The sequence below is a fragment of the Ursus americanus genome, chromosome 6, assembly GCF_024610735.1.
Source record: "Ursus americanus isolate L20-20 chromosome 6, mUrsAme1.1.p, whole genome shotgun sequence".
NCBI classification, from domain to species: domain Eukaryota; kingdom Metazoa; phylum Chordata; class Mammalia; order Carnivora; family Ursidae; genus Ursus; species Ursus americanus.
Window position 1 is genome coordinate 62,491,645 of NC_142132.1, and position 72,089 is coordinate 62,563,733.

At 39.1% G+C, this 72,089-nt stretch overlaps 1 protein-coding gene and 1 non-coding gene across 3 annotated transcripts; one reads left to right on the forward strand and one right to left on the reverse strand.

Moving 5' to 3' along the window:
• Positions 1-5,012: 5,012 nt before the first annotated feature.
• Positions 5,013-32,567, reverse strand: CDK1 (cyclin dependent kinase 1). 2 transcript variants are annotated; one of them, XM_045783590.2, is made up of 8 exons: positions 32,433-32,567; positions 30,517-30,578; positions 24,918-25,074; positions 23,886-24,009; positions 21,261-21,431; positions 19,959-20,122; positions 19,726-19,867; positions 5,013-17,708 (listed from the first exon to the last, which is right to left on the reverse strand). In XM_045783590.2, the coding sequence occupies exons 2-8, from the start codon at positions 30,551-30,553 to the stop codon at positions 17,610-17,612; spliced, it is 894 nt and encodes a 297-aa protein (XP_045639546.2). In that variant the 5' UTR covers positions 30,554-30,578; positions 32,433-32,567; the 3' UTR covers positions 5,013-17,609. The 2 variants fall into 2 exon arrangements, with proteins under 2 accessions (XP_045639546.2, XP_045639547.2); XM_045783591.2 differs by having other exon boundaries at positions 32,447-32,536.
• An 843-nt stretch (positions 32,568-33,410) lies between these two features.
• On the forward strand, positions 33,411-33,514 carry LOC123783165 (U6 spliceosomal RNA). Its single transcript, XR_006777145.2, has one exon. It is a non-coding gene; the product is annotated as a U6 spliceosomal RNA (small nuclear RNA).
• The last annotated feature ends 38,575 nt before the right edge of the window (positions 33,515-72,089 follow it).

A 72,089-nucleotide genomic window follows, 5' to 3' on the forward strand; every position in this document is an offset into this window, starting at 1 on the left:
AATCACCCTTGCATCCCTGAAATAAATCCCACTCGATCATGGAGGATGATCCTTTTAACGTATTGTTGACTTTGGTTTGCCAATTTTTTGTTAAGCATTTTTGTATCTATAGTCATCAGGGATATTGACCTATAATTTTCTTTTTTCCTTTTTTTTTTCTTTTGTGGTATCCTTGTACGGTTTTGGTATCAAGGTAACGCTGGTCTCATAAAACAAGTTTGGAAGTATTCCCTCCTCTTCAGTCTTTTGGAAGAGTTTGAGAAGGCATATTAAATTTTCTTTCAATATTTGGTAGAATTCACCAACATACTCACATCTTTACCCACCTTTTTTTATGCTTGATATTTCCTCCTGAATCCCAATAATAATTGGGATAATAATAATAATAATAATCCCAATTGTTGCACACTGGGCACTTTGATTAAATGCTGACAGCAATCCTAGGATGTAAAGATTATTATTATCCTCATTTTTTAAATAAGGAAGAAGAGGCTCCGAGTGGTTAAATGTTGTCTAGCATTACACAAGCTAAAAAGTAGAAAGGCTGAAATTCTACCACAGATTGATCATTATTTCTCTTTCTCTGTATCTAACAACTGCCAATTCTCTCTACCCTGCTCTCAATACCCACTTAGGACTCTGTCTTTATTTGGTTCTCTTTCTGGTCCTTTTCCTCGGCGTATTAAACCTTACATATTCCTTTGGTTGCAGTGTCTACAAATTCTGTGGTTACCAAGCCTAGCTGCACATGGACTCTTGGGAAGATTTTAAACATACCTATGACCAGAATTCACCCCCCAGATGCTGTGTTTTAACCAGTCTAGGATGAAGTCTAGGAATCAGAATTTTCAACCCCTTACCTCCACTCCAGATGTGTTTCCCTCAACTATGTACCCTTGGTGCCTAGAAGACATTCACTAAACATTAAATGAGTGAATGAATGAATGGATGGATCAAAGATGAACAAATGAGCAAACTTTAGGGGGAAGGTAGCAACCAAAATTATTTTTTGACAATAAGACAAGAGCAATTTTGGAAGACTCGGGCTAGGTGGAAGTGCAAGATAAATGCAGAGTCATTCTGATCTCCTCTGAGAGGCTGGAGAAGAAGGAAGCTGCATCCTGTAACCCAGTCCAGAGCCCCACACAATGGAAAACTATAAATAGCAGCCCTCGATCACATGAGGGTTATGTAATACAAGGTTCACAGACCAGGCTGCCTTTACCACTCAGGCTTAAGTTGCACTGAAATGGAAACTCAGCTGATGCCCTATGTATTAATTTCTCCAAAAGATGCAAGCCTCCCAGCCTTGGCCCAGACCATCGATTGGCCCATGTTCGAGGCAGGTTGCTGGGGCCTTCCTTGCTGAAGAACCCCTGCTGTCTTTGCAGATAACAAGTAGGCAATTTCAGCTGAAGAAATTATTTTTATTTGCAAAGATATGACCTGAATTTCTTCTGATCAAGTGAAAAGGCAGTGCATATCAGCTTTTCAGACACTTGAAAACACTGGGTCACAAGCTCCAGAAAGGAGTTAGATATGCAGACTTGCATGTACAGTTCCAGAGAGGTTACCCCTGCTTGTTCCTCCACTTGAGATTTGCTGATCACCTTTTGCAGAACACACACATCCACTCTGTGTCATTTAACTCTATAGAAGGGATTTGTCATCTTCTATAAAATGATAGGGCACCCTCCTTGCCTGGGAAAGGGATCCCAGAGCTACCCCCGAATACACAATTGATTCTCACTGCTTGGTAAAGGGGGTCTTGGAAATAATAAACTTTTCCAGGAGGCAAAGGGTAAGTATGTGGCGGCAGAGACTGATCCCATATTCGCCTTTCCCTCGCTGATGCACAGCTAGCCCTCACTTCCCTGTTCTTGAGTTAGGCATGGCCACGTGACTATGTTCTAGCCATCAGGACTTGAGAAGTGGGGTGTGCCACGTCCAGACCTGGCCATACACATTTCTCCATGTTTGTATCTGCCTTCTGGATGGCTGGAATGGAGACGCCTCCTCGGGCAATTCTGGAAACCATGAGTTGAAGATAGCACTGTGAGTCTGGATCCCTGAATAATGACCTGCAGGAAAGCTGTTCTGTCACCCTTCTCATTACCCAGGCTGCCATCAGAGCAAGAAATAAACTCCTATTGTGCTCGAGCCATTACACACTATAAGGTCTGTCTCTTACAGCGGCTAGCCTTCCCTACCTCGTCACGACGTCATCCACATGTCATGACACTGGCCGCAAGGACAGGAATCCCTCATTTGCTTTGGAAGAAAAGATTCCCCAGAATGGCCTACCCGCCCAAAAACTATTTTGCCAGCCTGTCTTTGCCCTCAGGAGGCCCTAGAAATTGACAAGCTCCAAATTGTTATCTGAAGCCAGTGTGGAGGTTTGCAGGGATCAGCTGGTTTATCTCCGATGCAGATGAGCAATCCCCCCAAACTCCATCTCAAAACACAGACATTCTATGCAAGGGTTTTAGTAAGCACCAGAACCAGAGGAAAAGGACACCTCGGAGTAAAATTCATATTATGCTACAGATGGGTTTCTGGAACACACAAGATTGAAATTTTTATCAAACTGATCATATGTCAAGAAGATAAAAAAGAATCTGTCTCTAAAGATCTTTCTGGGGGCGCCTGGGTGGCTCAGTCAGTTGAGCAACTACCTTCAGCTGGGGTCGTGATCCCGGAGTCCAGGGATCGAGCCCTGCATGGGGCTCTCTGCTCGGCAGGGCGTCTCCTTCTCCCTCTGTCCCTCACCCCATTCACGCTCTCTCTCTCACTCTGTCCCTCTCTCAAAAAAAAAAAAAAAAAAAAAAAAAAAAAAGTTCTGCAATTCTAACAATCACAATCCACATTCCCTAAGTACTTTTTGAATTATCATAGACTAGTAATCCTTTTAGTGAAACACAACCTATATTCTGCAAAGCTATCAATGATTTCAATGATAAACTAGATGCAAGCAGAGGTGGGATGGAGAAAGAAGAAAATAGAACCCTTAGATAAAAGCAAAAAATGACCTACAGTCCAGAAATCCCCCGTGGCACAGCAGAAAGGATGCCTAGGCCAGAAAGCAGGCAGAGTGTTCCATGTGCAGACACTGCGTGAATGAGAATTTACACTTGTCAGGGAAGCTGGTAGAATGCTCTGGAATTGACACATGGGGACCCTGCTGGACATCTGTTACCAAATATAAGTGCCTGGCAATAGAAGAGACGGGAACTCAGGACTCCAACTGGTTTTCCTCTAACTGCAGCTAGGTGAGGAACAAGGACTGAAGGGCACTTCTTTGGGAAAATAGGTGAAAAGTAACGACAGAAGAGCCCCAACAAGAACTGAAGTGGATACTCCAAGTGTGAGGGGAAAAAGCAAGCTCTTAAAGCTCAGGATCCTGACAGGAAGGAAGGGCTTAGTGAGGGAAGAAGAAATCGATCTCTCTGTTTGTGTTAGAGACATAGTCTGGCACAGTCTGTAGGAACTGACTTGAACTTTACACTCTAGAAACCTTGTATAATTCTCTTCTCAGCCATCAGGCCAAATCCCAACTCAATGACTTTGGAAAGCTTCCCAAATGAGCCTTTCAGTAGGAAGGAGAAGCAGTGTAGCTATGGCTTTAGAGCACTGAACCCCAAATTCTTGATTGCCCGCCCCATCAATAAAATACTACTGAGCACAAATGTGTATTTATTGATTCACAAAGTATGTATTTGAGCTACTGCGTATAATACTAAGACAGTTTAGATCATATAAAACATATTCCCAGTAAAAGAAATGTTACAAGTATACATCGACATATTTATTTTCTATGCCCCAAATGGGTTGTCTTTTAGACGCCCATGTTGGATACCATTCCCTTCAATCCTGTTCCCAGAAAAGAGACCTGTCTTCACAAGAGTGATCGTGGTAACAAAAAGATGAAAAACTCCTGGCCTGTGCTTTAGTAAAACATACCTTTACAGAGCTGTCCCCCCGCTGCATCTAGGTTGAAAGTGTGGATTGCATGCTATCTATCGAAGTCTGTTGCCCGAGTAACCAGAAGAATCATGTGGAAACAGAGCTCTTTCAGGAGATAAGTCATGTTTTATTTATCTGTCTTCCTCTAGGGCTAACAGGGTGTCTTACACTGAGGACATGCTGGGTACTCAGTGATGCCTGTTGAATTCAACCATGAATGAGTCAATGACTGAACACATTGAATGGATATGTGAGAAACATTTTTAAGCCATGGGAAAAATACAATTAAGGTTTAATTCTCACTTGTCAGTGACCTATCTCCATGACGGGGGAAATGTACATCTTTTGCCTTGCCTTTAACTCGGCTCAAGTTCTTTCTAACTTCTCGAGAGCTCTCTTCAAAGGCGTTCAGGGTCTAGGCAGGTACCACAGATGCCTGAAGACCCGCCAAAGCAACAGGAAGAAGCGGTGGAAACTGGCTAAGTGGAGCGTGCATAAGGTCTAAAGGGGGGGGGGGGTGTTTACCTCTCTTAGGCTGTGTTTTCTTCTCCAGGTGTCTAATGGTTTTGCAACATGTCTCATCAACTACATTATAAATCTAAAGACGTCTGGGAATGTAGGGTGTTTCTTCTTCTGTCCCCACAGCGGTCTGATGGAATACAAACTAGACTTAGGCTCTAAACCTCCAACTCTCCCACCTCACCGGCCAGATGGCCTCGGACATCCATGATGCAGAGTTTCTTCAGCCAGCCAATGAGAATAGCTCTACTTGCCTCAAAGGGATGTTCAGAAGAACAGACAAGACTTGCAAACTGTGATACTGTATAGAAAGGTAAGGAATTACAATGATAATTCAAGTAGTGAATAAATACCTGTTAGAATGCTTTGAATAGAGAGGGATATAATTTTTTACAGAATCAGTATATGCCTCTATTTAAGACTTCTTTAAAAAAATATCATCTATAGAGAGAATATACAGAGAAAAAATTTAAAAGTAGAGATCAAGTTAACACAGACATCAACAGAATACATTGTCATCACCAATGAACTTGAAAATTTTGAACTTTATGATTTCAAGGTAGATAAACAAGTATTGAATGCTTTTCCACTTTACAGTTTAAAGTATATGTTAATCCTATTTGTTTTATTGGACAGGTAATGTATCTATTATAAAATATTAGCTCCTAAACACTATAATAGTTGTCACTGAAATACAACTGGATAGAATTACTCTTAAATTTTATTTTCTTCTTTGTGTATTTCTCTATTCTTCAAATTTTCTTCAATAAACACAGCATGCGACCTTTTTTCCTGATTCTGAAATGTTAAATAAGAAAAAACATTGCCTGTGGAGTGGTGGCTGATCACAGATTTTTAAAACTGTGGTAGGAGGTAAGGTAAGGAAAAACTTATCAAAACGACATAGTCAATTTGTAGGAAATATCTAATTAAATTAAAACCTGATTTAAAAATTCTTGATCAAGGGGTGCCTGGGTAGCTCAGTAGGTTAAGCATCTGACTTCTGCTCAGGTCATGATCCCAGAGTCCTGGGATCAAGTCCCACATCAGGCTCCACACTCAGCAGGGAGTCTGCTTCTCCCTCTCTCTCTCCCCTTACCCTTGCTTATGCTCCCTCTCTGTCTCTCTCTCAAATAAATGGGAAAAAAAATCTTTAAAAAAATATATAAATAAAAATTCTTGATCAAAACCTCTTTGATCTGTTGTTTAAAAAAACTCCATAATATTCTATCTTTGTGTAAAAACAGGCAGGTGTAACAACATACATTCATTTTTGCTTGAAATGTTTAGGGAGAGGGGTGGTGAGGGGCGTGAAATGTTAGGAACCTCCATATGAGGATAAGAAGCAAGACTTTGTGTACTTTCTGTTATACTGTTTGAATTTTTAAAATGCCTATGCAAGTAATAACCGTTCTAAAATACAAGTATCATGAGAGCTCCTGACCTTTGTTGTGGGGAGTCAGTCCTCACAGTGGGTTTGTGCTAGAGGATGCCATTGCCAGTGGAGAGAGAAATGTGCAGGCCTGTGGGGCAGGGAAGTGCCAAGCTGGTCCTGAGCTCATTTTCCTCAGCCTGCTGAGGAGTCGTGCTTGGATTTATCTGCTTCCTGTAGCAGCGCAAGGCTCCGGCTCCACACTGCCTGTGTGTTGACTGTTCCAACCCAGCATGGCTCTTGGTTGCCAGTTGGCGACATTGAACCGAGCCGGTTACATTTCAGGGACTTGCCCTGTCCAATAAACTTTCCAAGCCAGGCTCAGTCTAAGCCGAAAGAAACTGTGCTTGTGTTCAACTTAGCCTGAGGTGCAGTTGAGCTAGAAAAGCCTGGGAGGTGCCCCCAGTGAAGCCAGCATTCTCTAGGCTCCAGCTGGGGTCTGCAGCAAACACACCCCCATACCTCCTCTCTCGAGTCCATCCATCTAGTCTAAAGGGAAACACTGAGTGTGGTTTTTGACTAGCCAGCTGCAAGCCACTTCTCTGCACACTCCCTGTCGGGGTCATCTGGTAGTACAACATAGCTCCTGATTGGTAGATCTTGTCTTTTTCTTTTCTCTTTTCTTTTTTTTTCTTTTCTTTTCTTTTTTTCTTTCCTTCCTTCCTTCCTTCCTTCCTTCCTTCCTTCCTTCCTTCCTTCCTTCCTTCCTTCCTTCCTTCCTCAAGGTGGATTTTGTCTTATCAGTGATGTTTCATGCAGCTCAGAGAAACATTGCAACTTTGGGAAAACTACATTAAAATCTGAAACTTCTGGGGCACCTGGGTGGCTGGCTCAGTCAGTTAAATGTCTGCCTTCGGCTCAGGTCATGAACCCAGGGTTCTGGGATTGAGGCCTCCCTAAGGGGAGCCTGCTTCTCCCTCTCCTCCCCGCTTGTGCTGTCGCTATCTCTGACTCTCTCTCTCTCTCTCAAACAAATAAGTAAAATCTTTAAGAAAAAAATTAGAAACTTCTGTCCATGAAAAAAAAAACATCCACTGAAAAATGGCAAGATGGGACAAAGAATGGGAGAAGACATTTGGCACACATATAACCAACAAAGAGTTAGTATGTCAACATAAGCAACTCCTCTAAATCAATAAGAACCAAACAATCTAAAAACAGGTAAACAAGCAATTCACCAAAAGGAAAATCTCAAAAAGGTCTATATAGAAAGACCCTCGTCTCAAGAAATGGAAACTAAAACTTCAGTGAAATATTCTTTTAAACCATTTAGATTAGCAAAATTTAAAAAGCTTGACAAGACTTAATATTGGTTAAGATCATAACAATAGGAACACATACACTGTTGTTAGAAGTAGAAATTGGTGCCCCCACTTTGGAGAGCAATTTGAAGGTAAGATATGCACAACCTACATATTAGGATGTACCAGGAAACAAAAACCATTCCAAGCACTGGAACAGAAGGAATTTAATCTAAGGAATTGGTTACCTGGGGATAGAAAGCCATAAGTCAAAAAGCAGTGAAGCAGCCAGGGACAGGCCAGTTCAGGAACCCACTACCACCCCAGGCTACAGAGGCAAACAGCAGGGGCTACTGAAGACCAGGGGTTAGTGAGGCTCTGGGCAGAAGCGAGAACCCGAGCGACGTGACCGATGGGAGTTGTAAGAGCAGAAGTGACCCAGGCTGAGCAAGAGGGCGATCAGCATCCTCACTTCTCTCTGACCTCCCTTTCCACTCTCTCACTAGTGCCTCCCACTGGCTACACCCAGAAAGCAGGCAGGTGACCCAGGAGGCTGAGCCAGACAACCTATGTGGATCAGGTCCTGAGATAACAGAGCGGAGCAGGGAAAGGACAAGGAATGGATCTGCCAAAAACAAAACAAAAACCAAAAAACCTCAAACCAAAACCCTTGCACACAAGCAAATGGAGACATATAGAATAAAACTTATGGTGACAGTGTTCATAAAAGCAAAACATGGGACGTAATTGTCTATTAAGAGAAGAGAGGAATAAATTGTAGTAGAGTCATACAATGGATACTCCACAGAAGTTAAAGCAAATGAACTATAGTTACATTTATCAACATGGATGAATCTCACGAAGCCAAACAAAATAAATTTCAGAAAGTTTAATATTTATGTAAAGCATAAAAGCATGCAATATGATGATGATAGACAAAGATATGTTGTACAGGTATAAAGAAAAGTTGAAAAAGTATAAAGAAATATATCTTTTGTGGGGAGAAAGGGAGATGTGAACAGAAAGAGATACTCTGAAGGTTTCAAATGTAATAATAATGACACTGAGTGATGGATACATAGGGCAATGTATATAGTTTATATAAATCCATTTCTTATTACATTAAATTTTAGTCTTACAAAGGAGCTTGGAGGAGTATTAGCAATATGGCTCTTCGAAATGGCAGGAGGACACTTCGTTATGTTTGTTACGGACGCAGGGCTGGATGTCATTGGCAAGACCAGCCCAAGAAACCCCCTTCCAGCTGTCTCTCCTGCTTGAACCCAATCCAGTCCAGCAAACAATCAGCCCTGGCCCCTGTAAGCTCTACACATGCAGGTGGGAACCAGCAGTGGTATTCTCCTGACTACCCTGCAGATATTCTGGGTAGAAGTTAAGCTCCCCCGTCAGTTGACTTCAGTTTTCTCAGACCTCACCCAGGCACTGATTCTGTCTCATGATGGCAAGAAACACATTCCAGAGCTCTTCAAAGGGTCCCTTTGCATCTCTCCTCCATTAGGCCTGGGTGAGATGGTAGCATTCCCAAAGCATGGCACAGCTCTCAAAAATCACCATCCCTAAATCTCTCTTCTCCACTCTAAGACTTGTTACTTTTTTTTCTTTGGCTAGATCTAAGCAGGGCCAGCTTCACCGGCATGTGACCTGGGCAGTCACACAGGACCCAGCACTTCAAACCTGTGCTTGGTTTAATGCTCTGCTGGGGCTGTGTGGAATTTCCTAATTTTTGAGCAAGAAACCCCACATTTTCATTTTGCACCGGGCCCCAGAAATTGTGTAGCTTATCCTGGGCCTAGGAGCTGTGGGCAGTTTCTGAGAGCCATTTCCTTACAGATGTGCGTATCAGCTATGAAGTTTTGACGACTACTCCAGTAGCTGATAGCTGTCTCACTGGCCTAAGTCAAACCAGGCAGGAAGAATCCCATTCTTATATCCCATTCCACTACTTACTTGCTTATAATCGGTCTTCCCAACAAGGAAATGTGAAGTTCACCAAGCTGAACACTGTGTCCTCATGTCCTAGCTCAGTATCTGGCTCATAATATATGTTCAATAAGTACTTGTTGGATGAACATTTGTAAAATATTACACCCAATAACTTTCTGTGAAAATCATATGCCTGATTTTATACAGAGGATACATTCTTGAAGAACTTGCATAATACGATACTGAAGTAAGTGTAAAGTAGGGAGATACTTCATCAAAAGCTACAACTAATATTTTTGCTTTAACTATTTGTATTTTTTCAAGAGTACCACTAACAATTTATGGAATACTTGCTCAAAAATGTACCATGGGAGTTGTTTGGCCTTCTTGGTGACATTAAAGCATGTCTCAAGTTCATTCCCAAATGCCTAATTTTTAGGCCTATTTTTCAGCACCAGCTATGGACCCCCATTTAATGAGTGTGCAGATGAGATTGCTTCAGGATGTAAAAATATTATAAAATTATAAACAACAAATTTTAAAATAAGTATAGCATCATAACACATCCTCCCCCCCCCCCCCACCTGCAGGAGTTCTAATTCAGGGAGACCCCAGCCTGGCTCATGCGACACTGACAAAGGGCTGCATATTTCTGTGCTGCCAGCCAGACTGCAGTGCGGCAATAGCATAAGCCAGTCTTACCTTTCACTCGGCTTGCCAACCTTAAGATACATTTTTAAAAATTGGGGGTATTTGCATTATTTCAAATTCCACACAGGTTTAAACATAACTTGATAGTATTTGATATTTGCATAATGAAATTCACACAAATGCAACCACAGTATATGTCACTAGGTTATCTGGGTTTTAATGTGTCCATAAACACTGCTTTAAACCGAACGCCATAAATTGTAGATGGTGAAAAAGAAGCAATCGCTTTGTACAGCACCAGATGACCTAAAGTTGTTTTGGCAGCAAAATCAAACACAGGAATACTTTCTTAAATTCATTTGCTCCACATGGCAAAAGGAGGAAGTAAAATATCTGGCTAATACCTAATATTTAAATCCTAGACAAAACATTTCAGTGCAAATAGGGAAGTGCTTTATTTACTCTGATCCAAGTCAAAGGTAGTTGGATAATTAGTTTTCTTTAAACAACATTCAGCTTTGCTGACATCTCATTTTCCAAAAGCAGCTGTTAGCCAAATATAGTATTGTTTATTCACTCCCCGGAAGGCTGTTTTTAAAAAGTGCTTCTTCTGGTAAATATGTTGCATCACATAATTGGAGATAACAGGAAAAGTAGGAGTTGCTGTTTGGATTTAAATAAACATCTGCTCAAAAGTCCAGTTTTCTGTTTGTGAATAATTCTTTTATTTTTTGCCATTAGGCACATTGAATTGTTTATTCCTCGCTTGTGGGCCATGTTAGGAAATACTCCAAACATGGTAATATGTATTTCTCATGAAAAATAATAAAAGAGATGAAGTTGAACTTTTTGCCTTTTTCTTTTATTATACATGTCAGCTAATACGTTAGCTATTCCAGTGCCAGAGACCTTTATGAATATGTAATATTAACTAGCACAATGTTTATTATCTAATATATACTTAAATTGTAGTGGGATCAAGTTTTTTGTTTTTAGAAAGTGTCTATTTAAAAATATCCGTAGCATCGGCGTTAAGCATCTCCTCCTCTGACAGGGAAGAGAAAGCGAGAATTGCTATCGCTTTTGCAAAACACTCGGTTCCTATCATCACCATGTGCTTGGCTTGCTTGTGTGACTTGCGTTGTTGGCTATTTCCTTTGTAATTTCTAGGAACTGAAAATGTATGTAACTTTCTCTGATCCAACTACTATTTTCTCCTGATTACTTGGGTTTTCTCCTGCCTGAATATTTCACCCTTAAAATACATTTCTTTCTTGACTCCATTATCGACCCAAATTCACTGTCAGAGCCCATCTAGAACAGTAGAAATCTCTTTAAACTGGACATCAGAAAGCCTAGGTTCTAAATCTCACTCTATTGCTAAAATCCACAGATTCCTCCTGGGGAAAATAAGGATTAAATTGATGTCCGAGAGAGCCCATTCAATTCTACAAGTTTATTTCACTAACGAATTAATAAAATGTATTACTAAAAGTGGGTGGGTCACACAGTGAATGCCAAAATTGGGGGCAAGGAAGGTGAGATTTGTTTGTTCTTTAGAGTTACCCAACCTGCTATGACCTTCTAGTTAGCATGGCTAATTAAGAGCTCCCAACATATAATTCACATCGCAGTTGTCATGCAGTTCACGGGGCTTCAGACTGATGTTGACAGGTCAAAAAAACATTCTGTGCTCACCTGGGAATTTGCAATCTTTTTATGTTCTGAGCCGTTTTCCATTAGTGCTTGTGCATGAGAAGTATTTCAAACAAGAAGCCAAAAAGCACTTCTAAAACTACGTTCAAATTCTTGCAAGATTTAAGATGGAGCAAATGCTCTGCTTCCCATTTGGACCCTTGAAGCAGTGAACACACTTCATGAAGAACACATTTATATTTTCTTACACATAAATATGTTTGTCATAATACCAGAACCATTGAGACAAATGGCTATGTTCAGCTGGGAAATGTATCTTTTCTCTCTGTATTATAAAGAATGTGTTATGGTGTAATTATTCTTGTGGTTTTATAGTTCAGGGCACTTTCATAGTATAGGAAGCTTCTGTCTAGTGAAATAGCATATGCTACTTAATTACTATAAAGCTCTTTGCAAATATAAAGAACTACTAATACTCATTAGCAAATAAATTTTCCAAATACATCTACTCTTGTTATTCTGTTATTTCCTTAACAGAGAAGTACAACACGGTTGTGAAATCCTATCTCAAGGAAAAGAATGATTGCCTGTAGAAAAGTGGATTTTATAGATTTCTACTCCTGATAGAATAGGTATCCATAATATAAACATTTCCCCAAAGTTTAGAGGTTCTTTGAAAGGTCAATAGGCATACGTTTATATCAGTACCATCCTACACAACCAGTACTAGCTGCAGTGAAAACTATGATTATGAGCAGTAAAGAGCTTTCAAAGAAGGAAGATATTTAATTACATAAGAATGTGTAACTACAAAGGTGCTTAAATTGAGGGATCCTTTAAAATTATTCATCCAATTGTCTTGATATTGACAGCTGAATTAATCAGGACTCTGAGGTTTTAAACAACAGAAGCCCAACCTCAAACTAGAATAAGCAAGAATAAAACAAAGCCCACAATCCCTACACCTACAAGGAATACGGAGTAGCTCATACAATTTTAAAGCAGCCCTGCAGGAACCAGGGCTTCAGGACCAGAACCAGGACATCACGGTCCCAGGAATCTATTTATCACTTTGTCAGCTCAGGTAGCTCCAGAGCTGGGGTGAAGCTGGCTCAGGCTTTCAGTCATGTTCTCCCAGGTTAACAGTACCAGCAGAAAGAGGACTTCATTCTCTCAAGGTGTCTGTAGCAAAAAGGACCCTCATGGGTCTTGTTTACGTCACTTGTCCACTCCTTGAATCAACTACTGCAGCTGGAGTGTGGTATACTGTAGCTGATCCAATCTGGGTCATTCCTACGAACAAGGCGTGGACAGCCAGAATTAAGAACCCCAATAGGACCACATGCTACAATAGTGGGGTTCTCCCAATAGAAGGGGATATTGCTACCTAAAATGGGATAGGAAAATGGACTAGAATGAAAGCTGTTATCTTACTCTGGTGACCTTGGTCTTTCACTCTTGAGACGGAGGTTTCTGATAATCTGTCAGGAGCGTCAGTGCTAATGAAGAGACCTGCAGGCCTGTTGTGTTGGTTCTGACCACCCAGAGTTTGGTGCTTCTTGGCATCTGGGCTGCCTTGGCTTCAGTTATTTGCCTACTTCTTCACTGATTTTTTCTTAGGCTTTTGAAACTAGATACATGTTTTCTTTACAGATTTATCTTGGGAACCAATTTGATGTCATGGGAAGAGAAGTCCAAAGCCCAAGATCCTTCCTTGCTCTGGCATTTACTAGCCTTGTGGTCTTTGGGAGGTTACTTGGGCAGGTTCTACGAGTCTGCTTCATCAACTATAAAATGAATGCCTGTTCCCTTACAAGGCTGCTGTGGAAAAACAGAGGAAATGTATGTAAAGCATAGTGTCTGCACACAGCACATGGCCAACTATTACTGAAGGTGAGGTGCCACTACCTCTGGGCAAACTTTAAGGACTGGAATCGTGTCTAATGCTTGAGTTACTAGACCAAGGGCTGAGAGGATGAGAGAACAAGACATGGCCCCTGCCCTCACTGGACTTACACTTCAGTGAAGGAGAAAGTAAAAGAAGTGCTTTAAGAGGTGACGAGAAAAATTGCTAGGCGTGCAAAGAAATTACCACGTGCTAGGAACCTTACCTATACCTTCTCCCCCACCTAGCATTGCTGTTTAATGGACGTAAACACGAATTGCTGTAGCAGAAAAACAGCACTAACTGCCCAATTTTGGGTAATATATTGAAAAAAAGGACATTTAGGGCATCCTTGCAAAAATGGACATGTCCTATATATGCAGGATGCCTGGCAACCCTATCTCTATCCCTGACAATGCTACAATCCTGTTTCTATATTTCTATAAATATATTACATATATTGTACAGTGATGTCCACTGTACAAGTGAGGAAACCGACTCAGAGACACTGAGTAACTTATGCAAGGTCACAGAAATGGCCGAACTGGGAGCCGAACCCCTATCTCTGGGTTCTAAAGCCTGGAATCTTTACATCACACCATTCACTTTCCTCAACAATGAGGATGGAAGGTTTAGGTTCAAACTTCAGTTCGACCTTTAAATGTATGCCTGACTTTAGGTCTATTTCTCCTTCTGCACCTCCTGTATTTCCTTCTACAAAACCAACACGTTGGCCAAAGCTGAGCTTCTCTTCAGTTCTCTGGAATTCTGAGAACTACTCATTAGTGATTCTCAAACTGTGGTCCCTGGACCATCAGCATCATCACCTGGGAACTTGTTAAGAAAGCACATTCATTGCTACACAAAACCTACTGAAACCTGGGCATAAACCAGAGATCTGTTTTAACAAGCTCTCCAGGAGATCCTCATGCAAATTGCTAAAGCAGACCTTCAGCATTCTAAAGGAATGCTACTATTGTGATACCTTGTCTTTCTCCTCTTCCAACAACCAAGTGTATGACTCGCAATACATTTCTTCTGAAGTTTTGTGGGGTTTTTTAAAAAGATATTTTATTTGTCAGAGAGAGCAGGATCATGACCTGAACTGAAGGCAGACGCTTAACTGACTGAGCCACCCAGGCGTACCTGAAGTTTTTTTTTTTTTTTTAATGATTTTATTTATTTGAGAGAGAGAACACAAGTCAGGAAAGGAAGAGATGGAGGGGGGGAGCAGACTCCCCACTGAGCAGGGAGCCTGATGCAGAGTTCGATCCCAGAACCCTGAGATCATGACCTGAGCCGAAGGCAGATGCTTAATCGACTGAGCCACGTAGGCATCCCTCTTCTGAAGTTTTTAAGTTATCTTAAAAATTTGAAATTTACACTAAGGCATAGGATTAAAATATCTACTTTTGCTTTCAAACACCTCATTAAACTTCACCAAATGAACTAAAATTACAATGCTTGCCAATACCATTACTACCCCACCTTTGCCTTCTCTTACATGCTTTTAAGTCTGAAACACCTCTCCCTCTTCAAGGTCTTTTACTTTTAATCCCTCCATCCCTCCCTTTCCCTTTAGTCATTCAAGACTCTATCCATTTTGGCCCAAACCTAGTCAAACAATGCCCACTACTCTCTTCACTTCACACACATTCCTAATTGTCTCTGTTCCATCCACGTGTAAAATGTTTCTATGGTCCTATGGAGCCCTACTGACTCGTTTGAATGTGGCAATTACTTAAGAGATGTACCTGAAATTGACCCTATTATAAAGTACAGTTTGCTAAAAGGCACTAATGTAAAAAAGTTGTTTCATCCAACAGAACTTTCCAGTTAAAAATTATTTTGCTCATTGAAAATTTAAGCCTATGAATCCAGGTCCCCAAAAGACCTCTTATTGGGCCATTTTATTAACTCACTTTAAAATACTATCATTTTTTTCCAAAACATTAAATTTATATATGCCATGTCCCCAAGATTTTATTGTACATTATGTATTAACCTCTGTATTAACTGCTTATATATTTAAACTTAAAAAAAAAAACAAACAACAAAAAAACGTCCTGTAAAGACTAGGGACAATGCTAACATATGGCAATTGTCACAGCGCTATGCTCAAGTGTATGAAAATCTTACACTGGTGACAAAATATATAGCCATTGCCCTCACTAAAGAGTGCAGACTGAAACAGAAATAGAACAAGTTATAGATACTGCATGATGTTATGAAGTTTTAAGACAACTAAAACTAGATGTAGGTCCAAAGTCCCACCAACGACTTGTAACTGGTATCAGAATCAGCTTGGGGAACTTCTGAAAAAAATAGTTTCCTGGAATACATTTCCTAGTTTCCAACTTCAGAATTGTTCAGGGTAGGACTAGAATTAGTCTCAGGTGTTTCTAGTGTACAACACATTGAAGAACTACTGGCCCAGAGACACATTCCATCTTAAAATTAATCAGAAGCACCATAGCACAAGCCAATTTAAAAAATATGCATGAGATGAGGGAGGACCCAATTCAGTAGCTTTTCACCCAGCCACTGAAGCTGACAAAAACACGTTCCTTGGACTCCACCAATAAGTAGGACGCTCATTATAGCAGTTGATCACACTGTTCTACCATCTCACTTCCCTGGTCCACAAAGTACGTTCTAAATTGATGACTTACTGACTTTTCAAACAATTAAGACTCCATGGAGCAATCACAGTGAGGTTGCATGCTGCTTCTACCAAATCCACGAAGCCCCAAATATTTGTAACCCTCACATATCTATACATTGCTGAAACCGAAGTACCAAGAAATAATTATAGAAGATACACTGAGACTCTAGTCTACATTGGGAAGGGTTGTGATTAAGACTGGTCCTGAACCACTATGGGATTGCAATCCACAATTTGAAAAACAGAGCTGTTCAACACTTCACTTATAGGTAAGAAAACTCAAATCTGTAGGTATGTCACTTCACCATCTCAATTAAATCTTTTGTGTGACCTTTCATTTACCAAATTTCCACCATGAAATCTTAGCTCTTTATAATGTGACTCCAAACAACTTCCATCTCTAGGTTCTGCATTCTCTTATTGCAGGCTCGCTTCTACCAAAGAACCTAGGACAAGGCCACCAAAACTCTCATCTTACAAATCCCGTTGCCAAAGAAAATAATCCACACTTTCTCCTACAGAATGCAAAAATTCCAAGACAATATACATTAGGTAGATCACACATTACAATATGCAACCAATTACACAGTAATGCCCATTTCAGCCATAGGTAACCAGGAAGAAAAATAGACGGTTATAGTTAGATGACAGATAGATATACACTAGAAAGGACAGAACTCCGCACAGACATTTCTCCTCGCTATAACAAATAATTTAAATTAGGCTCCTTATAGACAGGAATCACAACAAGCAGCATTATTAATTTAACAATTCCTAAAGCTAGTGATTTTAGCTAAATACTTGTATATTAGAACCTTCTAAGGCTGCTAAAAGCCAAGATTATGTCAAAATTTGCAAACAGATTTTAAGTCAGACTTGAAAGCCAAGATGAGCAACTCCTTTTTCTGGTTATTACCTCTGACCAAGGCATAAGAATTCACTTAGACAAATAGCTTTCATAACCTACCTAAAAATAGGCTAGTTCATAAATTTTCTAAACTGTTCTTCCCTGCTGTGAGCAGCCCTTGATCTCTGACTGTAAAACTTAGCAAACTTTGGCATGCTCTAATGTTAGTTTTATAAGTTACTGAAAACCTACCTCTATAAATTTAGCATCATTTCTCAAATCTGGATAGTTTTCTCATTCTGAATGCTTAAACATTTAGATCACAAATTGAAATACCAGCAGAAAAAACCCTCATCTTTAGGCAGGTTGAACAGTTACCAATTGGCAAGAAACTGACAAAATTCTAACATTCAGAGCATCAAAACACTTCAAAGCTTTATGAACTTTGAACTTAGCACACTCCTAAATTTTAGTGGTTCCAACTACAGGAAAACCAGACTCTAAGGTTTGAGATGATTTAAACTAACTCAAAATTTTTGCAATTCCTGACATCAGTACTAGATTTATATTTTATTATGGTAACACAAATAGTTGTTACAGTGAGATCTATAAACATATACAGAATTATATTTAAATTCATATAGAACAATATTTACATTTTTAAGTTACACTTTTGAAATCAGAAGATGAAATACAGCTTAAGTTTACAACAAAGAAAAGAAAAATACACAAAACAAAAACAGACAAAGTTAACAGTAAAAATATAACTATCTGTTCTTGGTATGTGGAAACTCTTTGTCAGAAAGCTACATCTTCTTAATCTGATTGTCCAAATCATTAAAATATGGATGATTCAGTGCCATTTTGCCAGAAATTCGTTTGGCAGGATCATAGACTAACATTTTCTGGGGTGGGGGGGAGGGATAAAAAGAAAAAAAGGTTTTTATTTAAGAAATGAACCATAAAAAAATTTCCATAAAGCATTAATTTTTCAATGAATATGCCATAAGCTAATAATTTTAATAAAAAACTAAGTTCAATACCAAACCACATAAATGCCTCATCTTCCATACCTCACCCTCTAGCTCTAAAATATTTTATTCCTTAAATTATAGATATCTCAATAACCTCTTTTTGCTACAAATTATGCTTTAAGAAACAAGCATTCAAGTGATAGCTTTAAAACTAGGACATAAATTTAAGAAAGATATCTAGTTAATTATATTTACTTTGAGAATTAAATGGCTATCTGAGTTATTTACAACATTCTTGAAATGGCGGCAATTAACTATAGTGGTTTCTAATGTAGCTTCCAGCAAGTTCCAAATAAAAACAAAACCAGAGCACATGTGTCATAAACATAGTTAAATGAGTCAGTAAATGAATTATGGTCAGACAATCTAGTATTCAAGTTTTAATTTACACATCACCAGAAAAAACTGTATAAAGTTTAATATTGATCTTAAATCTTATCATTAACATTAATCTTAAAGAAAACCAAATCAATGAGCAGACTAGATATACTTTTACTATCTAGTAACCCTTTAAGCTATTATCATATATCAAGCAGTATATTAACTGCTTGGCCCATACGATGTTACTTAATCCTCACAGCAAAAGCTAATTACTGGTCCCATTTTACAATGAGGACACTGAGGCTCAGAGGTTAAATAACTTGCCCAAGTTCTTAGAACTAAGGAGCTTAAATCTGAAACTAAGTCTGAGGATTTACAGCAGTGGTTCTCATCTGGGTGAGACTTTGCCTGTCAGGGAACATTTGACAGTGTCTGGAGACTTTGGGTTGTCACAACAGAGAGGAGTATGATTCTGGTATCTGTGGGGCAGAGGACTGGGAGGCTGTTAAATATCCTGCAATGTACAGGACAGACCCTAGTATCAAAACAAACATGATCCAGTCCAAGAGGTCAATACCAGCTAGACTAAGGAACCATGATTTACAGTATTGATTTTTGTTTCATTGACTGAAGTGAAATTCTTTGTGTTCAAGAATTACAGACATTAAAAAGACAGATTGTCAAATCAACAATACTGATATATAAAATATCTGAATGACAGATAAAGGACTTTGGATTTCACTGCAAGCAATTTGGAAATGTGAGCTGAATTTGGTGGCATAATGATTTATAAATTCTGAAAGGAGCCCAAAGACCAATTAGAAGGTTTACAGGATAATAGAGCAATATATATTTTTTTGTTCAGTAACCTACCCAAACCTTATTTTCTTCCGTAATCACATTAGCTGAGACTCATAAAAATTAGTTCTGTCTAAAAGCTTAGTATTTAAATACTGTTCTAAAACAATTTTCTTAAAGCAGGCCTACCTAGGACAATTCATTTTCCATCTTAATAGATTTTTTTGTCTTGCTTTTAAAGAAAACAACTATTATTTGGGAATGGCAATGTAGTAAAGGGGAAAGATTTTTAGGAACTACGTTAGTCTTTCTCCTAACTTTTCTGATGTACAAATGAGGCACAAAGTGAGAAATGAGAGTTCATGCAGTAAAATGCTTTAATAACTAAAAATATCAAGCAATAAGGAAAACACCTGTCTCAGATAAACTAAATAGTAAACACCGAGACAAACAAAAAGTTAGAAAGGAAGGCTACTACGGACCAGCTACATAAAAACAATAAAGGCGTATTATCCCTGGCCTCTCCTTCACAGAGCATCTGTAGCTACCTAACATTAGAAAAATCAAACAATAACTAATGCTAAAACGTCCTCTCAAAACCACTTGTTTTTGGTATCTAAAATGGAGGTAGTAATACAATATACATAGCAGGCATAACAGTTATGTGCCTAGCTCAATATATGCTGGTTTTCTATTTCCCAGGTAAAGGAAATGAATTGAATACATTCAGAATCAATACTGTTGAAGTCAGTATAAAGGGTATCCTTACCGAGAGCAGATCCAAGCCATTTTCATCCAAGTTTTTAACATGGGATGCCAGGCTTCCTGGTTTCCACTTGGGAAATGTATTCTTATAGTCCTGTAAAGATTCCACTTCTGGCCACACTTCATTATTGGGAGTGCCCAAAGCTCTAAAAGGGTATAGCAAAACAAAAAATTACTAGTTTGCCTTCGTTATTATTTCACTTAAAATTTTTTAAGCTCTTAAAACAACAAAAATACCTGAAAATTCTGAAGAGTTGATCGATTTCTGAATCCCCATGGAAAAGTGGTTTCTTGGTTGCTAATTCTGCAAATATGGTGCCTATACTCCAAATGTCAACTGGAGTTGAGTAGCGAGCTGACCCCAGCAATACTTCTGGAGATCTATACCAGAGTGTTACCACCTATTACAAAGCAAATTTTTACACTGAATAAATGCAGTGCATTAAATGACTAAATATAAACAGTTATATATTTCAGTAGGACTGACCTTCAGAAGGTTCCATGGTTGCCTCTGATAATATTGTTTGAAAGTCAATTAACTATACACAAAATAATAAATGGAAGATAAATATTCATTTGTAAGTTCTATTTACGAGGGGGTTAGAAAAAAAACCCAAACATCAGATAAAAGCACACCAGCTCTTTTCTTGCTTTTCAAATCATTAAAGTGCAAGAATCGAAACAGTCAAGACAGCATTCAGGCTAACAGTTTATTAGTGGTCTAGAGCTGATCTACTATTTTATATCTAGAATTTATCATGATGGTAAAGATATCATCTCTAACTTAATGAGGTCAGTGGCATCTGTTTAAGCCAATGGGAACCAAATAATCTTTTACTTTTTTCTAGAGCCATGGGACAAATGATGAAAAGAAGCCAATACAACTAACTAAATGAACAATATTATAGGTTCTGATCTGGAGATAGTCTTTGGGCTCAGGGATAGACAATGCCATAGAAAACTATCTTCCAGAAGTCCTTTACTACAGAAGTCAACACTCCCTTTCTTCTGGAAGTAACAAATGAAATGCCAAGTCATCTGTAGATCATGGACACAACTTGATCATATTTAGTAGTTTCTAAATATATCTGAAACAGTAACTCATAAGCAACAAAACCTGTCTTTTACCAATCTGTGTACCAGAGAGGATCCAATCAGGAGACAGAAACCACATGGTGATTTGCTTGGGGAAAGTTTACTAAGAAGGACTATTAAATAACAGAGGGTTAGGAAAACAGACTAATTAATAAGGATAATAACTCTTAGAACTGTAGCAAAGAAAACCCTTTTCTCCTGCAGTGCCTCTCTCCCTTACCTTCTACTGCCATCACACCTACTGGTAAAGAAAAAATATTTAAAGGTCCCAGTTAGATTTTCACATAGCATGCAATGAAGAGTGACTTTGGAGTTGAGAGGCAATAAATTCAAGCTGACAGGATGGAAATCCTTCTTATTGTTTCTTGACTTAACGAACAAATACAGAAAACAAACCAGCAATCACATATATTCAAAAGCACCAAAAAACACTATTCTGCATACCTCATGTGTGTATACTCTAATAGGTATTCCAAAAGCTCTGGCAAGGCCAAAATCAGCCAATTTAATTGTTCCTTTGTCATCAATCAATAGATTTTGAGGTTTTAAGTCTCTGTGCAGAACTCTTCTGGAGTGGCAAAACACAATCCCTTGTAGGATTTGGTACAAATAACTCTGGAAGAAGGAAATAAGTTAGAAACTTAACTGTCCCACATAATGATTTTCTAAATAGTCTTGGTGGGTTTGTTTCAAAGATATAAGAAGTTATAATGCAAGGAAATAATTTAACCACCACAAAAGCTTTCAGGCATTTGAGACCAACAAGCAGCATTTGGGGGTGGGAAGTCCATTGATACACAGTATCACGTTTGTATACCTGAGATATTTCCTTATGGACCCATCCATATCCATATGAACTCATTTAGTCTTTTACTATTTTTTGTCCCCAATTCTTAAGTCATAAGCACTACTCAGTTTATTTTATTTTAAAGATTTTATTCATTTATTTGAAAGAGAAAGCGAGAGACAGAGCACAAGTAGAGGGGGAGGGACAGATGGAGAGGGAGAAGCAGACTCCCCACCGAGCAGGGAACTGGACATGGGGCTCAATCCCAGGACCCTGAGATCATGACCTGAGCCAAAGGCAGACGATTAACTGACTGAGCCACCCAGGTGTCCCGCAGACAGTTTTTTAAAACTTTTGTCTATATGCTTACAGCAACTTTTTTTATTTTGAGTAAGGTTGGACCATTTCTATTTCTTATCATTACATATTAATTTCTTCTTTGGAAACATTGGCCACAGATTCCAAAAGAAATGACAAACAGGATATTATGATTATATATTCAAATAAAGATAATTATCATAACATGCTATTTATTAGTTCAGAGAAAAATATTGTATAAGACAGGTATTGCCAAGACAATGTAATTGTTATTTGAAGCTACATGGGTATGAAAGAAATATAAAGTATACACAGTAACAACATTGACTTATAAGGTTCAAAAGTATAAAATACATAAAATAACTGTTAGAACAACAACAAAAAAGACTATGTATTGACTGGGGCATCTGGCTGGCCCAGTCAGAAGAGGGTATGACTCCTGATTTAGGTTTGTGAGTTTGAGCCCCCATTGGGTGTAGAGATTACTTAAATAATATTTTTTAAAAAGAATTATGTATAGGCTGTTTATAAATGGCTAAAAATGAAAAATTGTTAAATGAGATACAAAATGATAATATGCTTTTTTCACGCAATGGACTGATAAAATATTTACAAGATTGATAGAAGTAGGTACTAAAAAAAATAACTCACACACCACAATGAATAAACTGCTGTTTGGAGGGCAACTGGCATTATCAAGATTTTAAATGTAAATAAACATCTTCAACCCATTGATTCAAGTTATAAGAATTTATTCTAGTGGCACCTGGGTGGCTCAGTCAGTTAAGCATCCAGCTCTCGGTTGCAGCTCAGGTCAAGATCTCAGGGTCGTGAGACTGAGCCCCCAAGTCTGGCTCTCCTTGTCCCTTTCCCTCTGCTCCTCCCCACCACTCTCGAGCACTTGCTGGTACTCTCTCTGTCTCAAACAAATAAAATCTAAAAAAAAAAAAAAGAACTTATTCTATAAAGTTGCAAACGATGACAAATAAACATAAGGATTCACTGGGGCATGGTTCATGAGAGCACAAATCACCGAGCTGGAAAACAACTTCAATGTCTATCAGTATGGAATTTGTTTAAATAATTAGATCAGGGGTGCCTGGTGACTCAGTTGGTTAAGCATCTACCTTCGGCTCAGGGGTCAGTCATGATCTCAGGTCCTGGGATCAAGCCCTGCCTTGGGGTCCCTGCTTGGCAGGGAGTCTGCTTCTCCCTCTCCCTCTGCCCTTTCTCATGCTCACTTTCAAATAAAATCTTTAAAAATAAATAAATAAATAAATAATTGGATCGAACATTTAGATAGATGGGCAAACTTATATGTTGAATGTCTCAGAAGAAGGGTTTTACAGTTCTGTAAAACAGCGTATGTGTATACACAAAGTTGACATACAAGCATCTGTAAGACTACTAAATAACAATGATTACCTACCCCTGAGGAATGGTTTGCTATTGGTAGAGTTAAAGGAAAGACACATCTACTTTATAGGCTTCAATGCTTTTAAAAAAATTATACATTTGTAATTTAACTGAAATACGTCAACAATAAATTAACCAAAACATTCAAAACCAGAATAAAATAAAACCACTTGCCATCATTAACCTACCAAGCTTTTGTTACGTTGTTTTACACATATACGACTACCAAATAAAGACCAAAATATCCTAGTTTCCAACAATGGAATACGTACTTAATGGTTTTCTGTTATCCCAGGCACTACTTTTCACTTTTTAACTAGAAGCACTATATAAAAGGGGTAACTTTAATCTATAGACTGTGGAAGAAAAATATTCTTTTCTTCCTCATTCTACTGACATTTTTTCTAAGGCTATTCTCCTAAAATACAGAACTTCTATAGAGTAGACCTTTTACACTCAGTGGATAAATAGTAATAAAGTTAAGTAAGGTAAATACTAATAAATTTAGTAAGTGGATAAATACTAATAAAATTAAATAAGCTTCTTACCTTAACAAGTGAAGAATCCATGAACTGACCAGGAGGGATAGAATCTAAGTATTTCTTGAGATCCATGGAAAGGAATTCAAAGATGAGATATAACCTGGAATCTTGCATAAGCACATCTTGAAGACTAGAGAATAAAATAATTATGTGAAAAAAAAAAATCTACCAAACACTTTTGACTTATCACAAAATAAAACTTCCGTAAATTTAACAATGCCTATCACAAGAAGTGGGACTATAAGAAATTTTCTATAACAAAAAATACATACTGCTTTGGGAAAGAAAAGATGGTAGTTTCCCTCGTTGTGAAAAACCTGAGTACTAGAACTTGAGAAAGAACACTCAGGGCAGCAAATGAAAATTAAGTCATATTATGCTGAAGGTACTATCAAACCACTTACACTTTAAAAGAACATTTCTTAAAAAAAAAAAAAAAAACAAAAAAAAAACCCAACAACTTTAGAACATTTCTAGGTTGGCTACTTGTTGCTCAGAGCTTGTCTTTTCAGTGAAGTAAATTATAGAAATAAATTTTTAAAATTTACTAAGAACCTTAACAGTTGCTCACTATTTCCAGCCCCAGAAAAATGCAATTAAATCCTAACTTGGACTATTAGGAAACAAACCCCCCAAACACCAGTCCAAATACTTAGAGAAAGTAAGAAAAAGTTTTTTTCTTTTTCATCTGACCTAGCTACCTGCCTTAAGACTCTGATTAAGGGGTCTTCAAGGACCAGAGCTCAGATTGGTATAGGTGATAAAGGTCTGTAAAACAGGATTTCCTTTTCTCCCTTGGCCAGTTCACCTTGATTTTCCAGCCCCCAACACTAATCTCTTATTACCAAGCTCCTCTAACTCTGCTCCTGCTTTAAGCCTATTCTTCCTATGCCTGGCATTCCCATTTAACAAAAATAGTAGCGTTCTATTCCGATCAGCAAAGTTAGACCAGATATTAAGCAAATGTAAAAATTTCCACATTGAAATTCACATTTGAAATAGTATGCGGAAAATGGTTTAAATTCGGATATACCATACCTGACTATATTTGGATGACGAAGTTCTTTTAATAGAGAAATTTCCCGAATTGCAGTACTAGGAACCCCTTCCTCTTCACTTTCTAGTCTGATTTTCTTCATGGCTACCACTTGACCTGTAGTTTTGTGTCTACCCTTATACACAACTCCATAGGTACCTGAAATAGACAAAGTAAATGTCTACTATTTGACACCCTCCACAAACTAAGATTTTAAAAATGACTGAATCCCATAAAGTGTCACATGATAGAAATGTCTACTGTGACCAGATAGAAAGTGTCTTACTCATAATTATATCCTCATCACTTCCAGAAAGAAATTGAGTTAACTACAACCTATTATGTGTATAGTTTAGAAATAAAATTCATGTAGTTGTCACAATTTTCCCATACATTTAAATTACCAGTAATTTCCCAGCACATTTTAGAGAAGAAAATGGATCCTTTGCCGACTGGAATTTATCTCCTTTCAAATATCCCACCCAAAGATAAAGCAGGTATAAAATACAGGGTGAAGAAGATTTGGGCTGAGGAATTATCAACAGGAGTCCCTGTGACACTTTCAGAAAACTGTACAAAGTGCTTTACGCATTTCAAATAGTCAATAATCCTCATCTAGAAAAAAATGGGGCTAAAATATTATACTAAATATTTATGAAATCTATTAGAGTTCAAAATATCTATTATATAGTATGAAAGCTTCACACCCATTCGGAAGTTAACAAGAACACGGATTCTGATATATAAGCTTCAGATAATGAGCAACAATGTCAATATAAGAGATCTTGGGCAGGAGGAGGGTGGATACAGAGAAAAGAAGCAGCAATATGAAGGGAGATGAACTAGTTAGTTTAAAAAGTTCACATACAATGGGATGCCTGGGTGGCTCAGTCGATTAAGATTTGCCTTCAGCTGAGGTCAGGATCCAAGGACCCTGGGATCAAGTCCAGCATCAGGCTCCTTGCTCAACGGGGAGCCTGCTTTTCCTTCTGCCTGCGACTCCCTCTGCTTGTATGCTCGCTTGTGCCCCACCTTCTCTGACAAATAAATAAATAAATCTTAAATTAAAAAAAATAATTCATATACAGGATACATTTAGTCCCCACATAAGTGCTTTTTATTTTTTCCAAAGATTTTATTTATTTATTAAAAGATTTTATTTATTTATTTGACAGAGAGACAGCCAGTGAGAGGGAACACAAGTAGGGGGAGTGGGAGAGGAAGCAGCAGGCTCCCAGTGGAGCAGGGAGCCTGATGCGGGGCTCAATCCCAGGCCTCTGGGATCACGACCTGAGCCCAAGGCAGATGCTTAACCACTGAGCCACCCAGGCACCCCCATTAGTGCTTTTTAAACTGTGGTTGGAGGGGTGCCTAGCAGGCTCAGTAGGCAGAGCATGACCTTGATCTCAGGGTCATGAGGTTAAACCCCATGTTGGGTGTGGAGCATACTTAAAAAATAAATAAAATCATGAACGAATACATAAAATTTTTAAACTCAGGTTGGAAAATATAGGGAGATCTTGAACTTCTTGACTCCACATAAAATTTTGAATAACCTATTTTTCTGTAACAATGGTATAACTTCAAAAGTGATTAGAGTGTATTTTTCTAAGGAGATCTATTCTATAGCTTTTATCAGTTTCTCCAAAGGTAGCAATATTTCAAAAAAAGGCTAAGAACTACTATCAAATTATCTACTGGCTTATTAGAATATTAAGGATGGTTTGCTGATGTTACATAAACTTTGTTCTAATTTTGTTTTAAACAGAGAAATTCTATACAATTGTCTGTCTTCCTAAATACTAGTATCATTTTAAAGACATAATTGACCTAAGAGCCATTTTACATTATTTTGATTAAATTTGGGTTAAGTATGACTTTTGGCTAACCAAAGTTATTCCAGATTTAAAAAAACCCTGATTTCATTGATCTTCGCAACCATCCTTAAAAATAACCTTCTGTTCAATTAAAGTCTGTCCATTTTTTGGATATAAATTATACTTACATCAAAAAACACAAAAGTAGGTAAGTCAGCAACACAATTATCTGGCACGCTGTTAAAGCAAACTCAAGAAGATTCGCCAATTGCACAAGATAGTCTAATAAGCAGTTAATGGTAAATTCAGAGCTAATTTTTTCCTACTATTCCTCTCTTTCCTTCAAGTGTACAATTTCGTCTGGGCCTAAAATTTACTCATAACAATTAACTAACTTATAGCTAACACTTAGTATTTTTTCAATTTTAAGCACCTCAAGTGCTCTATGTCTCTCTTCTGACTGAACCATTACCACTCTTGTAACTACCAGTACTGAGCTCTAGTTAAAGAAAGCAGAATGATTCTACTGGTTAAGCACCCAAAAATTATTTATGAAATGCACAGTATATACTCTGAAATGAACTACACATTTTTTTTAAAGATTTTATTTATTTATTTGACAGAGAGAGCAAAAGCAGGGGGAGCAGCAAGCAGAAGGAGAGGGAGAAGCAGGCTCCCCACTGAGCAGGGAGCCAGATGCGGGACTTGATCCCAGCATCCTGGGATCATGACCTGAGCTAAAGGCAGATGCTTACCCAACTGAGCCACCCAAGCGCCCTGAACTACACATTACTAAGATTTAAAAAAAAAAAAAAGTTAGTTATGGTCAGGTTCTGGAGACCCTAAATGATAAGAACAAAAACTTTAAATGTTTATTGAGTGAATAAAGGCCAAGTTAGGTCCCACATCACGGATATAGCTACTTTCCATGATCTAAAAAGACATTTTCTTATGACAGAATGTGACAACACTCATACCTTTGTAATTCAGAAGAAACCAGAGAACACCTATGTAATAACTGAAAAAGAAAAGTCTAGATGTATTTAAGAAATGAATCAGGTTGTCAAAAAACTCAAGTGTCAAGGTGGAAAAGTCAGGACTACCTTCAATTAGAAAAGGTTAAGGAGACATTAGTCACCAAATGAAACGCATGACATTGGCTAGTTCTTCAGAAGATACATGCAGAAGTATTTACAAGTAAAGCACATCTCTACAATTTACTTCACATGAGTCAAAAGAAAAACAAAATGCTAAAAACACACACACACAGATAATAAAGTAAATGTGACAAAATTAACATCTTGGTAAAAAGTTCATTGAATTTTTCAACTTCTCTATGTTTGGAAATAAAATAAAGTTGAGGGAAAGATACTTAACTTTTCAAATCGGTACTTTAATGCTAGAATTTGACCAGGTGTCTGGCAAACCAAAAGAAAATACTGTGTGAAAGGTATCATCTAGGCCTTAAATTATTCATACAATTTATTTATTTATTTATTTTAAGATTTTATTTATTTATTTGACAGAGATAGAGACAGCCAGCGAGAGAGGGAACACAAGCAGGGGGAGTGGGAGAGGAAGAAGCAGGCTCATAGTGGAGGAGCCTGACGTGGGGCTCGATCCCGTAACGCCGGGATCACACCCTGAGCCGAAGGTAGACGCTTAACCACTGTGCCACCCAGGCGCCCCTTACAATTTATTTTTTCAAACACAATATCCACCACAAAATCCAAAACAGCCAGGCACTAGAGTAGTCAAGACAATACAAGCCAGAAAAAGAAACAGAGGAGAGCACACAAAGGAAAATAATGTTATTATCAATCTCCAATAGTGCTAGACACTACTGCCAAGCACTGTTCAGTTATGAACAAGACAAAATCCCAAACTTCATAAACCTTACAGTGTAGTAAAGAAAAAGGGTATTAAGGATAACAAAAAGGGAACTACAAAATGCACTTGGACTACAACGAGATGAAAGTGAAGGCAGCAGAGTGGCTTCCAAGGTGAAAGAACAGCCATTGCCAAAAGCCCAGCGGTCAACAAATACGGAATATGAGAGGATATCATGTAGTAGAATGGAGTCTTTTAACTCCAGGAAATAAGACTACAATTGAAATTATACTCTTCACTGCTTCTATTTCAAATTAGAGTACCTTTCTCAAGAGTCGAATCTGTAGTCTCCTGCATGTTAGGAGTTCCAGAGTTTTAAAGAAAAACACATTCACACTTAAAGAATAACTTTTTGGGATGCCTGCGTGGCTCAGTGGTTAGGCGTCTGCCTTCAGCTTGGGTCATGATCCCAGGGTCCTGGGATCGAATCCCCCGTGGCGCTCCTTGCTCAGCTGGGAGCCTGCTTCTCCCTCTGCCTGCAGCTCCTCCTCCCCCTGCTTGTATGCAGGCGCGCACTCTCTCTCTCTCTCTGACAAATAAATAAAATCTTTAAAAAAGAAAACAATAAAAACTTTTTGCTCCAAACTAAAAATCAGCACTCATTTAATTCTCTGGGGATTAATAAAAACTCAAAGCAGAAGACAGTAGTTATGTTAATCAAACTTATTTTCAAATCAGAAACAAAATTAGCTTAGTTGAGCAGGCATAATGAAGTATTTAAGTGACTTTTTTAAAAAAAATATATGTATTTGTATATATATAATATTTGTAAGTTAAGAAAAAGAATAGGGGCGCCTGGGTGGCTCAGTCGGTTAAATATCTACCTTCGGCTCTGGTCATGATCCCAGGGTCCCAGGATTAAGCCCTTCACTGGGCTCCCTGCTGAGCAGGGAGTCTGTTTCTCCCTCTCCCTCTGCTGCTCCCCCTACTCATGCTGGCTCTCTGTCTCTCCCTCCCTCTCAAAAATAAATAAATAAAATAAAATAAAAATAAAAAGAATAGATCTCAAACCCAGTCACCACCTAAACTTATCATTACTATCTTACTAAATTCTTTCCAGTACTCCGCCCTCCGATTTTTAGTAGTATTCTTTATACAAGTATGGTTTGGGTACACGCTAAAAATATAATTGTTGGAAATGTCCCTCAAACAGAACCTACATAAATTGGACTCTAATAGCAAATTACATTGTACAAGTTGTACCATTTGTTCCTAGAGTGTAGAATGTTAATACCAACTCTTATATAGAAACTTAGATATTCTGTTGGGGAAAAAAAAAGGCAAAGGGATATTTTTACCCTTCCTCTTATGCCATATAAACATTCTTTAAAAACTTTAAGTACTACAGAAAGGAAATGAATAATTATATACAAGAGTTACTGGTTTTAGATTTGCTTAAACATGTACACGATGGGTCATTTAAATCCAGGGAAACTAAATAAAAAATTTATATAAATTGGTTTAATAGTCTATTGTAGTAGTTTACAAAGTTTAGGTAAAAATACTGATCTTAAAAAAATTGTATGAAACTAAAAGTACACTATTAACATAATTCTACTGCCCTAACCTCTCCCCACCAACACACAAACAAGATATCAACAGTCTTCTCAAAATACAAATATTGCTTTAAGTGCTTAGTATTTTAAAAATGTAAGATTATTTAGGGGGATGGGTGGGTTGGCAGGGAATCATATCAGAATGATTTCAATTTTCTTAAAATCTGAACATTTTTATGTTTAAGCTACCATGTAAAGAACATATAATTAATGCACATTAGCACAGTATACCTTTAAGATTGGGTTTTAGTAAATATTTACATGTTTTCATCTCCTAGATTTATAGCATTTCAAAATCATTTTTTAAAAAACCTTTTTTAATTAATAAAACAACTCACCTTCTCCAATTTTCTCTATTTTGGTATAATCTTCCATAGTTAATCAGCAGATTTGGTAGATCCTAAAATGAGAGGAAAAGCTGATTTGATCTCATGCCACTAACTCAAAAGGTGGTTTTAAGTTTTTAATGAGATAGAATATGTAAAGCATTTTCCAGTGTCTAGTGCAGTAGTAATTTTCCATAAATATTAGTTATGTCAAAACAACATTTACAAAGGAAAGGACTTCTGCAATAAGATTTTTCCACCTTTCTTAGCTCTTAAAATATTGGATTTACATATCTTAACAGCGTAATATTTAGCATCTTCCAAACTGACCCTCAAATTCAGCTATCCATCCCTCCCAAACAAAAAGCAGAAGTATCTTTTCTTTATGTAACACTTCTAAGGAGCACCAATGTGTGTCAGTTATACCCAAACATTTCCAAAAATAATGTTATTTGACTGAATTTGTACTTTTTTTTTTTAAGAAAATTCAGAAGGAAAAAATTTTAAAGACACAAATAGAGAGCTAATGTGACCACACTGCTCACCCATTAGCAAGATCGCTCAAATGTCAGTCGAAATGCTGACAAGGAGACATTCAAGACTTCCTCAGATGAGAAGTTTGCCAATGAAACATACCTTCAGAAGCCCAAAGCATCATACCTTGATTTTCTAACACACTCCTCACTGATAAGATCATATATAAAGGTCACTCTGAGTAATTGACACTTCAGTTCTATTTCTCACATTCATCTTCAAAATCATTCCAGAAGTAGAGACAAATCTTTTCAAATGAACAAAACTGCACTACACTGGCTATGAGTGCCAATTTTTAATATTTTTAATTTTAACTTTACAAAACGGCAATAATTAGGACAATCACCTTTTCTACAATATCCAGATTTAATATGCTTAAAGAACAATAAAATTGTTGGGCTCACTTTGAACAATAACTTAATTTCAAAACTAGGTCTCATTAACTTCTCTCCATTTTCCTGTTCTAACAATTTAAAATAAAGGATGCAGCTTTAAAATGCCTTTTGAATGCCTTCTGGGGCTCTGTACTACTAGCAACAGGAAGTAAAACACCAATAGCTTCATCTCCTATCCAGAGACCTCCAGGTCTTTAAAAGAAGCAAGACGTGCACATTGGTAACCCTAATATTAAACAAAAATTGAGGGATACTAAAACACGAATATACGTATCTCTCGGCAATTCTTAGCTTTCCACTTTGGGCCAACTGCATAGTATAGAACAGCCACGAAGCATAAAATAAAAACGAAAAAATTCAAATTCCCTCTGGTTCTATCGTTGGCCAAGTGTTCTTAAAAGCTCTGGGAGCACAAGGGTCTTGGGCACGGAGGGAAACCCGAGAAGGCCCACAAGTTAGCTCATCCGATCGGTTTCCGGGACGGACTGGCTTTGGGAACCGGCGTGGGTACCTGGCCCAGGTGCGGTCTGGCTTTCCACCCCGGAGGCTAGAGCAGAGCGCACGCGGGACAGGCCGGAGCCGCAAGGCCTAGGACGAAACCTGGCAAACCGCGTCGTCGAACCAATGCCAAGGGTTGGCTTCAACTAGGACCCGAAAAATCTCCTCAGCCAGGTCGACTGCCTCTTCGCGAGAACTGCCGACCGCGACCCCAGACTGCACCTCTGACGCCACGGCAGCCCCCGCCCTCCCCACAGTATGCCCGCCGGGTCTGGGCTCCCGCGAGCCTTCCCGGAAAGCCGGACCCCGGCGTCGCTCACACGCCCAGGCCCCGGGGCCCAGGTGAAGGCGCGGCCTAGCCTCCAGAGGCCCGGCCTGAGCCCGCGCAGACCCCTGCTGTCCAGCCCCGCCACCTAATACCACCCGGTGCCTCAATACTCTTTCTCCGGGGCCTCCAAGCCGGCCCCCGCCGAGCAGACGCCCCGCAGGCATGACCCTGACCTCAGCAATTCTACCCGGCTTATTATCCCGCGACGAAAGCGGCAGCGGCTACCACGTCGGCGTCGCTCTTGCCTCAACTTCCAAGAGCCAGCTTTGAAGCTAAGTGCGAGCTGTTTCAAACTCACCGCGCTAAAGGGTCCGGGACCCACCAATCAGATAGTCCGTAGACTTTCAAAGGAGCCAATCGGAGCCCAGGGACGCTTGGGGCTGGGCTTTCCGGTGGCTAAAGCGCGAAAGAGAGTGGAAACGGCGGCTGGAGAAAAAGCAGGAGGGCGGGCGCTAACTGAGTCTGAGCGCAGGCGCTTTCTTTCATCGCAGGAGAGCGTCGTCCTACTGTTTCTGGTCGTCGGAAATCTACTGTTTCCTCTGGGTCGGGCTTTTCCCCTTCCAGTATAGGCACAATTAAAATTTACTGCACTCAAATATCTCATCACAACAGTGATACTATATTTACATTCAGATCCCATTACTTTCACTTCTAATACTTAAAGCTACTGTATATTTATGTTTTTCTAAGTGGGTGATTTTCTGGCTGGGCCAAAGAAGAACATTTCACACACATACATATATACTTTGTTTTTACCTTAATTTAAAAATTGTTAATGTTTTATTCGTTTAAAATTCTATTTATTTAAAAGTTAAAAACAAAATTTTGAACTTTTATATTTTAAAATACGTTCACATCAGAATGTTAGTTGTTTTTTAAATCACAAAATTTCACAATTCCGTGAGAGGAATTATACTTTAAATAATCCAGTATCAAAAACTCTCTTTCTCATTTCCTCCACCCTAACCTTAAGAGAGATGTCTGTGCTTGAATATCATTCGTTAAGTCTTTAAGAAAATAAGAGTAAAATAGAAGTGGTGATAAGAAGAATCCCCTAATAAGGGCTTCTCTTTGCACTACCCTTACTGGATGTAGGACGAAGACTGATTACCATGAACTCTACAAAACACATACTAGAAGACCCAGATTGGGTGCTCGCTTGGGCAGCACAGTTGGTAAAATTGGAATGAGACAGAGAAATTAGCCTGGTCCTTGTGCAAGGATGACACAAATTGGTGAAGCATTCTGTATTAAAAAAAAAAAAAAGAGACCCAGATTAGGATAAAGAATGGAGCCAGTATATCACATGCATTTAAGTGTTTAGTACTTTTCACACGGTGAGCAATATATGTCATCTGGCACTATTTGTGGTATGAGCGAATTGCCTTAAGAATTTTATGCTCCCAGGTGACAGTGAACATTTGGGATTCACATTGAAGGTATGGGGTTCTGAAACCTCTGCTTGAACCTAAGAACTTTCAAAACTTACTTTTAAAATCCCAAGTTCACATTTTAAATGAAAACTGACTACTCCAGAGAAGTGCTCTAGGGAAGAAGACTGTTCTCTGCCAGTTCAGGATACTGATTTTAATGAGTGCATATATAGATTTCTCTCTGGGAGGCCTCAGCAAGGCATTCATTTTATAGCATCTAAAAACAGCCAGTAATTCATTATATCCATTTTACATTCAACACAAAGAAGAACCACAAGCTTCCACAGCTGTGATGGTAGATTATTTCAATTTAACTCAATTATGTTTGTTTTTAAACTTTCAGGGGTTATTGTAAATTTGTGCTATCATCTTCGCAAATACAGTTTATTAATTCTTTGGGCCAACTTTAATTTTGTGTCTCTAAAGTACTTTAGAGACACAAAATTAATCAGATACAATTCCTGCTGTAGGTGTTGGGGGTGGGAGAACACATGATTACTTAGAATTTTATTCTGGCATTTACGTTGTAACTTATGCTATAAAGTGAAATGAGAACATAAAGGGGCAAATTACTAATTCGAACAGACATTGGAGAAAGAATTGTGGGGTGGGGCTTCCAAACAGGAAATTCCATGAGGTAAGCTCTTAAAGTCTGCCCAAGGCATTCAGGGTGCCGCCATTGTGGGGTGTAGGGCGTCCCCGGCTGTTGTCCTAAGGGTTTGCACAGGAGAGGTGCAGAACTATTTTAGAACTATTCTCTAAGTGCTATGAAAAAAACAACAGAAGAGCAGAGGATGGAAAGGCATGTGCTACAAAAAATGTCATATTTATATTTTGGTTTACTCCATTTAGAAAAAAAAGATCGGTTGGCGCTGCATACAAGCTTGTTTTGTTTTGTTTTTAGAAACAAACATTGCTGTGGACTGGATTATGTCTCCCTCCACCCCAAATTCCTATATGGAAGCCCCATCCCTCACAGTGATAGTATTTAGAGATGGGGCCTTTGGGAGGTAATTTGGTTTAAATGTGATCATGAGGGTGAAGCCCCCACTATGGGATTAGTTCTCTTATTAGAAACCAGAGAATGGGGTCACTCTCTCCTCCTTGTGAGGACACAGCAGGAAGGCGCCATCTATAAATCCTGAAGTCTCACCAGAACCCACCATGTGGGCACCTTGGTCTCAGACTTCCAGCCTCCAGAACTGTGAGGAAATACATTTCTGATGTATAAGCCACCAGTTTACGATATTTTGTTATGATAGCAAGCTGACTGAAACGAGTATTTTTTCTGATAAAAAGATTAAGAAACATTTGCTTGTAAATACCTAAAATAGCCTGGAGGGAGATGCAACAAATTTTATCCAGTAGCAAAAAGAGGCTTTGGCTTCTTTCATCCATCCATCCATCCACCCATTTTTAGGCTAGGTAGTATAGTCACACGGTTCAAACTTCAAAAGCTACAACAGTCTCCCTCCCTACCTCTGTGCCCCAGGCACTCCTCCTCCAGGCACATTGTTATTTGCTGAAAAACTTACTCAAAAGGAGAAGACTGATCTCCCTTTACAAAATTCAGAAAGTAAAGTGGTTGAAAAAAGCAAGACATGAGTTTCCAGATCTTTCCATCACAGCTGAAAACATGGAACTATCACGGCCGTTCCTGAGGTAGGCATTTTTTAAATTATAAAAGTAATGTGTTTTTTGTAAAATGTTCAAACAATTCTGTAATAAAAGTTTGTCATATATAACCTCCATGCTCCCACCCTCATTCCTCCAACTAAAGAGACAGAAAGAGAAATCACGGATAAGCTTTTGGCATCCATACTTCAAATCCACATGTGTCAACTTATCTCAATCTTTCACTGGAAATTCAGGAACCGGGCATGGGGTAGGAAGGAGAAATTCGTTCATCAACCAATGAGGATCAAAGACAACAAGTGAATAGATACGTGTCTTCCCATACAGGTGGGGAACAAATGCTTACAGTGCAAGAAGTAAAGCCCACTCTGTGCAGAACATGGTGGTTACTACGAGTAGCTGTGAGTGTGGTGGAGGGCAGAGGGGTCAGGCAAGGCTTCACAGCAGAAGTAGGTTCTAAACTGAGTCTTGAGGAATGAAGAGTTTGCCAAGCAGCCACATGCATGAAGAGAGATTTCTGGTCCATTGAGAAGAAATAATAAGGCATATTTGATGGACTGAAATGAATTTAGTATTCCTGGCACATAAATGGAGTTAGGGGGCTAGAGAAAGGATGAGAGAAATGATACTATGGAATTAGGCAATATCCATACCTGGGAGGGACTTTCAGCATCCTACTAAAGGATTTGGATGGAGGATGGAATTGGGAAAAAAAATGTGAGTACGGGGTAACATAGTCAGATGTGGGATTAGGAGGGAAAAGTCACTGAAGAGGAGATCTGAGGAGGGACAATAAAGTAGCATCAGAGCCAGGAGACCAGTGGAGGGCTCTGCATCTATCCCAACAGGGGTTGAACTAGAAGAGTGGTGGTTGATTTGAAGAGGAGGAAATGATGATGAGATATTTTGGGAGCTAGAATTATAAGACCCGAGAGAGGAGTGGATTGGGTGTGTTGACTAAGGGAGAAAGAATCATCAGGGATGACTAGGGTATATGTTTGACTATGGGCAGATGCCACTACAGTTCTGGACAGAGGCTGAGGGATACTTATGGCTGGGGGGTTGGGGGGTCGGGGGGAGTTGCGGGGGGGAGTGCTGACTTGGGCATGTTGATTGTGAGGTACCAATAAAATATCCACATGGCCACAGATGGCCAAAGGCAGATGTAGGTTCACGAGGCCTGAAGTATATACCATTTGGGGGCCCTTTTAAAGAAAAAGAATGCTAGATTCAGTGTGATAGGGAATATATGTTGAGAATAAGAAACTGTAAAATTACAAAATTTTAAAAGTTGAAAAGTACCATAAAATCACAGAATTCATAGAAAATTATATTTTTATTAATTGCCTGACATATCCTTATAATGCTTTTTGTCCTATGTTTTAGGGGAGGCAACAATTTTTGGAATCCATATTTTAAATGCTAATGAATCCTTTTGGCTCGCAAATTCTTTATCTTTGTCTCTTTATATGAAACACAATTTTGTAATATTTACTATGAAGAGAAAAAAGATAATTCAGTCTTCTTTTTAACATGGTTAATCCAAATTGTTTTTTTATGATTAATTATTTCAAAAAATTTGTTATGACTTCTTCTTACCTCACTATTGATAACATCATGTAGATTTTTAGAATTTCTATCAAATTTGAGAAAACATTTATCAAGTTTCTTTCATATATGAACTGTTTGTGTGACTGCTCTAAGCTTATGCCCTCAAACACAGGTATTATGCTAAATTCTGATTGGCATGATTCTAAAGATTCCAGGTTCCAAAAATTGTCTGATGCATTTATAGTTGTTCATGCTGTCTTAATAAGTGCATTCCTGACACACAAGAAATTCAGTTTGGATGAGGTAATGACATAATTTTACACATCTGCTACCTGGGAGGATTTCCCTTAGGTTAGCTTCTCCTCTATTACCCACTACCTACTTCCAGTTCAGATAAGATCTCTGACCCTACACCTTCATTTCCACACGCCAAGAGAATTCACTGAATGGGCAGAGGAGTATTTCCAGAAGCTGTTGCTATATGAGGTCTGCTGGCAATGACTTGGAAGTGCTGGGGATGAAGAACCAGAGAGCACTAATCCTCAACTAAATGTATCCTCTACTCAACTTCGTCTGAGTTGAATCCCCACAATGTTCTGGTCCCGCCAGTACCACTGGCAGGTAGGGAAATGCAACTAGTGGGGAATTGAGCTGGAAAGAAACAACAGCCTTAAAGACCTGTGGCTAACCTACCTTATTTTATGCATTTTCCAAAAACCTGTGATTATGTGAACACCTGTCTCAGAGCCCTGGAAGGGGCCTGGGCTAAGGCAGGATCCTGACACTTAGGCTTCATGAGATTCATGGTGAGTCTAACTGTTAAACCGCAAACAATTTTAAACAAAATTGGAGCCAGAAGTGATCAGGGCTGTTGAGATGATCAGGATTATTGTTTTAGTTGAATCTCTGAGGTGTTTTTGATAATTTTTTTATGGACTCCTTAAATGGTACGATAATACTGCTTATGCCTAAAATAGACCCTTCTGCCAGAATGAAAAATTTACAGTGAGAAGTAATTCTTTAAATCTTTATCTTTGTAAAGTTGTCCCAGGGCAATGGATTATGGATCAGCAAGTTAAGGAATTAATATACAAGTTTATTTTTTAATGGTGTTAAATGAATGAAGTTCTAATTTAACTCAATAAACTGTCATTTAGAATGATACAGGCCTGGGGTTTCACCTGGAATATTCTGCTTCATTTTATTACTATAATTGACAGATTCCAAAGAGCAGAACTACAATAACATGCTCCTACTTTTAAAATGATACAAATGAAACATAATTTACTCTTTCTTCAAAAATGAGACAGGCACTTTCAGGTATGACAGGAAATTCAACTCTTTCAGTGCTGCTCGCCAAATATTTGAGTATTTTCTGTTCACCCGGCATTATTTGGGGGCTACTAAAGATACAAAGATGAATTAGACTGTCTGTCCTTCTTGAGCTTGAGAGGAGGGGCCAAGATAAGAAAAATACATCAGATGATTACAGTTCTTTTAGGCTAACCAGTTAAATATTTTCCTTCAGCTGATAGTTTGAACCAAGTACTAAGAGAATACAAAGTAAAGTGATGTCATATCCAGATAAGACAAAAAGGGAAAGACATCTGCTGTTTCAACATTTGGTAACTATATGGAGCCCTTATTATGTCCCAAGTGCTGGCTTAAATAATGGGTATACAAACAAGAATCAGACCCAAGCCTGCCCTTCAAAGCTTCAGGATCCAGATGGGGAAACACATACAAGAAAAAAATTTTCAAAGAGGGAAGTAGACCATTTTATTCAACAAGACAAAACAAAAACTTCTTCCTACTCCAGGGACTCAAAATGAGAGGTAGGGCCCTCAACTCCATGGTCAACTAATCTTTGAGAAAGCAGGAAAGAATATTCAATGGAAAAAAGACAGTTTCTTCAACAAATGATGTTGTTAAAATTGGACAGCCACATGCAGAAGAATGAAACTGGGCCATATTTTTACACCATACACAAAAATAGACTCAAAATGGGATGAAAGACCTGAATGTGAAACAGGAATCCATCAAAATCCTAGAGAAGAACACAGGCAGCAACCTCTTCGACCTCAGCCCCAGCAACCTCTTGCTAGAAACATCTCCAAAGGCAAGGGAAACAAAAGCAAAAATGAACTATTGGGACTTCATCAAGATAAAAAGCTTTTGCACAGAAAAGGAAACAGTCAACAAACCAAAAGACAAATGGCAGAATGGGAGAAGATATTTGCAAATGTCTTACCAGATAAAGGGCTAGTATCCAAAATCTACAAAGAACTTATCAAACTCAACACCTAAAGAACAAATAATCCAAACAAGAAATGGGCAGAAGACATGAACAGACATTTCTCCAAGGAAGACATACAAATGGCCAACAGACATATGAAGAAATGCTCAACATCACTCAGCATCAGGGAAATGCAAATCAAAACCGCAATGAGAGAGAATGTCACACTGGTCAGAATGGCTAACATTAACAAATCAGGAAGTGACAATGCTGGTGAGGATGCAGAGAAAGGGGAACATTCTTACACTGTTGGTGGGAATGCAAAATGGTGCAGCCACTCTGGAGAACAGTATGGAGATTCCGCAGAAAGTTAAAAATAGATCTACCCTAACGACTCAGCAATTGCACTACTAGGTACTTACCCAACGGATATAAACATAGTGATTTGAAGGGGCACCTGCACCCCATCAACAGATGAATGGATAAAGAAGATGTGGGTATATATATATAATAGAGAAGACAATTATCATATGATTTCACTCATATGTGGAATTTATGAAACAAAACGGAAGAGCATAGGGGTAGGGAGGGAAAATAAAACAAGACAAAATCAGAGACAAACCATAAGAGACTCTTAATCATAGGAAACAAACTGAGGGTTGCTGGAGGGAAAGGGAGTGGGGGGCTGGGGTAACTGTGTGATGGGCATTAAGGAGGGCACGTGATGTAATGAGCACTGAGTTTATATAAGACTGATGAATCACTGAACTCTACTTCTGAAACTAATAATACACTATAAGTTAATTAATTGAATTTAAATTAAAAAAAATTGTGGCCAAAAAAAAAAAATGTGAGCAGGAGGAGAAAAATTGAAGCTGTGCTATCCCAGCAAAAAGCAGAGAATGGCTGTACCATCACAGTAGTTAAAAGTTCAGGATCCTTGGGGCACCCAGGTGGCTCAGTTGGTTAAGAGGCCAACTCTTGATTTCGTCTCAGGTCATGATCTCAGGGTGCTGAGATTGAGACCCCACAAGGCTCCCCCGCTCAGTGGGGAGTCAGAGCCTGCTTGAGATTCTCTCCCTCTGGCCTTCCCCCTGCTCATTCTCTCTCTAAAAAAAAAAAAAAAAAAAAAAGTTCAGGATCAAGACTGCGTGACCTCAAATCCTTTCAAATCCTTGTTCTCCCATTAATTTTTCTGTGGCTTTGAGCAAATCACTTTATTTCTTCGTGCCTCATTTACTCAAATGAAGATGTTAGTAGTACCTGGTTGTGTCTTTTTGAGTATAAAATGAGGTAATCCATCTAACATTTCCTTAGATCTATGCCTAACCCACAGTAGGCACTTCACACGTGTGATTTTTCCTTATCGTTTTGATCACTGTCTCTCACGAAAATTGCGCTGGTGGTGAGTAGTGGGACAGAGACTTGAATACACTGCTGTGGGGTCAGTGGAGAGGGGGGGAAACTCTGGAGGAGGCAGATAAGGCTTCATTCATGCTGTGACCCTTGCTTTGGATCGGGAAGGAAAGCGGATGTTATCTGTTTAAATGGGAATCGAAGGAGAGGAGCCTGCCTGGAACATCTGGGAAGGAAACAGCAGATGCAACAGACAGCGCAGCGTCCAAGAGGCACCTGGTGTGCAGGGGGTTGACGAAGGCAGCTGGGTAAAGCTGAACAAAGGGTGCATTTGAACTAATTCTTGAAATATAAGCCCAGCTTTGGCAAAGAGAAATGGAAGAAGGATTTTTGTGGGAATGATTAGGTGGGAGACATTCTAGGCAGAAAGAGGAAAAACAGGGGGCAGGTTTGGAGAATATCCGGCAGTGGGATTTGGCTGGAGGGTAAAGTGGGATAGAAGGTAAAGAGACAGAAGAGGGGAAAGAAAGAAAGAGGTTTCAGAAGTCGCTGCAGGGAAGTTTACCTACAGCACTTCAAACAATCTAAAGGGAAGGACTAAACGTTTTTTGGTTTGATCGAGCAGGGGAGTTGTAAGATCACATTTTGTATTTAAACAGATTAACCTGGCAGTATTATATAAAGAGGACGAGTGTGGGAAAGAGGGGTGCCAGCAGAAAGGTAATGCCCTCCAGGAGTTTATCATATCTAACGCTGGGACCACTCTATAAAGCTGAAATTTATAAATCTCTGTACACCTGGTGTATTAGTAATGCTGTAAGGATACGATGAGTATGATTCCACTAGAGGGTAGTAGAGACAAATTGGTAAAATAGATGAAGCCGCTCTCAGCCCTACCTGCTACAAACCAAGTATTTTTCTTCTTGTCTATATTTTGTATAGGTTGCAGCTTAATTCAGTTATCCCATGACTGAGAAAAATATGACAAGTACATTTAGTGGGTTGTAGCTCTAGACAAGTTAATAAATTCAACATATCCATTTTCAGAAGGCAATAAGGCTGAATTAGCCAGATCAGAAAACTAGCTGGCAGGTAGCCTTTTAACAATAACCATGATCTCATTATGGCCTTGAATGGAAACTCTCCTTTTAAATTGAATCCTGAACAGTACATCCAAGTCTCTTAATTGATCATGCTTTAAAAAAAAAAAAAAAAAAAGATGACAATGACGAAGACAAAAGTATGATTGGTAAAGTTAATTTCATATGTACTCTTGGTTAGGCAATTTAAGTTGAAAAAAGCATATCTTTGGTATATTCATTTTCAGATAAAGTCCTAAAATATATGCTGCTATATTTTATACACATATATACACACACACTTCCTTTTGGAAAGTAATACAGCAATGAAGAGCCATAATGCCCGTACTTGGGTCATGATCCCAGGGTCCCGCATTGGGCTCACTGCTCTGCTGGGAGCCTGCTTCTTCCTCTCCCACTCCCCCTGCTTGTGTTCCCTGTCTTGCCTGCTGTCTCTCTGTCAAATAAATAAATAAAATCCTAAAAAAAATAAATAAAGTATGGTATTTCCCTTGATCAGATGCCACACACTCAGACACATACACTGCGATTGCAAGTTTATAAGAGCATGAACTCACACTAGAAGGAAATAGACACAAATGCTCTCTTAGGGTAATGGGATGTGTGGTCATTTAAAAACATTGCCGTTCAACTAGTTTTGTGCTGTTTTTACAATGATCACTCACCAAAAGGGAAGAATATGCTGCCACTATCATTTTACTTATAATTTCAAGGTACTGTCATTTAACTAACACTTTTCAAAGCTTCACAATGTAAAGATCACTACATATTAAACCTTTAAGCAGAATAACTCTCTTCAATTACCTTTAAAAAAAGAGAGAGAGAAAGAAAGAAGGAGGGAGGAGGAAGAAAGTAGGAATTAAAATGAGACTTCTAGAATATACCTGCTATTGTATCTACAAAAAAATATCTCTGGAGTAAAATATAGTATTTTAAAAGATTTGTGAATACCTTCCTCAATAGCTTAAGGAAAGGAATGCAAAGAGGCTACCAGAGCAAACAGAAATTTAAAATGGAATTTGTCCAATACCATATGATTTCACGCATGTATGGAATTTAAGAAACAAAACAGATGAACGTAGGTGAAGGGAAGGAAAAATAAAACTGGATAAAAACAGAGAGGGAGACAAACCATAAGAGACTCTAAACTCTAGGAAACAAACTGAGGGTGGCTGGAGAAGAGGCAGGTGAGGGGATGAGGTAACTGGGTGATGGGCATTAAGGAGGGCACTTGGTGTAATGAGCACTGGGTGTTGTATGCAACTGATGAATCACTAAATTCTACCCCTGAAACTAATAATACACTATATGTTAACTAACTTGAATTAAATAAAAATAAATAAATAAAATGGAATTTCTCTGAATTTCAATATCAGATAGACAAGTCCTGGTGTAGGAGCAGAAGCTTTGTAGACTTGTTGAGTCATGAAAATGTCTAAGTTCAACATCCTCTTCCATCTTTAAAAACATAAGCTCCAAAACTAAAAATAACCTCATCTTCATTTTAACGGCTTCTAAATACTTGTAATGGCAACAATCATAGAATTTATAAATAGTAAATGGGTAGAGCTGATGGAGACTTAGAGATCATCTAATGAGAAATGATCAGAGTGTTAAGAAGATACGATGTTTACACTGACCAATTTTCAGAGTTTCACATACTTATTTATTTAAGTTCCTGATACTAAACAATGTAACTTTGTCAGTATGTAGGAAATACACATACGTATATATATTAAAATATGCGTGTGTGTGTAGATCAATAGATCAAGTAAATTAATTTAAATGTCTCAGTATGGTAACAATAGCTAACTTTTACAACATTCAGTCATCCATGAGCTGTGCTAAGAACTTTAAATGGACTATCTTTAAAGATGGAACAATCCTGCTGATACAGATTCTGCTTCAGATGAGGAAACTGAGTCCTAGAGAGATTAATGTTTGCCCAGTCTCAGACAGCTAATAAGAGGTAGAATGGAGACTTGAACCCAAGGATTTTCTGAACCCAAAGCACAGCTCCCCTAGCGCTGTGCAATCTTCCACTTAGACGCAATAAAACAAATATACACTCTAAGATGATAAATTATTGGAAATATTATTAACACTAATTTTGTTTAATAGAAGTTATATATTTAGTCTTCTCATACTGTGTATCTTCATGATAATTTCGTCCTCACTAGTGTCTCCTTAAAGAACAGTAGAAGTGTATCATCTTCTTTAAATAAGAATGTGATTAAACAAGGTTGAATCATTGGTTAATGGTAGAGTATTTAAAATAGTTGTTCATTATTCTTGGAACACCACAATTATTAGCTTCAGATGAAAGGGATGAAAAAAATCGAGAACTCATTCTCAAATAGCTTTAGGTCCAGCTTTTCTCCCATCACTAGAATTTTCCACTCAAAGTACACGGTTATTTTCAGTGTTTCCAGGGCAGCAGGCTGGTGGTGACTTATGAACACAGAAGTGGAATAATGTAATGCTTGGTTCATGACACAGTCTCATCACTGGTGCATTTATGATCCTCTTTATTCATATAATTATTAATTTATAGTAATAATGTAATAAGCATCCATGAGACTATAACCCGACATTAAAACCGGGACCTTAACAGTCCTCTACACGCATGTGATCCTCTTTGCACGGTCATCTTATTCTGTCCAGCCCCAGGTAACTGCCATCCTTAATCATCATTTCCTTTGCTGGTATTTTTTTTTTTTTAAAGATTTCATTTATTTATTTAACAGAGATAGAGACAGCCAGCGAGAGAGGGAACACAAGCAGGGGGAATGGGAGAGGAAGGAGCAGGCTCACAGCAGAGGAGCCTGATGTGGGGCTTGAACCCAGAACGCCGGGATCACGCCCTGAGCCGAAGGCTGACGCCCAACCGCTGTGCCACCCAGGCGCCCCCCTTTGCTGGTATTTTTATTTGGTTTTGTCTTATCTATACGGTGTCAAAGAGTGTGTATATGTGCTTCCCCTCAACTTTTTATTTAAAATTTTTAAACCTACAATGAAGTTGAGAGTAATAATAATAAAACCTGTATACCCTTCTCTGAGATTCATCAATTATTATTATTTTGCCAATCTGCTTTATCTTATCTTCCCCCTCTTACTGAATTATTTATTCTCAAGTAAATTACAGACACCATGACTTTACCCCAAATGCTTCACCATGCATCTCTTAAGAATGACGTTTCCTATATAACCAAAACACTACTCTGACATCTAAAGAAAGTAACACTAATTCCATAATACTTTCTAATATTCTATATGCTTTTAAATATCTATAATTTCCCCCAAAATGTCTTTTGAAGATTTAAAAAAAAACCCTGAAATCCAATCAAGACATGGGAATTGTATTTATGTCTCTTTAGTCTGTTTGAACACTGCCTTTGGTTTACTATTTTTTATTATTTAAATTCAATTTAATTCACATATATTGTATTATTAGTTTTGGAGGTAGACTTTAATGATTCAACAGTTGCATACAACATCTAGCACTCGTTACTTCAAGTACCTTCCTTAATGCCCATCACCCAGTTACTCCACCCCTCCATCCCCCTACCCCCCTACCCCTCAGCAACCCTCAGTTCCCTATCATTAAGAGTCTCTGATGGTTTGCCTCCCTCTCTGTTTTCCTCTGATTTTATTTTCCCTTCCCTTCTCCTATGTTCATCTGTTTCTCAAATTCCCACATTCGAGTGAAATCATATGGTATTTGTATTTCTCTGTCTGACTTATTTCACTTAGCATAATACCCTCTAGTTCCATTCATGTCATTGCAAATGGCAAGATTTCATTCTTTTTTTTTTTTTAAAGATTTTATTTATTTATTCGACAGAGAGAGACAGCCAGCGAGAGAGGGAACACAAGCAGGGGGAGTGGGAGAGGAAGAAGCAGGCTCATAGAAGAGGAGCCTGATGTGGGGCTCGATCCCGGAACACCGGGATCACGCCCTGAGCCGAAGGCAGACGCTTAACCACTGTGCCACCCAGGCGCCCCAAGATTTCATTCTTTTGATGGCTGAGTAATATTCCATTGTATGTATATACCACAACTTCTTATCCATTCATCTGTCAATGGACATCTGGGCACTTTCCATATTGTTTTATTTTGTTTTTGATGATATTATTTGTAAGCCAGTTGTCCTGAGACAGTGTCCACATGATACATCTGATAGTTTCTTCATGGTGTCATTTACCTTGTTCCAATATTCCCTGTATTATATAAAGTCTCTTCTGTACCTGGCAGTTAGATCTAGAAGCTTGATTAAATTAAGGGTAAACACTTTTGGAAGGATACTTCCTAATGAAGTTGTGCGCTTCACGTTGTATCATGTCAAGAGGGACATGATGTAGGTTGCTCACTTCACGTCAGTGGTAACTTTTAGCTTTTTCCATTTTAAAGGTATGTCCACAGATTCTTTGATAGTCTTCCACTCATGAGATAGATCTTTATTCCCCACCCCAGCTGCCATGGCATGGGAACCCTCAGGCCACGGCTGGAACACTGAAGTCCTGCTAGTAAGTGAGCTTGGAGGTGCATTCTCTGTCAGGATTTGGTTATTAAGTTATATTTTTCAAGGACTTTGTTTACTGCGTCCAATTTTCCAATCTGTTGGCATAGGTGATAATAGTGTTCTGTTATGATATTTTATATCTCCAATATTTCTACAAATTGTTCTAATTCACAGTACTATTTGTGATTTCTCTCTTTTTTCCTTTGGTTCGATCTTGTCAGATGTTTATCTATTTCACTTGTTTTTGAAGAACTGAAGTTAGGCTTTAACATTCTTTTCTTTCTCTCTTTCTTTTTTTTTTTTCTTTTTTGTAATCTCTACACCCAATGTGGCCCAAACTCATGACACCGAGATTAAGAGTCACCTACTCTACCAACTGAGCCAGCCAGGTGGCCCTTTATTAATCTTTGTTTTATACTTTGATTTCTGTTCTTATTTATATTACTTCTTTCTTCCTAACTCATTAACTTCTGGTGCCTGGTCTTTCTAATACAAGTATTAATATCTAAAATGTCCCTCAGGAGCGCCTGGCTGGCTCAGTCAGGTAAACATCTGACTTCAGCTCAGGTCTTGATCTTGGGGTCCTGGGATCAAGCCCCGAGTTGGAGTTCAGCTCACTACTCAGCGGGGAGTCTGCTTCTCCCTCTCCCCTCACTTGTGCTCTCTCTCTCAAAGAAATAAATAAAGTCTTTTAAAAAAATAAGTAAAAAATAAAATGTCCCTCATATGTACAACTGAAACTAATATAATACTGTACATTAATTATACTAAAATTAAAAAGCAAAGCAAAACAAAACAGTCTCCCCTGATAGTATCATTATTTCTGTATCCTATAAGCTTCAATGTATAGTGTTTTAACTTTTTGAACATATGGAATACAGTAAAAATAACTGTTTAAATGTCACTGTCTGCTAACTCTAATATCTGTGTCTGTCCTACTTTGATTTCAGTTCACTTTTTTCCTTCAATATTGGTTGTATTTTCCTATTTCTTTGCATGCTTGGTAATTTTTTACTGTGTCAGACATTACGAATTTTACATTGCTGGGGGCTCGATACTTTTGTATTTCTATAAATATTTCTGAGCTTTGCTCTAGGCTTCAGATAAGTTCCTTGGAAACAGTTTGATCCTCTCCAGGGCTGCTTTTATGATTTGTTCGGCCAGACCAGAGTGTTTAGTCTGGGGCTAATTATTTCCCACTACTGTGGCAAGGTCCTTCTGAGTACTCTTCCTGTTGTCACAGAAACTGTGAGGTTTTCTAGTCTGGCAGGGCCTGGGTGGGCACTTTTTAATCCTTTGATCCTTTAGAGAGGTTGTGTTAGGGTTCTCCAGAGAGACAGAACTAATAGGCTGTATATATGTATTATTGTACACAATAATAATACAATTATATAATATGGAGTAATAATACAATAATAATAGAACCAATAGGACGTATATATGTTCTATGATATGTATTATTATTGTCAAGAAGTATAACTGTATTATTTAATCATGTTTTTATATTATGTAATTATATTATTAATATAAGGAATGGAGCATGATTATGGAGGCTGAGGAACCTCCAGATGTGTAGTCAGCAAGCTGGAGACCCAGGAGATCCAATGGTGTAAATTCCAGTCTGAAATCTGGCAAGCTCAAGACGTAAGAAGAGCCAGTATTTTAATTTGAGTCTGAAGGTAGGAGAAGACCAATGTCCCAGCTTGAAGGCAGTCAAATGAAAGAAATTCCTCTTTGGGGAGGGTCAGCCTTTTGTTCTATTCAGGCCTTCAGCAACTGATTAGGCGAGGCCCACCCACACTGCAGAGGGCAATCTGCTTTATTCTGTCTACAGATTCAAATGTGATTCTCACCCAGCAACACCCTCATGGACACACTCAGAATAACGTTTGACCCAATACTGGGCACCCTGTGGCCCCGTCAAGTTAACACATCAGGTTAAGCATCACAGTGGTTCTTGTCCTGCCCTTTTATAGGTTCCACACATGCATGTGCTGTCAATACTCTCCTGAATCCTTGAGGGAGACCGTCTGCAGATTTCCAGGGTTCTCTGTGCATGTCTCTCTGCCGAGGCTTCTGTCCTGGAAATGTCAGCTGTGTTGCTCTGACTCCCGGAACTTGCAGCTTTGCTTCTATGATTCAGCGAGTCTCCCAGTCTCCACCTGTGTTTCCCCTCCCTGCACCACAGACTAGAAACTCTCAAGGCAGCAGACTGGAGCAGTCGCTGAGTTCATCCCATTTGATTCCAATATCGCATGGATCACTGTCCTAAATTGCCTGATGGCCAGAGTTTTAAACACTGTTGTTTCATATATTTTATTTGTTTTATTATTTTTTGGTGTTTTAGGTGAGAGGATAAATTCAGGACCTGTTACTCCAGGCTGCCACGAAGAGGCCCCTACAATGTTCTAGTTCTTATTTTGAAATTTCCAGTGTGATTCTTCTCTTTAATCCAGGTTTATCGAAGAGTAGCTTTTTAAAATTTTATATATGTGAGGACTTTTTTTTTTTTTAATCATTTTCAAGGTAAATTTTTTAACAAAACAGAAAACCTGTTTTTAAATGATATTTGATCTTTGAAATTTGTTGATGTTTGCTTTATTGGCTTGGTACAGGACAAATTTTTGTAAATGTACCATGTGAATTAGAGGAAGCGGGGTATTCTCTAATCTTAGATATAGATTTATATATACATTCATAAAATTTGGGCTCATTAATGGTGTTTTTTTCTGACTTTTTAATCACTGTTGAATTTTTGACAGCCACATCTATCAGTGGTTGAGATAAGTGTGTTGAAATCTTTCAATATCATAGTTGGATTTATCAATTTCTACCTGTAATTCTATCAAATTTTGTTTTATCTTATTTGAGGATATTTTATTATGTACTTACATATTTACTTATACTACACCTTGGCTAATTGAAACTTTCATCATTATATAGTAACCATACTTTTTTCCTAACAATGCTTTTGCTCTTAAACTGTCTGGTGGAAGTTTTATGTGAGAAATACATACATGTACTGTAAAATTTTCTACTGGCCACATTGAAAGGACAGAAAGAAAAAAAGGAAAAAGAAAAACAAAGATAAAAATAAATAAATAAAAAAGTAAAAAAAAAACCCAGGTGAAATCAATTTTATTTAATTTATTTTTTTCCCATTCCCTCAGGAAATTGCTTGGCAGTTGATATCAATTTTAATAATACATTTATTTAACCCAGTATATTAAAAATGTTATCAATTTAACATATAATAGAAATAATTATCAGTGAGATATCATACATTTCTCACTTTTCGTGATAAGTCTTTGAAATCTGGTGTGTATAGAACACTGATGGAACGTCTCAATTCAGACTAACCACATTTCAAGCACTCAGGAGCTATATATGGCTAGTGCCTACCATATTGGAAAATGCAGGTCTACATCAGAGTACCAGCTTACATTTGGTTAATATTTGTCTGTAGCTTCTTTTTTCATCTTTCACTTTGAAACATTCTGTATTCATGAGCCCTGTGTCCTTGTAAAAGCCATTTGCATTGTTTTATGGAGTTTAAAATATATGTAAAATCTGGCATTTAAACTACTTTGAAATCAGGATTCACCTCACAATCAATGGAACATCAACAATCTCTGTCATACAGGTGGTATTTGCACCATAGTTGTCATCGTCTGAACATGCACAAGCATCAAAAGTACCTGTATCTCGGCACCTGGGTGGCTCAGCTGGTAGAGTGTGGAACTCTTGATCTTGGGGTTGTGAGTTCAAGCCCCACATTGGGCCTAGAGCTCACTTAAAAAAAAAAAAAAAGTGCTCCTATCAAAACTTGAAGACTGGATGTCAGTGGCTCAGAATCAAATTCCAAGAGAGCATAGTGGGACTCTCTTTTAGCCCCTAAGAACCCTATGGTCGTGGAAAGGAGTGGAGAAAGTGTGAATCAGACATGTTTGGCAATATTCACAAAATAAGGGTGAACAAAATAGACTACTCTACGTAATTGCGAAGCTGTCCAAAGAGCCCAAAACCATGGCTTTCAGTTCTTTTTTGGATTATTTTAGGAAGTACTGAGTCACCAACGCTCTTGATGGCACAAACCATAATATTGTATGGATACTGACAAATGGAAAGGTGATTCATGAGGGTTTGGTGAATGTGATGAAATTTTAGAAGCACTTTAATCAATTTATTTTGCTTCTATTTTACTTTTTATATGCACATAATAGTTATGTATGATAAATTACACGTCTAAAGAAATCTAAAGAGCTCCTTAAATTAGCATAAAATAAAGTCTAAGTGATTGGGAAGCTTTTGTCCTAATTTAATTGATAGCATTTCTTCTCTTTTACTCAGATTTACAAAATATAATATACCTTATGGATTCGATGGCATGTTATAGTTGATTAAACAAGGTTTCTAGATTTCAGTTTTGTTTTTATGCAATATGATGACTTCTTGTAACTGCCAAGTTCTGTTCACTTACATTTATTGTAATTATTAATTATTAAAATGATCTGTTTCTATAATTGCAATTTTGAAATAATATCTACCCCCTTTTTCTGTGCTTCTTTTAACCCTCTCATTATGTATCTTGCCATTTTGGCATGTTCTCACATGTCTTGAATATCAAATTTGGGGTATTTACGGATGCTCTCTCTCTTGCCATCCCTACCGTATAGATATTATGGTGGGCAGAATAATGGCCTCCCGAAGATGTCCGCGTCCTAAGTCTTGAAACCCGTGAATGTGTTTTGCCCTTACTGGCACAAAGGACTGTGCAAAGGTGATTAAGTTTAAGGACCTTGAGATGGGGAGATAATCCTGGATTGTCCAGGTTGGTTCAATCTAATCAACTATCCTTAACAAATGTCCTTAAAAGTGGAAGAAGGAGTCAGAGAGAGGAAAATACGACTATCCGGAAGGATGGTTAGAGAGATACAAGGTTGCTGGCTTTGAAGATGGTCTATAAGCCAAGGAATACAGTAGCAGCTTCTAGAATCTGGAAAAGGCAAGGAAACGGATTCTCTTCTAGAGCCTCCAGAAAGAAATGCAGCCTTGCTCACGCCTTGATTTCATCCCAGGGAAACATGTGTACTGTTAACCTGCAGAGCTGTAAGATACTAAATTTAAGTTATTTTAAGCCACTATATTTGTGCTAATTTGTTACAGTAACAAGAGAAAACTAATACAGATATTTTAAGGTAAACACAAACTTTACCAAATATTTGAAGATCTTTGTATATCTCATACTTCTTAGACTTGTTTCCTTTTATTTGTACTTTATTTAAAACTGTTTTCAAGGGTGGGTCTTTGTGTTGTAAATATTCTGAGGCCTTAAACATCTGTGAAACTTTTTACCAAGCCCTTATATTTAGCTGTTAAAAAATTCTAGATCCTTAATCTTTTTTCCTTTTTAAAAATATATATATTTACTCTTTCTGCAGGCTTTAGAATTTCTTTTTAGTGTGAAATTGTAAAAGTTCAAATAGATCCAGGTGAAGTTTTTTTTTTTTCTTATTTTGGGGCTTAATGGGCTTTTTGACTCTAGGTCTTTCAACCTTCTTTAATTTGAAGATTCTGTCTCCATTATTTCTTCAAATTTTACTCCTTCTTATTTCTATTTTTCTCTATTTTGATGACAGTTTATACCCATATGTTAGTAATTATATGCTTTCTTTTTTTTCAGACTTTTATTTTATTTTTTTAATTTTTAAGTAATCTCTACACCCAGCGTGGGGCTCGAACTCACAACAGTAAGATCATGAGTTGCCTACTCCACTAATGGAGCCAGCTAGGCATCCGATTATATTTTTTCATATCATCTGGCTTTATTTTTATATTTTCTTTTGCTTTTTTCTTCTTCTCCTTTGTTGAGAATTCGTCAATATGATCTTCCCATATGCTACTTTCCTCAGCTGGATCCTCTTAATGTTTATCCCATCTAGTATGTTATTTATCCCATCTATTGTATTTCTCTTCACAATTTTTTTGCACTTGTTTTTCTTTTTAAAATAGTTTTTTTTACACTGTTATTTTTTCCCTCTTTTTTTGTGTATGTTTTAGACTTATTTTAAATTCTTTGTTGTTCTAACACAGGCTTCTAAGGAAATCTGTAATCACTTGTTATTTTTCTTTCTAAATAGGTATCTGGTTATTTTAGCCTTTGAGCTCCTACTCTCCTGGAAGTACTTCCTGCTTCACGTGCTGGCAAATGCCAAAGTCCATCCCTGGCTGGATGGACTGGGAGGTGGGATCAGCCCCAGGGTAGAGAGCCCAGGCACCAGAACGTCACAATGAATTATTTCTCTCTCCATGAAAGGCAGGGTGAATCTGCTTTCAAGGGAAGTACTCCTTAGCCTGGGTAATTGAGTCTGGGGAGTGTCAAGGGGGAGTAGCGGGGAAGCGACCGCTCCAGAAAGGTTGGTTCCCACTGTTTGCTCTGCTCTCCACCTGCAGAGCTCTTGTGTCCAGCATCCCCCCACAGTGTCGTTGTGACTTCTACTTGTTTAGTGTAAGGTGGCAAGAATGGATGATGAGAATACAGACTATGTAAGCCTGGACAGAGACTGTTTATCTCTGAATCCACAGGCATAGGACGGGGTTAACACATGGTAAGTGGCCAATAAATAATTTTGTAGGGAAATAGTGATAAATTGGATCAGAGTGGAGCAAGGAGGGTATTTACATATTGATTAAAAATACATATTGGCTATCTAACAAAGAGTGAAGATAGGAAGTAAGTCTACAAGGAATTTGAAAAAAAATATTAGGTTCATTAGGTTATTTTACAGAAACAAATTATTTGGTTTGTTATTCATACACACAGAAAAGTCAGACAAAAAGTACTTATTTACTAAACATATACATAATTTTATGTGACCTCTATGAGGCATTCGATGCTGTTGGCAAAACTTTCTTTTGAAACTGTCTTAAAAGATGCATCCTTCCCAACACCAGCCTCCTTGTGGTGAGTGGTTTTCTTCTTACCCAGTGGTTTCTGCTTCCGCATGTCTTTCATTGGCTGATTTCATTCTCTCCCTCATGGTTCCCAGGACTTTATCCTAGGCACTCTCTTCTCACTCTATTTTCTTTCCTTGTGTGGTCTCGTTGAACCCCAAGGTCACAGCTCCCCCCTATCTAATGGTGCATAGTTCTAATCCTCACCTGTCCTCTGAGCTCAGGCTTATAGCTTCTGGATGTCTCCACCTGGTCCTCCTAACTGGCATCTTAATCTCAGCTACCTTCAGACCAAGTACAGTTTCTCCATTTCCACCCACTCCGGAAGTTTCAATGTTGATCCTGACATTTTCCTCCCCAGCCACACCTAATTCAACATGTCCATTTTACTTTTCCTTCATTTCCATTGTTGGTCCTACTTTTAGTTTGGGTGCTCATCAGTTGTGAAGTCTACCATTTCAGTAAATGCCTAGCTGGTCGTCCCCCTCCAGTCTCTTGTCAACCTCCACAGCCATGTGATGACTTGCCTTAAGATCATTCAGGAGCTCTCCGTCACAGAGATAATAAAGCCTCAGCCAATGAGCCCACTACTCCACTTTCGTCACAATATAGTTCCGGTCTAGCTGGTCTATCACATCTCCTGATATCCCCCATGCTCTACTCTGTGGTCCTGGAGGTTCAAAGAAATTGTGATTCTTCAAAACACAACGTATTGCATTCTCTCTATCTGCAATGTCTACCTGCTTTGTTGACACTTTGTTGAGTGAGAAGGCTCAGCCAACGGAATGGCTGAGAAGAGGAGAAAGGCCTCAGGTTTAGCTGGTATAAATGGAAGCAATACATTCAGTAATTTCAAGAAAACGGAAGGTCATCCAGAAATGAGAGAGAGAGAGAGAGAGAGAGAGGTAACAGCTAGAAGGTGGGAGCCAAGGAGAGGAAATAGAGCTATTAGTTCAAGTTTCATTGTCTATTATCCAATTCTTGTTGACCTAACAATGGGATCATCATCTAATGGTAATTGTACCATAATGAGAAAATCTACATGCAAATGAAATAAACAGTAATTAGGGATCTTGAACTAGTTACCATTTCTTGGAAGCAAGTCAGGAGATGATTTTGGGAGGGTTCTGTGCTGTAAACAAAGAATGAAGTCACGAGGAGAAGAAAATGGTTTATGTATATACAGGATTAACTTGATCCTGTGCTTGGGAGAGCTTTCTGGTATCATACACCTGTGTTTTCCCTACTATTTTCAGTCGGAGTCAGTGTAAACTCATAAAGCATGTCGATGTAAATGTCTCTCATAGTCTAATCGCATATTTCTGTTTGGAAGGAAATCCCAGGAACCAAGAACCTAGACGGGGAAATGGTAAACACTCACTGTCCAGCATGGATTTGGAACAGTCCAGGCAGTTTGCTCACTGACTTGCTCTTCCCATCCTTCCATTTCTCAGTAAGGAGAGGATAGTGGGGGTGGAGAGGACAGGGTCAAATTTATCCAAACCTATCCTGGGGATCAGAACAGGGAGCCAATGTATAAGAAACTTGTTTAAATGATATCTCCCCAAAATGTAATCTGTGCTACTATTTTAAAAAGAAAGCTGGAGAGAAGGAAGGAAAAAGAAAGAAAAAGTTTTTTATGTATGAAAATGATATCATCTCCAAAGGAAAAAAATGCAGAACATTGAGTATACTATGCTAGCTTTTGTTTTAGAAATGGGAAAAATATGAATATATATGGAGAATTTGCTAATGTTCGCATAACAACACTAAACATTTACATAATAACCTAATTAAAATGGTTTCCTATAATGGAAGGAAATGGGAAACAAGATGAATGGATTCAGAGTGTTAGTAAGATATCTTAATTATGGTTTATTTATATTGTTCTGACATTCAAAAATGAAAATATTTTATCTATTGAAAAATAAAATAAGTTTAGTTGTTGTTGTATATTTGCTACCCTCTAGAAATAAATCAGAAAGAAATGATCAGACAATTGACTATCAGACAACTCAGGAAGAGGGATGCTGGAGAGAGAGAGGGAAATGTTCATTTCAGTGTTGTTTCTAATAGAACAAAGGAAAATAACTCAGACGAGTATCTGAATACATTAGTATGCAATTATACATTGAACACATGGAACTGTTAGTGGTTATGATGTAAATACATATTTATGGACAGTACCAGTGGGAAAATAGTATGTATAGTACGATCTCTATATGTGGAAATAAAACATTGTAGAACGATATGCACCAAAATGTTCATTTGATTTTAGTTTAAACTTTGTGTTCTAATGTGGTGAAGTGATGAGGTTTTTTTATATATATTAAATAAATAAACATTTTTTAAAAATCACCTCTCACTGTCCCTCTCTCTGGTTAAGTAGGATGTCCTTCCATATTTTATACTACTGAAGTCATGGCAGTAGCAGAAGCACTGACATTGACTATTTACAATATTTACAATTTACAATAAAAACAACGCCCCGAGCATCGTTGTAAGTACTTTAGAAGGATTAGTTGATACTCAGAACCCCAGTATGAGGCAGGAGTTATTATGCTTCCATTCTACAGGTAAGGCTCCCGAGGCTTGGTCGAGCACGTACCCCGCCAGGCCACGTGGACACTAATCAGTGGTGAGGGTCTAGAACCCGCACACTCTGAGTCTGGAGCTTCTGACTCAATCATCTCCTGCACACCTTTACTGGGTTTTATCTCACTTTGCTATGACTGCACGGTCTTGGCACCCTTGACACTCTCTTTAATCTTCGGTTGCCTGCAAAGTAGCTCAGCCCCTGGCTTTTAACACACACCAAATGTTTATTGGGTGAATGAATGAATTTATTTTAAGCTGGTGTAGTTGTTCAACTGTAGCAACTCCCTGGGTATTATCTCCTGTGGCAGTTTTATTTATTTATTTATTTATTTATTTATTTATTTATTTATTTTTATAATGATTTTTTATTATATTATGTTAGCCACCATACAGTACATCCCCGGTCCTGTGGCAGTTTTAAATCATGTTGGTTGATTCCCTCCGATACTGCTACTGTGAATTCTATGCTTTTGATAGTTATGCGTTCCCTGTACTGTAGAGCAGAGGAAAGATTGTTATTGTATCACCAAGCCTGTCAAGAAAAATTTAGAAAATGTGTATTGGTACCCAGTACGTAGCAGGATCTGTCCTAGGCACCAGCTTATGAAGATAATAAGAAAGACAGGTGTAAGGACCTCATAAGCTGTGGCAAAAGGCAGGGGAGAGGTGTCCCCAGTCATTACACCTTTACAATGGAGATGTAGGGATACACAAGTCGCCAGGGAGCTGAGAGGGAGAGCCACTCCCTCCAACCGAGAGTGGAGCATCCTGGAAGACTTCCCAGAGGAGGTGGCAGTGACCAAGCTGAGTTTTAAAGGATAGGTAAGAATGGAGCTAGCAGAAAGTGGTGGGCAGAAGGAGAGTAAACCAGGCAATACTTTAAGGAGCTTGATGTCAAGGCAACCCCTTTACAATTTTAAGAAAAGACTTCCCTGCTAAGAATCCTAATAATTTATATGTGGATGGATCAATGAAAGTAGTCAGGAGAATGGGGATTTAGAAATTGTGTGTAGGAGCACCTGGGTTGCTCAGTCGGTTAAGCATCTGACTCTTGATTTCAGCTCAGGTCCTGATCTCTGGGTGGTGAAATGGAGCCGGAGCCCCATGTCTGGCTCCCTGCTAAGCGTGGAGCCTGCTTAAGGCTCCTCCCTCTCCAGGTACCTGGGTGGCTCAGTCGTTTAAGCACCTGCCTTCAGCTCAGGTCATGATCCCAGGGCTCCCTATTCAGCAGGCAGTTGGCTTCTTCCTCTCCCTCTGCCCACCCCCACCCCACTCAGGCTCTCTCTCTCAAATAAAGAAATAAAATCTTAAAAAAAAAAAAAGGATCCTCTCTCTTTTCTCTCTCCCTCTTCAACCCCCCCACCCCCGCAGTGGCCCCTGCTTGCATAATCTCTCTCTCTAAAAAAAAGAAAGAAATGTGTGTAAGAAGAAGTGTATGCGTATGCACACACAGGCAAGCCTGTGTGGTTGTGTAAGATCAGAGAAAAAAGGAATAGTTCCATTTAGTAGAAAATTAAATCTTATTTCAGATCACTTCTTTGTTTTCTGACATTCTTAACAGTAATTGCATTAATTGCGACGAGGCCGGTCCCCTCTGTGCTGGCTTAGGCACATGAATTCCTTTTCCTGACTTCAGTAGACTTGTGCAGAGCCAGAGAAATTTCCTCATTATTACTCATTACTCAGTGACCAGGAAAAAATTAACAAGCTTCAAACTATGTCTATTTTCTATCCAGAGAGAATTTTATCCCTTGTGATTTTATCAGACCAAATAAATATATAACCAAGTATATTCACGACATTTCTTCTTTCCAATTCTAAAAACTTCTTTAAAAACAAGGGAAGTAAGTAGTCTCATCCTTCATGGTACCCAGAGGTCCTGAGGCCAAAGCGAAATTTCCACCAAGAGCTTTAATAGGTGACAAGGTGGGGAAACAGGAACAAATGTCCTGAGACAAGACTGTCAAATCTAGTCTTCTAGTCAAATCACTCAATTAAAAAAAAAAAAAAAACACACACACACACACAAAAACCTACAACTGCTGTAATTACAGTTTACGTATTGAAAACCATTCCCCAAATTTCTTTGTCTTGACCACTTTGTGAAGTGGAGGAATTAATTAGAAGTTAATTAAATTGCAGGCAATTTTAATTAAGGGGTTAAAAAACAAGACAAACTAAGAAATGTTATACAACTCTAATTAGGAGAGCAGTAAAAATCAACAAAGGAATCCAATAAACTTATATTTTAGCTGCAAAGTTTTACATCATCACCACCTAATTAAATAGACCAAAAAAGAGGGGGCAGGTATTTAAGTATGAGCAGTTTGGAGGAAAGATGCCAGAAATAGGTAAAATCAGATTTTTATTTCTTCTGTACCTTTAGTGAGTTATACTCAAGTCTCTCTTAATTGAACATATGGTAGCCTTGAGTGATTCTGGATGAGAAATAGATCTTTATGTTTAATGCACAGTGTACTCTTGGCACACATTAAGTGCAAAATAGTAGCCTCTTGGATCTCTCATCACACAAGGTCATGCAGAAGTTCATTACAGGGCTCCTTTTATAATGAATAGGTTTTACTTTCACTAGTTAAGTGATGAAACAGTACTGGTGATTCAGGATGGGTGTTATCTGTGTTTGGTGTTCAGAGTGGATAAATAGCACAGTTCCCATCCCAAAGTTGTGTGTATCCTCCAGTCCCGCCGCTTCGCAAGGCTGGAGTTGCAGATGGGAAGACAGCCACTGCCCACATAGGGGGAAAGGGCTAGGAGAAGGTGACTTCCCGATGGAGAAGATTGGGGGTGTTTCTCTGGCCTGCTCACTTGATTTTCTCTTCTTTGAGTCTGGCCTTCGGTCTTTACCTGCGTCTCTACCACGAGCCCCAGATCTCCCAACCACTTAAAATTGTTCTCAGTCACTTCGACTCAGTCTAAATACTCAAAGCTGCAACTTTCGCTGCCTACAAACGGGAGGTTTTCAGTAGGAAGCCCGATACCTAACGTGTGACCGAGGTGGGGTCTGCAGGACACGTTACCCTGGAGCAGGGTTTCCTTTTTTTTTTTTTTTTTTTTTTTTTAAGATTTTATTTATTTATTTGACAGAGAGAGAGAGCCAGCGAGAGAGGGAGACAGCCAGGGGGAGTGGGAGAGGAAGACGCAGGCTCGCAGTGGAGCAGGACCCTGGGATCACGCCCTGAGCCAACGGCAGACGCTTAACGACGAGCCACCCAGGCGCCCCTGGAGCAGGGTTTCCCGATCTCGGCACTGTTGACCTTTGGGGCAGAAGAATTCTGTGGAGGGCTGTCCTGTGCTGTGAAGGGTGTTCAGCAGCATCTCTGGCCTGGACTCATCAGGAGCCAGTAGCAGCCCTGCGTGCTCTGACAATGAAAGATGCCTCCACATTGTCAAATACACCCTGGGGAACAAACAGCCCCCAGCCGAGAACCACTGCTCTAGGTCCCTGTCCCTTCAGGTGTTAGAAGAAGTGCTGCTCCTTGTAAGTTTGAGGAGTGTTCTATCTTATCTCTTCATATTTCACACCCTGACCCAACAGGAGAAAGGAATCCTTCTCCACCGCACCTCACACCCTACTGTAACTAAACAACTCAGCTGCCTCGGATACAAGGAGGCTCCTAAATTGTTTCTCAGTTAAACAAATTCTGCTCCTGTCACCTGGTCAGTTGTCAGTTTCTTCGGTAATGATTTTGTTGCTGGGAATCCACCTTTCTTTCCTTACTCTTTTGTTCAAAGACAGAACTTGGAAAAAAAATGTTCAGGTCTCTGGGCTACTGGGAAGCAAGACATTTTTTCTATGTATTCCAAGTTTCTCTATCATACTGATTGAAATTGAAATTGTTCTTGCTGTCACCCAAAATTACACTCCTGAATCTTCTGGAATCCTTTCCACAGTGTTATCCACACTATTTAATCCTTTGTCAAGTCCTTTTGTCCTGTTGATCACCGTGAAGAAAGGTGTTGCTACCCCAACACACCTGTGAAGAAAACACATCCTTAACCATCATAATTTCCATGGTCATTGTCAACTTGGGAAGCAAGCCCTGCTCTCACTCTTATCTCCTGCCCACCACCTCCTTCACCCAGAGAAGCCTGGCTTTGTCTTAAGGACATGGTTTGCACTTTAGCTTATATTAGAATCACCTGGAGGGCCTGTTGAAACAGATTTCTTAAAAAAAAAAGATTTACTTATTTATTTGAGAGAGAGAGAGAGGGAGAGCAGGGGGAGGGACAGAGGGAGAGGGAGACAAGCAGACTGCCTGCTGAGCAGGGAACACGGTGTGGGGCGTCATCCCAGGACCCTGAGGTCATGACCTGAGCCAAAATCAAGAGTCAGATGCTTAACCGACTGAGCCACCAGGGCTCCCTGAAACATAGATTTCTGAACCCCAACTCCAAGTTTCAGACCTGATCTGCGGTGAGGCCCAATAATTTGCATTTCTAACAAATTTCAAGTGTTTCTGATGCTTCTGCTCCAGGCACTGCACACCTTGAGGACCATAAGGTGTGAGGGCAGAAGAAAAAGCCCTCCAAGTGACTCTGATAGGGGCGGGGTGCCCACAGTGCAGAGCCACTGGTTTATTTCCCCTCCCCCTACAAAGATCAGTATTTCTTGACAAGTTCTATCCCACCAGCAATGTCAGCTGAGCTTGAAAAGGGCTATGAGAAAGCTTCCAGATCTTAGGGAACAGAGATGGGTTCAAAAAAACAAAAACGAAAACACAGCACTACAACTCATATGCATTTCAGGTGCTCAGACAAGTGAATTTCTACTGCATGGGCTTTCAGAGGGCTGTTTTGCCATATTCCTTCCATGAAAGAAATAATATTTGTAAGCTTGCAAACTTAGAGACATTTATTAAGTCAATGAATTGTGTTCAGAGTTCTCTCAGGAAATAGAGGAGAGAGCATGAGGCTTGGAGTGTAAACATCTAGGCTCTAGTCTGGTTGAATAATCTGGGCAAGTTACTTCATGGCATTTTGCAAAAACTCAGTCTTATCTCTAAGATGAAGAACCTTGATCTCTTCACCGAGGGCCCTTGCAGGGCTATGATTCTAGAAACACCTCCTCCAGAAGGAGCATTTTAAGATCCTGGCCCTACGGTTCGAACACACCTGACTTGATGTGCCAAGGGATCTGACTGGTCTCCCTTGCCAGGCTCAAATGTCTCTACTGTATCACACCTAAAAATGAGACAGTGCATGCCATTTTTTAAACATAACAACTCTGGTAGGCTGAGATATCGCGATTCTAATTCCTAGAACCTGTGAGTGTTACCTTACCTACTGGGAACTTTGCAGATGTGATTGAGTTAAAGGATTTGAGATGGAGAGATTGTCCTGGATTATCCACGTGGGCCCCAAATGTAATTACAAGTGTCCTTATAAAAGAGAGGCAAAGAGAGATTTGACAACAACAGAGGAGGCCAGAAGAGGGGAGAAGAGGCAATGTGACACAAGACCATGAACCAAGGAATGTCGGCAGCCTCTAGAAGCTGGAAAAGGTAAGGGACAGGTTTTCCCCTAGAGCATCCGGAAGGAGCCTGCCTGCTGACACTTTAATCTCAGCCCCATAAGACTCATTTCAAACATCTGCCTTTTAAAACTATAAGAAAATAAATGCATGCTCCTTTAAACCATCAAGTTTGTGGTAATTTGTTACAGGGCAGCCGTAGGAGACTAATACACCAAACTTAGGCCAGTATGACGCTCTCCTGGTTCCCAAATTGGAAGCTTTTTTTTTTTTTTAAAGATTTTATTTATTTATTTAACAGAGATACACAGCCAGAGAGAGAGGGAACACAAGCAGGGGGAGTGGGAGAGGAAGAAGCAGGCTCCCAGCAGAGAAGCCTGATGTGGGGCTCGATCCCAGAACGCCGGGATCACACCCTGAGCCGAAGGCAGATGCTTAAAGACTGAGCCATCCAGGCACCCCCCCAAATTGGAAGCTTTTGATAGAGCTGACCACAAGTGGTAAATTGCAGGCTGGTTCCAAAATCACCTGCCTTTTGACATTAGAGCTGCCTTTCTTTAGTTAATACAGTTTCATGATTCTCTATTCAAATTGCAAGGTCTCTGACAGGCACCAATAGGTTTAGACTTGGAATATTGTGGAATATAGTGGGCACCTCCTATACGTTATTATAGTTGACTGTCAGCTGAGCGCAAAGCACCGCTAGAACTAGTGTTTGGGGGAGGGAGAGGGAACTGTCTGGAAGGAAATAGAATCTTTGTTCAAGCTTACTTCCTGCCTTCCCTGAGTCCCTGCCAAGTCCACCCTAGGACCAGGTACTCTTGTCAAGGCCCCAGAAAGTCATTTTTTGTTGATGTTGCCAGGGAAGCTGCATAACCATTAATTCCTGACTCCACCATGCTTCCTGTTGCCACAGTAACCCACCAACACTTCCAAATACAGTCTGTGTCCATACTGTTCTTGGACCTTCTTAGGTCTAGTTATCCTGGCAGCTGACAGCCCTTTCCCGCAGGCTCTCTCACCAGGAGTTCAGGATGATAATAATAATCCTGAGAGTGCTAACACCTGTTCATGGAGGGCCTACTATGTGACAGTATCTCTAATGACTTCAGCGATAAGGCAAGATAGGTATTACTTTAACACCTTCTTACAAGCAAGTTAACTGAAACTCAGAGAAATGAATTATTTTAACCCAAATCTTATAGGTGCTCACCGATGGAGCCCAGATTCAAACCAAGGTCACCTGAGGCCAGACTCTTTCCATTTGGTTACATTGTTTCTGACCACAAGAAAACGGACCCCAAATACTTAGCACAGTGTTTGGCATAGAGTAAGGGGCCGGCTTGCGTCACAGCAACCCCAGAGGCATGGCGGCCTAAGACCCAACAGATGAGAGGCTCCTTTGGCCTTTCCGCACCCCATGGTCCTGGAGAGCTTCAAAACCACACAGATGCTCTTCTGCTCCTTCAGCTCCCTCCTTCCATATACCCCACTACTTTCTAGAAGTGAGAAAATAAAGGAGCTGCAGCCCAAAAGGGAATAAGTGGGGAAGAAAATGTACAGAGGGGCCCTTAGGCTGAGCCCCTTTTCACCTGGCATCCTGCCAAATTGATGCCCTCTTTCCCTCCCTTTGGTGCCCGTCGTATAGAAACTTCCACATTCTCACCTTCACCTACACGCATCCTCCTGTCCAAGCAGAGCAGGTAAAGGGCAGGAGAATTTGGGGAGAAAGTGAGAAAACCCTTTCCTGAAAACAAACAGCCATTCTTAGTTTCTTCTCCCGTCTTGGTACTAGAACACCTCAGCATTGGCATAACTTAAGGAGAAGGTATTTCCATGTGAAGATACATAACATTTGAATTGGGACAAAATGTTCTCATTGTGATGTGGAAAAACAGGTCCCTGAAAGATGTGAGCAGGTAAGGCAAGCGTGTGGTACACACGGTTCCTTCCCCGGTCTCTGCTCTCATCACCAGCTGATCATGGCAGTCTTCTCCATTGAACCCAGAATGATCAACTCGAGACGGGACTCCAGGGGACAGTCATTTGGCATGCCTGGAATACGGCATGGCTTTGGAGACAGGGTGCTCCGTGATCTCTTCCTGAGTTGTGAATTCATTTAAGCCATTTCTGAATTCTATTCACCCTTTATTCGTTTTTGTAGGGCTGCTTCTGCCTTTTATTTGTTTATTCGTTGGTGTGTTTTTTTTTACATTCCACGTATTAGTGAAATCATATGGTATTTGTCTTTCTCTGTCTGACCTGTTTCACTTAGCATAATACTCTCTAGTTCCATCCATGTTGTCGCAAATGCCACAATCTCATCTCTTTTTATGGCTGTGGAATATTCCATTATATATATGTTGCAGGATTTCTTTTCCTTTGGTGCCTGTGGTTCTTGGTGACTCCACTTTGTTGACATATATTATTTGTTTCAGGGGTACAGGTCTTTCTTACACAATACACATTGCTCACCACAACACATACCCTCCCCAAAGTCCATCACCCAGCTGCCCCATCCCTCCACCACCCTCCCCTCCAGCAACCCTCAGTTTGTTTTCTGAGATTAAGAGTCTCTTATGGTTTGTGTCCCTCTCTGATTTCATCTTGTTTCATTTTTTCCTCTCTTCCCCTATGATCCTTTGCCTTGTTTCTCAAATTCCACATATCAGTGAGATCATATGATAATTGTCTTCCTCTGATTGACTTATTTCACTTAGCATAATACCCTCTAGTTCCATCCATGTCATTGCAAATAGCAAGATTTCATTTTTTGATGGCTACATAACATTCCATTGTGTGTGTATACATATATATGTATATATACATGTATATATGTATACATCTTCTTCATCCATTCATCTGTCGATGGACATCTGGGCTCTTTCTGTAGTTTGGCTATTGTGGACATTGCTGCTATAAACATTGGGGTGCAGGTACCTCTCTATCCACCCTTTAAAGCCCACATCTTATCCTACCCACTCTGGGAAGCCTTCCCTAATTATACCGATGTTTGTCTTCCCTAAATTCCTCTCCTACTGATAAATCCTGGGGAGAATCTAGATCTTGTGGAGATGGAACCCTGACAACAGCCTTGTAAAATGTTCTATAGAGAAAATGGAAAGAATTCATTTTCCTCTAAGTGGATCTGAATTTGTTTAGAAAAGTTTATGTTGGTTTTATACTAATTATTGATAATGTCCTGTAAATTTTTCGGGATGTTCTCTACTTTGGGAAAACCACTATTAATTTTCTTTTATACATGAGCTCTCAGATTTCAGGGCATTTCAAGCTTCCTGTGCAGTGTCTAATCGGAAATAATCTTACAATTGATGACATTTGTTGACCAGGTTGCCCCCACTGTCCTCATAGCATTAAATTTTATTTCTAGGAAGGATGCATCTAAATATCTAAAAGTGTTGTGGCTGACCCATCACGTCCTGGCAAAGGAAACTGGGCAGATTCTGTGGAGTACCAAGTTAGGAATGTTCCTTTCTGAACTCTATGGCCTAGAACCAGGTATATATACTCCAAGCCTTGTGCTTTCTCTTCTACTTGTTTAGAGAGCTTAGAACGCATTGGGTATTTAAAAAATATATATCTCTAGGATTCATTCCTCTCACTACATCCAGTAAAATATCTGTGAGAATTCAAAAATGTGTTTTTGAATGAATGAATGAATATAAAAATGAGTGAATGAAGAATGTAGGTCTAAGTATCTTCAAATATTCTGGTTGCTCTTTTTTTCCCCCTACATTTCTTGTACTAATGTGTTAATGGCAATGTGTTTTATTTAGCTGAATCTCAGGCTTATCTTTTCAGTTGCTGGGATTAAAGTCTTGGTGAAATCACAGAATGCTAACATTGGAAAGGACCCTAAAGATTACAGAGTTTAATCCTTTTTCATTTTTAATGGAGGCAACCAAGGCTGAAAAAGTTGAAGTTATTGTCCAGGGCCTCGGAGTAGTGAACGGGTTGGTTCAGGACGGACACCCCTCACCCCACTGCCCTCGTCCCTGGAATGTGCCACTTTGGCACGTGGATTATTTTGAGCTAAAGGCACTTGAGACCCTGCGGGCTCAAGAGAAACCTTTGTCCCTCCCTTAACCACACAGAAGAATCTAAATTGGAGGTCTTTCCCAGACTAAGGGCTATTAACAAAGATAAATTTTATCTGAGTGACCCATCTGTATGGCAGGGCAAACATCTAATTACCAAACATCTGTTCTTCTTATCACCCTGTGAAATGCATTCCTTCCCTCTGAAATCCCAGACCCCTACCCCCCTTCTCCTTCAGGATGACATATTCTGCCTGACTGTCTTTGGTATTTCCACGAATCTAGGTGGATTCCCCGCACATACGCCTGTGACATTTGATTTTTCTCCTGTTAATGTGTCTCATGTCAATGTGATTCTTAGTCCAGCCAGAAGGACCTGTGAGGGGACAGGAATTCTTGCTCCCCGACAGTTGGCATGGTTGGCAGGATACTTTAACTCACGGGACCTTGCTGCCGCTGAGAGATCCTGGGCCATCTGACATACAGCTGGCATCAGGTGAGACTTCTTACATCATCAGGTGAGACTTCTTATCATGTCAGGCTCCTGGAAGCTCTTTCTGTGGAGTCTGCCGGAGCGAGAGTGGTAAGAATCTTCTCTCTCTTTCTAACTTTAGATTAGCAGGAGAAGATATTTGTGGAACTAGTCTGGCGGACTCTTTGGTTAAATTTGGCAGAGTACTTATTGGTGACTGATCCATTTCCTGCCAGAGAGGGTCTTTGTTTTCCTTTGTCTGTGTTTTTTACATTGTTTGCTGCTAAGGGATATCTTGGAAGCCAAAGCCGCAAAATTGGTGGGCACAAGTTGACCACTTTAAAGCTGTGAGAGGCCTTGTCACCTCAAGAAGACTTCTGTGATAGGGTAAGTGGGTCACAGAATGGGTGAGATTGACACTAGGTCACTTGCTAACTTCAAGAAAACTTCCAGGCAGTGAGGCCCAGCGTAAAACAACAGAGAGTCTCCGGGTGCTTGGGTGGCTCAGGCGGTTAAGCATCTGCATTCGGTGTCGGTCATGTCCCACATCAGGCTCCCTGCCCCTCAGGGAGCTTGCTTCTTCCTCTGCCCCTCCCCCCCCCCACTTGTGCACACACTCTCTCTCTCAAATAAATAAAATCTTTAAAATAAAAAATAAAAACAAAGAAAGAGAGAGCACGAGCCTGGGGGAGGGGCAGAGGGAGAGGGAGAAGCGGACTCCCAGCTGAGCAGGGAACCCAACTTGTGGCTGGATTCCAAGGACTCCGGAATCACGACCTGAGCTGAAGGCAGACACTTAACCAACTGAGCCGCCCAGGTGCCCCTAAAAGTAATATTTCTTATAAATGTAATCGAGACTGCTCGAAATGATAAGGGAAGCAACTCTGTATGCAAGGAAAATAAGATGTGTTTTTGATAAGAAAGGTCTGAGGAATGGGAATACATTTTTGTTGAGGGAAAAGAAAGTAATTTTGTCCTAAAATGAGACTGGTTATTTCGAGAGAAGGCTTAGGACAAAACCTGAATGAAAAAGAAAGCTGTGGAAGGTTTGTGAAGGGAAATCTTTGAAAAAGAATTTTATGCATGATCAGGACTAAGATTAGAATTGGCAGAGTTTTAAAAGTATGCTGGTGTTAAGAGTGAGATTCAGCTTTTCTCTTCATTAGAAGTAGAAAGTTTTCTTCAACTATTGGTCTGCTCTTCATAAGACATTGTAAACAAAAGCTTTTCTTTACCTTTTAAGTTATCTGCCTAAAAAACAATGACTCTAGGTTTGCCAAAATAATTTCCTATATTTACCAGGTCTTTGATTACTTAAGAAAACTGTCTTAATATTAAAAACTTAATGTTACTCACAACCATGTGACCTTCTGAATTTGCCTTTGATACCTTTTATTGCCACTTTGATGAAATGGATAATTAAATATTGTTTCCTAATTGTGATTCTACTTAATCACATGTTCAAATCTTTTGTCTTTTTTGGGACATAGTTTCTAACGTCAAGTTCTAAAAAGAAGTCTTTTCACCACAATCTAACTGAAATTCTCCAGCGGGCCCCTGGAACATTTTAAGAGAAAAAAATTTTGTGAGAAATAAAACTAACTAGGCTTATTTGGTATGTTAAATTACTTGGAAGCATTGTCAAATACATGGTATCAAATACTGTTAGATTATATTTACATAGGTATATTATTAAAACGAATGTTCTGAAATTATATGAAACTCCTAGAAATCTGATGTCCTGGTATGCTGCTATTATTATTATTATTATATTTTTATTTTTTAGAGAGAGAGCACACACATGAGGTGGGGGGAGGTGAAGGATGGAGGGAGAGGGAGAGAGATAATCTTTTTTTTTTCATATTTTTAGTCACCGTACAGTACATCCTTAGTTTTTGATGTAGTGTTCCATGATTCATGGTTTGCGTATTAACACCCAGTGCTCCATGCAATATGTGCCCTCCTTAATACCTATCACCGGCCTGGCCCATCCCTCCACTCCCCTCCCCTCTAAAACTCTCAGTTTGTTTCCCTGAGTCTATAGTCTCTCGTGATTCATTTCCCCTTCTGTTTACCCCCCTTCATTTTCCCTTCCTTCTCCTACCGATCTCCCTGCTATTCCTTATGTTCCACAAAAGAGTGAAACCATATGATAATTGTCTTTCTCTGCTTGACTTATTTCACTTAGCATAATCTCCTCCAGTCCCATCCCTGTTGATGCAAATGTTGGGTAATCATTCTTTCTGATGGCTGAGTAATATTCCATTGTATATATGGACCACATCTTCTTTATCCATTCGTCTGTTGAAGGGCATCTCAGCTCCTTCCACAGTTTGGCTATTGTGGACAATGTTGCTATGAACATTGGAGTGCATATGGCCCTTCTTTTCACTACGTCTGTATCTTTGGGGTAAATATCCAGTAGTGCAATTACTGAGTCATAGGGTAGCTCTATTTTTAACTTTTTGAGGGACCTCCACACTGTTTCCCAAAGTGGCTGTACCAACTTGCATTCCCACCAACAGTGTAAGAGGGTTCCCCTTTCTCCACACCCGGGAGAGAGATAATCTTAAGCAGACTCCATGCCCAGTGAGGAGCCCTACACGGGGCTCGATCTCACGACCCTGAGACATGACCTGAGTCAAAATTAATATTTGGAGGCTGAACTGACTGAGCCACCTAGGTGCCCCTGTCCTGGTATGTTACTCTCTTGAAGAGTTCTATGTCACAAAAATAACCAAATTTCCTTGTCAGTTGCATTATAAAGAACTCGGATCAGATGTGTGTATGTGTGTGTGTCTTTGTGTTCTATTTGTGCTCTTGTGTATGGAGTGTGCATGGTATATATGTAAATTGTGTGTGTAGTGTGTGTGGTGTATGTGTGGTTTTTTGTTATTAAGTTTTTTAAATTCCAGTGTAGTTAACATAATAGCATTATATTATTTTCAGGTGTACAATATAGTCAAATCAGATCTTTATTTTTTTTTTAAGATTTTATTTATTTATTTGACAGAGAGAGAGCACAAGTAGGGGGAGTGGCAGGCAGAAAGAGAAGCAGGCTCCCAGCTGAGCAGGGCGACCGATGGGGGACTCGATCCCTGGGATCATGACCTGAGCTGAAGGCAGACGCTTAACTGACTGAGCCACCCAGACACCCTGAAATCAGATCTTTAACCATGGATATTTTTAAGTCTGTTATCATTTACAGACAGTTACACTTCTACTCAGACTCCTCTATAAAAGTTTCCTGCAAATGTGCTTCATCTTCAATGAGACTCATGGAAAAAAACTCTGAGTACAGGTTTCTGATAAGCTTATGATCATAAAACTGAACTGGGTAAAAATTTCCAGAAGTAGTGGAAAAATTGGGTTCGCACAGAACAAGAAGTAATAATATGAGACTGAATGAACTGAGGAAGATAAGTATACTTCTAATGACTTTTTGTTTGAAACACTCCTGACCTTTTAAAAAAATGTTTTTCCCAGAGTTAAGAAAACTTTTTCTCTTAAGCTGACTTACAGCAATTTAATCAAACATACCTTTGGAACAAATTAAAACATTTATCTTTTCTCCCTACCAGATCCTTCCAGAATTCAGAAACTCTCAGTGAGTATTCTTGTATTTTTACAGCAATATATTTATTTGCATAAGTTTCAATAAGAATCTGTTATCTTTATGACAAGACACAAATGAAAACACTGGTCACATTACCAAGGCTTTCATTGGAATGTCATATCTGCAAAGGACCTGCATAGGCTCACATATGACCAGACAGCTTTAAGGAACTAAGACTGGCTTTACGGAGCCAATAAAGTCCCCTTGGAAATGTCAGACTGATACCTTGCTTATAAGTTCTTAGCAGTCTTACCAGGAAAGTAAAGAAGGTCACTTCCTGACAGGTGTAGGAACCTCAGGATATTTTGTGGACCTCAAGAAGGGAGGAATTCACCCAAATCTAAAGTATTGCAGGTGAAATCTGATGGCAAGTATTTGGCTTGGCTTCTGGCCTTGAGAGGCTAGTAAAAACTCGATCTAGAGATTCCTTATGAAAAATTCCAACAAAGCAAGTTTTAAAGAGTCTAAATGGTCAATCACTATTCTTGCTGCACTTCTGTAAGTAATTATGCTGAGGTTTTTTTTTTGGTTTGCAAAAATAAGGTTTGCAACTTATTTTGCAAACAAATTAGTGTTAATTTGGCTATTTTTGGTAAAAATGAGGGTGCCTATATGAGAAAGAATGTTTCAATAGCACATCTTTGTAGATATTAGATTTTAATACTATTCATTATGAAATGGACTAGATTCTGATTTCTTCTAGTGTTTTTCAATGCTTGGCTACAATTCTCCATCTAACATTTTGATTTTTCTCCTACCTTTCTTTTTTTTTTTTTTTTTAAAGATTTTATTTATTTATTTGACAGAGATAGAGACAGCCAGCGAGAGAGGGAACACAAGCAGGGGGAGTGGGATAGGAAGAAGCAGGCTCCCCAGCGGAGGAGCCTGACGTGGGGCTCGATCCCATAACACTGGGATCACGCCCTGAGCCGAAGGCAGACGCTTAACCGCTGTGCCACCCAGGCGCCCCTCTCCTACCTTTCTGACTTGGAATCATTTGATGACTAAAACTGCCCTTTTTTCCGAAGCTCTGAAAGCTAAATATAAATGACTTGATGTAAAGAAATCACCATAATAGCTCATGCATAGACAGTCTTTGCACTATTGCTCTATGGGCCACTCAGAAAGATCTCTAGAGACATTTGAACTACAAAACAGGAAGATGTGTCAGATTGCACTACTTATCCCACTCTGTCTTATGATACTTCTCAAGTCTGACATCTAGAAGTCTTCTCAAGTGGCTGTCCTCAGAACTCAGAAAGTGTCTTAACATTTGATCTAATCATTAACCATTGTTTTTCTTTTATTTCCATAGAAATGTCCCTTATTTAATACCTGATTACTTGAACCATAGGTCTAACTTTGAGAATATGTCTACATCATGCCTCCTGAAATGAGTTTGACTGAACTGATCTATTGTCAGGATAAGAGACTGGATCGATAAGATGAAACAACCTACCAGCTCATCTTTTATTATGTGAAACTCCCATGGAAGTTTCAGATGAGGGAGCTGAAGGGGTTCAGACCCCCTCACCCTCTGAATGTGGCACTTTGACATATAGATTATTTTGAGCCAAAAGCATTTGAGACCATGTGGGCTCAAGGGAAACTTTGTCCCTCATTTAACTACACAGAAGACTACAAATTGGAGGTCTTTCCCAGATGAGGGTTATTAACAGAGATAAATTTTATCTGAGTGACCTATCGGTATGGCAGGGCAAACATCTAGTTACTAAACATCTACTCTTCTGTCACTCTCCTTTTCTCTGAGGTCCCAGACCCCTACTTCCTTCTGCTTAGTTCAGAATGACATATGTAATCTCATTTTGCTTGACCGTCTTTGGCATTTCCATGTCTGTGTGGATTCCCCATATGTATGCCTATTAAATTTGATTTTCTCCTGTTAATGTGTCTCATGTCAATTTGATACTTAGTCCAGCCAGAAGGACCTGTGAGGGGACAGGAATTCTTGCTCCCTGAGAGTGGCCCTTCTAAATCCTGATTCTGACTTTTTTTAACCACAACTATGCTCTTCAGTATTGCAAATCAAATGCTTATTGCTTCTTTTAACAGGCTGAAGATTCAGAAGATTTTCGACTGCCTTGAAGTCAATCACTTCCATGGTTTCCTCTCCTTCCTTATTTTTTATTTAAGACATCAAGTATTTATTAAATGTCTGTGTGTTGAACATCATGGGAATGAAAAGAAAGATGGTCCCTACTCGTGAAGACCTGTAATCTATAGAAATGCATATGACCATATTCATGGCAAGACATAATTATGGAAAAAATCCTGTTGATTTCCCTGGAATGTGGTGTGAAATGAAAGTTTTTTTCCCTTATAGACCATAACTTTTTTCATTTTTTAATGAGACCTTTGAAGAATGGCATTCCAAGAGTTAAACCACTTGGCAAGGCTGTTATCTAAACAACAGAATTTTAGCCCTATTAAGATGAGACTGTCACTTTCAACAGTATTGTTCTTTAAATGGAGCATAGCATCAGCTTCACTGAACTAACTGGCCAACAGAGTTGGTGCGGTTTGTTTTTGTCTGTTTATGTTCTTGGGGTGATAATGTAAGTTAAGGAATATGGACAGAACAACACAAACCAAATGGTTTCCCAACCAACTGTTACAAAGTGACTCGAGAAATAGCTTCAGCCAGTCCTAGGAAGTGGTAAATTGTGATGAAGAGCATGGGATTTTTGTTAATTAACTTTCATTAAGCAGATGTTTATAAATATTTCTTGAGTCCTTAATATATACCATGCACTATTGAATGCTCTGATGATAGAGCAGTGAATAAAA

Coding starts and splice junctions, on each gene's coding strand:
- CDK1 (XM_045783590.2), bottom strand. CDS start 30,553: ATGGAAGATTATACCAAAATAGAGAAAATTGGAGAAG. Junction 25,075..30,516: donor AATAGAGAAAATTGGAGAAG/GTGAGTTGTTTT, acceptor TGTCTATTTCAG/GTACCTATGGAGTTGTGTAT. Junction 19,868..19,958: donor CAACTCTTCAGAATTTTCAG/GTATTTTTGTTG, acceptor ATACCCTTTTAG/AGCTTTGGGCACTCCCAATA.